Source organism: Sesamum indicum, linkage group LG9 (assembly GCF_000512975.1).
Source record: "Sesamum indicum cultivar Zhongzhi No. 13 linkage group LG9, S_indicum_v1.0, whole genome shotgun sequence".
In the NCBI taxonomy this organism is placed as follows: domain Eukaryota; kingdom Viridiplantae; phylum Streptophyta; class Magnoliopsida; order Lamiales; family Pedaliaceae; genus Sesamum; species Sesamum indicum.
Window position 1 is genome coordinate 3,975,613 of NC_026153.1, and position 69,312 is coordinate 4,044,924.

A 69,312-nucleotide genomic window follows, 5' to 3' on the forward strand; every position below is an offset into this window, starting at 1 on the left:
GTCCAACCTTCTCTGGCAGGCTTGGTACCCTGTGACAACCGCGATTGGTAAGCTTTCTTTGAATGGACCAGAGTGCATTAAAGAGGTAAATCTTATTGCACTGTTTGATATATACACCAAATAAAAACTCGACCGTGAAAGTAGTGTTTGGAGAAGAATCTACTTTTATGCTGCTTATGCAATGTGATTCAATTGAAAGTCATCATAGCAAAGAGCTAATAACGCATGCTCTGCAATTCACGTTTGACTGCACATCATTTGGGGCCGGCGTCCATTGTTTTAAGCTTTTTGGTTATAAAATCAGATTCTTAAGAGATCATCTGTAACATGTGGAGGGACTTTGTTCTTTGACTGTAAAATCTATGCATATTCCCAATCCTTGCTGTATATTCTCCTATAAGTAAAAGTAAGGTGTGATCGAGTACTAAGTTTGCCGGACTCAATACAGATACAGATAAAAACAGAGGAGACCAAATCAATCTCACAGTTCTTCTCAAAGAAAGACATATGTGCCAAGCCACCAATTAAGAAAGAGCCCGTCGAAGCTACTGAGCAGGAAAGTATGAAAAATGAACTTGAAAATCAGTCAACACTTGAAAACAAGAGAATGAAGGCTGAATCAGTTCAAAATGGTCAGCAGAAAAGTGTGAAAGAGGAACCTGAAAGCCAATTGACACTTGACAACACCACAGTAACGGCTGAACCAGTTCAGAACAGTCAGCAGAAAAGTGTGAAAGAGGAACCTCAAAGCCAATCAACAGTTCAAAATAGGAGAATGGAGGGCGAACCAGAAGAGAATAGCCAGCAAAAAAGTATGAAAGAGGAACATGATGAAAGCCAAGATGACTACCGTCAAACAACTACCAAGAAAGATGATGGTGATAACACATGTGATATTTATACTCTATCTCCAGAAGGGGCTACCAGTAGCATAGAGAAGCGAGACTACTCGGAGTTTTCTGCTCATGCTAAGCCATCTACTAGAGAAACTGAAAGGCGACATACCACACCAGTAAAAAAGAAAAGCAAAGGTGCAGATGATAAACAACCAACGCTCTTTTCTTACTTTGGGAGAAGCTAATAACTTGTTTGATCTATGCTTTTGCTGCGCTAAGACATCTGTGTACATAAGCATGGTGAATATGGCATGAAGCTGAAGTAGGTGGGAGTTGTTAAACCGCAGGGCAGAAAATTTTGGTTTACCACTCTTTAATGCGGTTTGTAATTTGGTGAACAATGTTATGCTTCTCAGGCTGTATCTTCTGCTCGAGACGCATTTACGCTGAAATTACTCTGTTCCATAGCCGCCTTCTATGAAGATCATCTGCTATATGACTCTGACCTAAATCTTCAGTTCTTGATTGGCACTCTGGTTGGGGTAAACAGGTTTGGGTTAAATCCGAGTACATCCAGAATTGGTGCTTTGCTTGGGGTAGATCTTGAAAAGGGTCTTAAGAGATTATATTGGGGTTTTAAGATGTATGATTTTTTTTCAAAACATGTTCATACCTATATACTCTTGCATAAAAGATAAATATTATATTTATAAATTAAATTAATACTACAAACTAATCAATAGTTTATAGTTTAGACATGTATAAGTAACACATTTTTAAATTTTCAAAAAATAATATATATATATATGTGTGTGTGTGTAAATTTCTAAATTATCACTTCTTTATTTACACAGAACATATATATATTTATAACAAATAAGCAGATTTAACACTTTCATATCTGGATCTCAAGCAGATTGCTTCTCAAATGATCCTTTCCACAGTCCACACGAAGAAACAAACATGAGAACTTAATCTAATCTCAACAGCTGTATATTCAGATATTCTAGTAATGCCTCTACGCTGCCATTGCTATATCCGTAAATGAAGAAATGGCATTTCCAAAGCACCCAAGCAACCAATTAATAAATCTAAACTTCGGTTGATATAGGGTTTTTATCCTGAAAAAGCGATTGGTTGGGGACCGAGGAAGAGAACTATCATCTTAGGTGGCAAGATCATGCGCAAAAGACAAAGAAGAAAACTAATCACCTCTAACAATTTCTTATCGTCTCTTCATTCAGGATGCTGGTTCCAATGGAAGCACATAGCATTCACATGGAGAAGACAAGGAGGGAGATCTCAGGTTCTGTATACAAAGATCAAATGTAGCTAACACAAAAACACACCAATCGCATAAGAGCCTCATCAAATCTTGTGGACATAGCATTTCGAACAAGGCTCAAACTTCTAGTTCATGAACATAATGTGCATAGTATCTCAACTGGCCGAATATTTTAACTGTCCACACATGACAAGTGCAAAATCTTTCCTCGAATTTGACAGCATTATCAGGTATACAACTCCAATCCATATCGAAGGTAGCCTCAATGAACCCTTCCAGCAATTCCTTTTAGGACATATAAACAAGTAAAGGGAATTGTAAAAACATCTGGTATCTGTAGATATACACTGATTCATGGACTTAAAAACCCTACAAAACATGTCAAGAACCATCCGGCTGGGGATACAAGGTGATAATTTATCTTAATGCAAAAGATAAGGACTAATCTCCCCACAAACTTTCTTATAGTCTTTCTCCTTCATACGGGGATATTAATGCGACTTTGGAATCATACCAGCATCGATATCACTCTAACAGAACTTTGCAATCTAACTAGTTCGCCATGCAAATGCTTCAATTTATTGACATTGATAATAAGTACACCTACATCTGAAAGTTGTCCTTTTCCAAGAAATGAAAAACCAGATTGAATGGCATTTGCTAATAGATACAACCAAATACATAGAGATTAGACAAAGAAAGATGACAACACAAGTATGGAATCACGGCGCTCTATGTAGGTGTCAAAAGCATAATATCAAAAGCGAGTACAGAGAAGAGGTGCCATTTCATAAAGATAAACACAGCACCAATCAGGATGACCAATAACACCTCAACTGTTACAAGCTAGTGCCCAAACGAATTAACACAAGCACCCTGCTCATTAGTTATACAGAACAAAATTTTAAATAGAAAAGAGATTGAAATCACAAACAGCAAACAAACAGAAGAAGAAATTAAATCATTTGCAGTTAATAACACCAAGTCATCTATGCAGAACAGAACTTGCTTTTTTCTCCCAACATACAATGAACAGGCATTGAAAGTACAAGAATTATGAATCCCATGTTAAGATAGGGTATTTCGAGCAATCAACATCTGAAATTATCCAATTCTATGTGACTGTAACCATAAATTCAATAACAACAAATACACTCAACCAATTCAATTCATTAATACATGCAACTGGATTATCAAAACTACTACAAAACTTCACTGTTCTATCAGTCTTACCAAGTACAAATGCCATTCAATTCAATCAACAGCCCTAGTAACGTCGCCTACTGCTGTTCAGAATCGAACCCAGCGCACCCAAAACAGCGAAAGCGAAAAGGGGACTCACATCCAATGTGTCAAAAATTGGGGGAATTATATTCCTAAACAGATTCAAATATGGATCACATAAGTCCCTGATAGCAGATAAAGGCTGCCTATCCCACGGAATGTTGGGGAACCAACTGAGCAAAACCCTAACCATCAAAACCCCACTATAAAGATCCAGCCATTTCGCCATTCCGGCGGCCACCACCGTGAACGGCGTGTTCAAAGATCCCATCGGAACATCCCTCGTCGCGGCGAAGAAAGCGGGGCCGGCTGCGGAGAGCACGGGTTCTTTCAATTGCACGGCTAAGCTAAAAATTCCGCGGGCGAAGAACTTTGAGGCGGTTAAGGCGATGGCGAAGAGCGTAGTGATAGTCCTGGTGGAGCCGGAGAGCAAATCCTGAGGTGGGTTTGAGGTCTTGGGCGATTTGATTGGTGGGTTGTCGAGTATCGGGGAAATAAAAGAAGCTGAAATTCTTGATTCTGAGGGTTTGGAGAGAGGGGAAAAAGCAAGGCGTAGGGGGAGGCGTCGGATATTGGCGGAGGGGAGTGAGACTCCAACCATGGGGTGGCGCGGGTCGACGGAAGCCATAGGGCGGCGGAGGATGAGGGTTGTTTGAGTAGCCATGAGAGAAGAAGCCATTTTCCGGAATCCTCCCACTGCTATGTTGTGGCCCTTTTTTGTGGTTCACAATGCTCTCTTCAATCCTCATTACCTCTATTTATCTAATTATTAAAATAAATAATTACAATTATAATTATAATTTTATTGAGATTGTAACTGAAACTTTTAATTTCATAGTTTTATTATTTTTATTCAAATTATTTTAAAACCAAAGCCGATTCGATTATATACATCGTCAAGAGCTTTCAATACGTGTGTAAATATATATATATATATATATATATAAACATATTCAAATATTTTATTATAATTATATATTTGTAATACATATATATCTTAACCAACATCTCTATATGATATTAGTCGTGTGATTGAAGTTTTATAGTAAAAAAGGTTTTATTCGGCCCCATCTTAGTTTATTTATATATCTTTTATCGATATTTAATAATTTTTATGTTATAATTATAAATAATGAAAGAATTTGTGTACAATTGAGATTGAAAATTTTAAAATATAATTAATAAGTATTTGTTATTACTCTAAAATTAACATCACAAACACCTAAACAAATCTTCAACTCTTTTGCTTTGGTGCAAAAATAGAAATGTGTTCAATTTTTGCAAAAAAACATAAGTAATTTTGCATTTGATTGAAAGAAGTTGAAGATAGCTACCAAATCTTACACAATAATTCAATAAACACTTGTTGCTTGCCTAATTTCAATGCACACAAACTATAATCGAAATAAAATTTAAAAAAAAAAAATAGTTAACGCTTATGCTATACATTACGTACTATCAACACAGAGGAAATAGTTGGGGTCGGAGCACATGCAACGACGAGCAACAAGCCTCCGCCACCCAGCCGTTCGCCATCATATCAACCACTATTTCCCTCAACAAACGGAAGGTTCCGACCATAACCCTCCAATGCACCACCCGTCGGACTCCAAGGCAGAATCCTCTTCCCCGATTTCCTAACCGTACTATGCCACCCTTCAACCGTCTGCGTCGTTGGTGTCGGTGTGTCCGCCACCACCGGAGTAGGGCGGAGTTGGGTGGTAGAGAGATACTCAAAGCTCTTCTAAGCATAATTGATGGAGTAGTTTGCTAGTGCCAAAAACATTTCATTGATTAATGGGTTATATAGAGTTTGCTTGTGAGTGATAGTGTAGTTTGGTGATCATGAAGGGTTATGATCACAATCTTGAAATAATTCATATTACTATATAATACTAATTATGTATATTAAAATATGTTATGAAAATGGGATTCAATTTTACTTTATATATTTAGATGTGTTAGTGTGATGATTACATGATGTAGGCTATCCTTAAGTAGGTTTAATAATCCTTCTTGGAGGCTATATCTATATTGTAGATTATTGATGTAGGTCCTTGAAGATAATATCTTTTTTGTGAAAAAATTCATGAGGGTTACCTCCATTTATTTGAAGAGGAAACTTTAGGTTATATTTAACTTGGATTAGTTATATATATGACGAGTTAACGACAAAAAAAAAGAAATAAAATTATCAAATATTAAAGCAAAAATAATTTATCATTTTGAGTTTAAATTAACCTTCTAGTCATGGAGCCTCAACTTCGTCAAATTAATTACAAAATACGGATAGTCGTATAAAACTAGTTGATTCCAAAACCAATTTTGGGGTAAAGTGAAAATGATGAGATTCTTTATATTATTCTAATTAATAAGAAAAGAAAGGGAGAGTGGGAATGATGAATGACGTTTCCATTACTGCTTGGATTGGCCCAAAGGACATATTTTAGGGTTAATTACAAATGAGTTTAAATTAATTAAAAAGCCGCCCCCCATAATTGTTACTTCTTCTCTTTATGGCCCACATTTTCTTTTAATCATATCATACATACATTACATTATTCAGCTAAATGTTTGTACTATGAAATTATAGGTATCATGTCGAATCGAATTAAAAAAAAATCAGTTGATCAAGAATTTGGTATTTTAATTTTCTCAATTCGATTGGGTAAATAATCGAAATTTGTTGGTTGGATATGGTAAATAACCAAATTAACTGAAATTTGAAAAGATAAAACCCTCCCCCAGCCTCTGCACTCTGCTCTAGTAAGAACAAACATGTGGAAGTAAAAGTGTTACACTTTGAAAAAACAGAGAATTTATATATCTATCTAAGCAAGCAGAAGAAAGATGTGAAGCAATTTGGACGAGAACTTCTCTGTCTGCATCCTCCACCAATATCCCACAGATACAGCTATCTTGTGACAGAGAGATGCTCTAACTACTATGAAACATTGATTTCTTGGTAATATTAAGGTTTCTACCTATATAAATTACACAAGTATAGAATTGAAAGGATGGATCACCTACTGCAAACGCACTTGTAACGATACGGACTGTTGACGGGATCATTGCCCTGGACCGGAACTTGCATGGCTGTGCACTTGTGCTTGCACCCTTTGCACTCGTTGTAAGTGCAGATGGGGACGACTGATCCGATCAATAATCTTTTAGAAATATCCTGCATATGTATGCATTAGTCAACAAGAGCTTCAACATGTTAGAATGAGTGATGGTTTTTTGATCTATACCTTAAACTTGAACGTTGTTTCTGCCATTTGAACTACTCTTGACCCTGTTCCATCCATACTATATACATCACCATCATCAACTCTACTAACTTTTACACTAAGTAAAAACTCGTATGAATAGAATGCCTTTTTCTTAAATAAAGAGCTAAGATCGCACGACAGCTTGTTCTATTTCAGTTCCGTCACACTGAATACGAAAAGTTATAATATTTATGTCGGAAAAAACAATATTTTTGTAGGTAAGATTATTAAAACTACCAATATGTTGACATATTTGAATGTGATTACTATATACGACTAAAGTTATAAATAAAGGGGAAATTGCGAAAGAAAATAAGGATAGTTGCAGCTAATATGACCTCTTACAAGTATCGTTGTGCAAAACAAGGTGAAGAAGAGCAACTGAAAGAATGAATGCTTCTCATTCGCCATTTTTCGTACGTCTTACAAACATAGTTTGATGGTCGAAAATGAATACGTGCAATATATATATATATATGTATATGTGAATGTTGTGTGTGTATAGGTAGTGGTGGAATTGTGACCATAAGGAGATAGGTGGTAGGCAGGCTAAAATTATGAAACTAGTACTGCAAACCAAGGAGGTCCCCCCAACTTACAAAAGCTTCACACACACACACACACATATATATATAAAGGCAAATGCATATTTGAGAGTTTTTTTCTTAATACATTTCTATCAATTTATGCCATATATAAGTTATATAAACCTAAATGTTATACCGTTATTTGATACTTTTATATCATATTTATAATTTTTTAAAATTCAGACATACAAAATTAATCGAATAAAGGTATAAGTGTATCTGGTGAAATTACTCTATAATTTTTATAAAAATAAAAAGATCATGAAAAACGCAAGGTAGAAATTTTTATCATATATTAAAGTAGGATCATATACATTCCCATTTCTAATTTAAAAAATGATACTAAAACTGAAAGTTAGGTTTTATTTTGTCATATCTTAAAACACATACACACACACAGTAAACGTTTTTTTCCAACTCAAATGGATAAAATGACATTGACACAATTCTTTGCAAACATCTAACCAAACATTGTTGGTTTGAATGACACAGTCATATTTGTTTTCGTTGGAAGAAGAGTGACTGCACATTGGGTAGGTGAATAGTAGTAATGAGGTAAAAACATTGAGGAGTAATCTTGACAAGAACCTAATTTCCCCAGAGTTATTCATGTCTTAGTTTATGTACAGAGTGCAATACTTGATGGAAGTTGAGGATGAGTTGATGTTAGGTATTGGGCTGTGCCAAAATGTTGACTAGAGTGAAAAGGATGAATAGTATTTCTTTTGTAGTTCTGGACACCAAAACAAAAACTGGTACTTTATTAAGTATGTTAGAGGAAGTAGAAGGGGGTAAAGGTCTTACATATGTACATCATTATGCAAGAAAGATGACAAAAAGTTTGGGTAAAAGTCATATTCCACGTTGTCCAAATTCCACAAATGCAGCTTTCCGTCTGTCGCTCTCTATTCACTTCAGTCCCTGTAAGGTAACAAAGATGGATAGGGTTTATTCAAGTTTTCTTGTGGACCGAGTTTGAGTGGATTTGTCAAAGTTCAAGATCTGACTTGCTAAGAATATTTTCGCCCCGCTACATCTAATTTATAAATTTCAAAATATTGAAAAGGGTGCTTCTTAGAATAACATTACAATAACTTTCGAGATATGAAAAAATAATGTTACTAGAAAACAATTAACTTTTTATGAATTAATTTTAGGCTTTAAAATATTAAAAGAAATTCAAATAATTCTATTTGTATACATTAAAATTATAAACTATTAGTATTGGTTTTATATTATACGAGCTAGATGAAATATTCATATATCTTGTTCATGTATGTACAAAATTATACATTTTAGAAATACATATATAATGAACAAATACATATAATTAATCGAGTTCAAATCCCGAACACCAAAACCCCAGATCAACTCAAAACCCCTTTTGTAGTTTCAATATCTGTCTGAAATAGGAAAATCCGATCCATTTGTCATCCCTATAATTGATGAGTAGATCCACCATCATATTATTGGATACACTAATCATGTAGCTACAACAACCTCAAATAGGCAAGGCAATCACATTGGGCATGGCACCTACATATGAAATCTCAAATTACAAGTTACAAAGTCAAAGCTACATTATTGTAACCTGAGACGGAGAGATCTGAGGATGAGGAGCGAAGACATGAATAAGCAGAAAGCCGATCAAAGAACTTGTTCTGATATTTAGCTTTACCCCTCTATAAACTGCAAACAAAGATGCCAACTATTGTTCCAAGAACCAAACAGAACAGAACATCTTTAGTTCAAAACTGAATTCTAGTTCTTGCACGACGAATATGGCACCTAATACCGACCAATCAAAATGAAGTCGTCGTCTTCTAGCACCTGAACATCCTTCTCCCCAACAAAATTCTCCCTTCCAAGTTCCTTGACTATGTTCACGAACTCCACCCTTTTCGCCAACGGAAGAGGTACATATGGTAAGCGGAAAATGGGCCGGACGACTCCAAGCTGAGCAAGAGCAGTGTTTAAGCCAATAGGGTTCGGTTCTTGAAAGAGCCAATCGATTAGAGGAAGAAGTTTTGAGTTCAGTGATGAATTTGTTCCTCCGAACATCAGCTCTCTCATTAGACCGGGAACCAAGTTGCTGGCAACTGAAATTACTCCAGTAGCTCCATGAAACCACCTTGAATCATGGCATTGATCATCGTTACCGCTCCACACGACTAGTCCATTGCGTGTATATTCCTCTATCCTATCATTTCCAACACATTCCTTGACACCGGCGAAGTTGGGGCTTTTTGCTATGTTTTGGACCACACCCTGTGGAATATCTTGCCCGGTCCGTGATGGTACGTTGTAGATAATTGTAGGGCCCATGGGAAGCACGCTGTCAAAGTGAGAAATCAAACCGTCTAAGGAGGTCTTACCGTAGTAAGGATTAATGTGAAGTGCCGCGTGCATTCCAACAGCAAAGCCTTGTTCGGTTGCATGAATTGCTTCCCGGGTTGAGTTGCTTCCGGTGTTGCCAATAACTTTGATGGATCCTCCGAAACAGTTGACAGTGTGACCAATTAGCATAATGTGTTCATCCCAGCTCATCAACTGGCCTTCACCAGTGGTGCCGCCGACAATTACACCCTCAACACCATCTTCAATCTGCATGTTCACTAAGGCATCATAGGCCTCTAGATCAAATCTGCCGTCTGGTAAATAAGGGGTCTTGATGGCGGTTATCAATCTAAGAGACTTTATGTCATCAACATTAGTCCTGAAATCAGAAAATTCTACCTCACATAAATCTTTGTTTCAAAACAAAATCTTTCAACCAAAATGATTTAAACTACTTTATTTGCAGACATTCTCTTGATAAACTGCAAGCGCCACTTTTGGCGTGCATCTGCCTGAGGAGATATATGTGTATGCTATATATATCCAACAAAATGTTGTTCAAAAAGATTAATCGTGTATTGTAAGCCAAGCAACGAATTCCCTCTAATACAAATTATGCACCACTGCAAAAAAATCTACTTTTTCATGGAATTTTTTTTATTACAGTTAACAGTCTTCTAGTATCTAACCACATGCTGTAAAGATAATTTGACAATAAGAGGAGAGGATTTTTATCTCAAAAGAACAATTTGAAAATGCAGAGTGTAAACATATAATCAATTAAACTAATATTCTCTCCTTCAACAAAAAACAAGTTTGACAAACAAGGGGAGTGCATCATTGACAAGACAATTCTTAACAGCCATACAACTTAAATGTAAAAATTATACGGAGTATATCATTTGTTACCAAGAAAAAGAAAGGAAAATGAATTCAAAATGATTGTGAAATGCAGGCACACCGTGAGAGCAGAAATACAAACCTACAATATACTTCACATATTGTGGTAAAGCCATCTATTACTGAAATAAGAATCTTTTCTTTTTTTGAAGAAAATAACTAAAACTAAAGAAAGTTCACTGGCTGCGAGAAGTAAGGTTCAATGGGCGCCTGATCCATTCCACAGAGCAGAAATGAAAAACTAAAAAGATCACTTGTAAAAGCTGAAATAGAACAAACAGCCACCTGTTTTTAACTTCATAACTACGCATTGGGAGATGAAAGTTGGGAATCACAGCTGCTCTAGGAGACCTCCATTTTGGTGTCCCTCCTGCACCATGACAATTGGCATGGTATTATGTCAGAGAATGCAAAAGTATCCTGGATGAAGAGAGAGGAAATCATTCTAACTGACTTTCATTACCTGCTTTTTCTTCCTTTATTTTTATATATATATCGTCAAGAGCAAAAGCCAATTTGTATATATTATAAATTTGCAGTCTTCAAATTAAGGTGTGCGCACTGACACCAAATAGACATTTCCCCAAAACCATAAGCTCTATATTTTATCTATGCACACACCAACAAACCAGTATTTAACAATTGTAACCTCAGCATCAAGGATTAAACAAAACATGCCGCCCAATACAGTTTTTCATTATCCTATTAGTCAAACAAATGTTGTACCATTTCGAGTGTCCACTGCGATCAATAAGCAATCATGAGTTGTTAAAGCTTGTCATTGCTGGTATCATAAAGCATCAAACATATAAATGGCAAACCATTTGATTACATAATACCTTTTACCAGTTAGTTTCAAAAGACACAAGAAAAGGCACCGTAAGGTGAGTTTAGAAAACTAATGTGAGGACAAATCATAATCTTGTGGACAAAAGCAAAAAATTTAGGAATCCAAAGATTTCGAAAACATTATGACCTCATCGGCACATAGAACAAACGAATATTACCAACTTAATTATTATATTACACTAATCTTCCATCTAGAGAACTAATATAATATAAGAAACGTATAGCTGCTCTATTGTATCGATTTTGAACGTGCTAATCACCGAGCAAGACAAAGAGCTGGTACGAAGCAACTCTGCATGTGAGAGGCCAAATTCCATAATAAATTCGCATAGAAACCAGTACCTCGATGCGTAGCCTTGAGAGAACAGCATCCAAGCGCCGAAGCCATCGCAGAATACTTATAGAATCAGTGGAAAACGAAAGGAATAAACAGCAATGTGATGAACGACTTTACGTAATTCTCCGGCAATGGACGGTGATCCCGGAACCGGACGGCGGATTGACTCTCTGTGAGCGGGAACACAGCTGCATTACAATTTCTTCTATCCCAAAATCTCTTTATTAAATCGGCTAGCTTAAGATATAGCGGCGGAGGCGATAGGGGTAGAGCGGCGGTGGGAATTAAGAGGGGGAGGAGGATAGGGGTAGGGTTTTGTAAAACCACAGCGGTCGCAGCTTATGTCCAATGTGTCGGGTCCAAAATAGTACTTCCTGACAATTTGACCCGACCCAAATCTCGAGATGTTTTCTTTTCATATTAAATTCAATAAAAAATATTAATTAAGATAATTATACTTCCTTCTCAATTAAAATATGCATTTTCTCTCTCTCTATATATTTTGTTGAAATAATTAAAAATTCTTCTGTGTTTTCTAAATAGGTTAAAAAGTCCATTATATTTTGTAAAATTCAATAAAAAATACCTCTTTTATTAGTAATTAATAGAAGGTACATTACATATGTTCATTGTGCGTCTGGGGGTATTTTTTATCTACTTTTAACCTTATTTATTGGTGTTTTTTATTAAAATATCCTCATGATGTTTATATAGTTCACATGTACATCTTTTATTTATTTTGAGTGATTTTTTTATAATTTCATCTATCTAAAAAAATAAAACAACCTTTTAAATATATTTACTTAAAAATATAAAAATATATATACATATATATAATACTTGTGATTTTAGCACGGATCAAATGTCCTTGGATCTTGATGCTCGAATTGGGCTAATTTAGCGAGAGAACTTGAGAAAAACAACCTGCAAAACAACACGTTAGCACTCTGATACTTAAGTTAGTTCCGAATTTAGAAATAAATAAATATAGAGATAAATTGTAACAAGAAATTGAAGTAGAAATTGAAATCTCATAAGCAAAATATAGCAAAAGCATGAATTTGAAAGTGGCATAGAAGTAGCAAGAGAGCTTCCATATTATTGAAGAGGGGTCTGTTGAGGGGTGCTCGTCCATATTTATAAAAGAGGAATCTCTCTTTGCAGGAACTCCAGGGAGAGCTGCGTGTTTGAGAAGGAAGGCGAGAATCTGGGGATAGGGTACAACCTTATCCTCTTCTTGATTCAAGCAACACTTCTTTGAACGAGGAAGGACTCCCTCTGCACGAAGATTTTTGCTCTATAAGGAGTCTTCCTAGACTGAGGAGTGTAGCTTCTTGAGTACACCTCTCTTCTCTTGGGCTGGCTTTGGAAGGGTGCAGTAGGTCTTCGCACTGGGCCGAACTTGGTGCGACAGGCTTTTTTCTTGAACGGACCCTGATGTGGTGGATCCCCTTATTGGGCTAAGCCTAGCGAGCTCCCCTCCTAGCCAAGCTTGCTGTATTGGGTTCCCTTCTTGGGTTAGGCCTGATGTTTTTTTAGACGGTTTATCTCCATTATGGGTTAACATGCATGATTTGGGCTTGAAATATCTCTTTGGGCCTACCGCTTTTGGACCATACCCATCAACATAATTTTTTTAAATTTTATAATTTAAATTAAAATTATAGTATAAAAATCAATATAGTAAATTATTTTTTAAATTTAAAATATCGTAACTAATATAAATATTAGTAATTATAAAAATTATATAATATTGAAATTATTCTTTAGTTAGTTAAATATATTTGAATATAAATTTTTTATATATTAAATACATTTAAATATTTTTTTAATTTATTTTTAATTTAATTAATATATTTTTTTAATTATTATAGGATTAAAAAATATATAAAAAAAGGGGCGACGACGGCATCCACCGTCGCCCAAATTGTGGGTGACCGCTTTTCTAGTGTCTTGGCCCGTATTAAATTAATCTAGTGCAAATAGTTACCAAATTAAGATGCACAGTGATGCAAGCCCAAATTTATTAATTCATTAACTAATCAATTATAATGATTATAATTAAAAAATTTATTACTATTTAGTTTAAATATATTTAAATAAAAAATTATATTTAAATTTAATATGTTTTTTTTTTATTTTTAAGTTTACAAACAATTAAAATTAGTTTTATTATTTTGAAGAATTTAATAAAAATAATTTTTTTTAATTTTTTTAAAATCTAGGCGAGAGTGGTTGGCGTCACCTAGATCTGTCATCAACAGATTCAGGGGAGACGGCATCGACATCATCGTCGCTCCTTTATGTTGGGCAACGGGGGAGGCGGTAGGGGTTAATTTTATTTAATTTATTTTTTTAAATAATATTTTTTATAACATATATTTAAAAAATTTAGTAAAATATGAACTTTTTTTTTAAAAAAAATAATATATAACAATTAAAATTAATTGATTAGATCTGATGGCTTACAGGTCCAATGATTATTAAAATAAAAAAATAATATATATTAAATAAGGGTATAATGGTTATTTTTTAAAAAAATTAACGTCATTAGTCATATTTAATAGAGATGGGCAATTAAGCTACATTTTAAGAAAATAGAAATGGTTTTTTTTCCTATTTTTAAAATACAGGGAGTTTTAGCCGATTTTTTAAAACACAAGGGAGATTTATGCATTTAAGTCATCCCTTCTCTTAATGTTTGATGTAATTACACCTAAATTTATTATAGTTTGAAAAAAACTACATTTAATATCCATAAGTTTTGCGTTTGTTTAATAGATAAGTCCATCAGTTGGTTAACTTTTATTAAATTTATTGATATGAACAAAAAAAAAATCGAATAAAGTTTATATTTACCCCCGACTCACTTATTATTGATTTATTGGAGAACCAATAAATTATTTTATGATCAAGTTACCCTTTACACATCTCCACATGTGAATACATGTGAAGGCACATATTTTCAAATTAATAAAGGTAGTTTAACTAGAAAAAAAAATGTTTGATCTGCAATAAGTCAGTAATAAATTAATCAGAGATTTATATTAATTTTTATTTAGATTTATTAGTATCAACAAATTCAATAAATTTTGAGTATTTGAGGTACCTAATTGTGAGACGGGAGCAAAGCTTAGGGGTACTAAATATAATTTTTCAAAAATATAAAAAATCCACATGTAATCACACCCAACATCAGAAATTAAGGATCATGTTTTCAAATTCGGTCGCTGATGATGGAGTTAGAGTGGGCTCAAGTATACATGTACTCGTAAACATGGATATGAACAATATAATCCTACAACACTTTATATAACTAAGAACGAGCTTAGAATTCGATAGCTCATGTTTACAGCCCTCCAATATTAAAAACATAGGTGTAATTCAATAGATAAATGTAATTATAGGATCTAACTAGTATTTACGGACTATGTATTTATAGAAATGTCCGAATTGTACAATTTGTCATGATTGTACCAATTTTGATCAGAAAGTCATAAAGATCAAAATATTGTAGATGGGTCGAACTCAAGTTGATCTGATCGGGAGGAAAGTGGTTGAATCTTGGAGTTATTTGGTCGTTTCAATTTAAGACAGATTAACACATGATGTATGAAAATCAAATTATGATAAGAAGAATAGCTTATACTTGTTATGTAAATAGCGCTCATATAATTAACATTATTATGTAGAGATGGGTGGGCTCAGTGATGTGGGTGCACAGGTGAATGTGCTACTGTAAACTTTGTACACACTCATTTAATAGAAGTTAGCCGGTGACAAATTTTCCCTCACAACCAACAAATTCCAAAATAATTCTCCAGTACTATTTTTTTTTTGGTTTCTAAAAAAATAATAGTATGATTATCATTGTATAAATACTGATTTAAATTTAATTAATAGTATAAGAATAATCGGGTGCAGCTCCTACCAATAATTGATCACATGGCTGCAATCAATGCAGACCGTTTGATGCCTTTCACCCTCAGCCATACCCATGTGCTGGTAGTCATCGCTATTCGCCTCATTTCCTTTTACACACACGGCCACAAAACTACGTAGTGATTTTGTACATTACACGTACCCGAAAACTAATTCAATCCATGCCCATGGTATATTTCTTGTGTCGACTTCCACTGATTTATAAACTTTATTTTTATTTTGTTTTGGTGCTTTTTAAGATTAAAAATTGGTACGTTTGGGTACGATAAATAATATTTCAATTGATGAAGTATGGGTCTTTCCGTGTATTTCATATGTTGGGATGAAGTCATGAGTTGTTCTTCTTCTTGATGTGTCATTTTTTAAGATAAAATCGTGCAATGTCAATTACAACGAATAATACTTCAAATTATGAAATGTCAATTGCTTTGCAAGGGACATCATTCTCGAATTATTTTTGTGTTATCAATTGATCCCAGAACAAATTAATTTGTCAAATGCCGTAATTTTTATAATGTTGTGAATTTTATTTTAATTCTTCGCCTAATTTCAGAAGATTATTTTACCAGGAACAATTTTTGTAACATAGGATTTTAATAGGAAAAATTGTATTTCTAGTCTCACACGATAGAATAAGTTGCACTTTTGATCACATAGTTTACGAGCTTAACATATTTTTTGGTCTCACAGATAAAATTTTTTAGTATTTTTAGTCCCAAATATTATAATTTCTAATCTATAAGACCAAATGTTCTAAATTCATAAATTATAAAGATAAAAGCACAACATTCTTTATTTTATGTGACCAAAAATGTATAATTTTCTAATTTAAAAAATTCATGCTGAATCAATCATAAGCTCTCACAAAAATAATAAAAATAACAAATAACATTAAGAAAATTGTTTTTCTTTTTCCTTTTTGTTTGCTAATGTGATATAGTTTAATCGGCGAAGCTGATCCATATAGAAAAGTTGGTATATATAATAATAAGAAACAATTAATTATTTTTAAAAAAAGGAAAAGGAAAAGACAATAACAATGAGGGTCCCATGTTTAGAAAATGGAAGATTTTAATTGGGATCGATTTTATTACATTTGAATTTAATTATATAATATGTGTAATATATTTATTGCATTATTAGTGAATATTTTAATAAAGTAATTTATTAAATAATAAATATAATTCACTTATTTTATATATTTTGTGATTAATTTGATTTGATTTGAAGGAGTGGTCAAAAATTTTCCTTAAAAAAGTATAGTAACGATGTACAGTAGAGGTAGAATCAATCACGCAGTGAAGTCTAACTACAGTCCACAGCTTGTCGTCCCTTAGCCTACACATAAAAGTCCAACTTTTTTCTCTGTTCTGCACTCATTCTCCACACACACTCCCATAAATCTAAGCAGGAGAACCCAAGTAGAAGAAAACGCATTTCCAAGAAATGGAGGAAGGAGGAGGGGAGGAGTATCTGTTCAAGATAGTGGTGATAGGCGATTCGGCGGTGGGAAAATCCAATTTGCTTTCCCGGTTTGCTCGGGATGAGTTCGACCACAACTCAAAGGCCACGATAGGGGTGGAGTTTCAGACCCAGGTTGTGGAGCTCGACGGCAAGGAGGTGAAGGCCCAGGTTTGGGACACCGCCGGCCAGGAGCGTTTCCGGGCCGTCACCTCCGCCTACTATCGCGGCGCTGTGGGGGCCCTCGTCGTCTATGATATAAGCAGGAAGACAACTTTTGAGAGCGTCAAACGGTGGCTCGATGAGCTTAACAGTATGCTTTTCTATTTGCTGACCACCTTTTTTAGCATTTTTTGAAATTTTTGTGGGTGTTTTTCTGTTCTTGAGTTTGTCTCAAATTTCTGTGTCAATCTTAATACGCTATAGAATTTCGCTTTCTTGGCTGCTTCTGTGTGTGTTTGCTTGCACTGATGTTGCTTGTTTAGGGGTCTAAACGAATTGCATTCGACTTGAGTATAAGTTATTGCTTATCAAACTTGACAAATTGAGCTTATAATAAGGTTTTAGCTATTGAGTTTCAATTCTTGGGTGATTCTTAGCATAATATCAGAGTTGTAGTCCGATCTTCTTCAGTTTGCAGTTCCATTTTTAGGTTTTGTTCTTTATTTTCTTTTCCCTATGTCGAGTTCTTGTGTATGTTTCTTAAACTATTTTTGCTGGGTTGGGGATACCTTTTTATTCTAGTTAACCATAGAGGGGTGTTTGCAATTGCAATAGCTTCTGCTTTTGGTTGGTGGTGGGAATAAGTGGTAAGTTTAGTTGTATAGGAAGTTGATAGTTTTATAATGCAAAAGTGAAAGGTGTGGAAAAAGTAGGTTGAAGTTGGAGTGTTTGGGGAAAGGTTTAATATGTACAGCGTTACCAATAAATTGCAAAAGTTTGTGGAGTGAAGCTTATATAGCTTTTGTCTTAAATGACCTCAATTTAAGCAGTTCAAAAGTATTGGTTTCAGCTTATTTGCAACAAAAAGCTATAACCACTTAGATTTAGTGAACTAAGGGATGAATTAAGTTGGGTAAGGCTTTCATGATGTGGCAAGATTATTTTGAGATAGCAAATGAAGAAAAAAAAATCACAAAATAGCAAACAAGAAAGTGAGAAAAGATGAGGCAAATGCAAAGAGGATAGATGATATCATTATATGTGATGTTACTTGCGAACACTGTTTCTGTTGTTAATGTCATTAATAGGACTGTCGGGGGTAGATAAACTCTCGTCTCATGCAATAAAATGCCTTTACATCAGAAGCATGAAGTTGTAGTAATAAATAGGATTGAAGCACAACACTTAAAAGAGTTGTTGAGGAACTGAATGGTATTGATTGCATCCAGTAAAGTGGTTCGTATACCACTTAATATAAGTGGAGTCTAAAATCTGTTATTGAATCCCACATTTGTAGATTAGCGTGAAAAGAAGATGATTTGAGAACGCTAAAAAGAGTTTGATATAAACTTGTCTGGTTGAAAAAAAAATTGTTTTGACAACTTCATTCATTTTGCAGAAGTCAAGTAGAGAAACCTATATTGGTCTAGAGCTCCTTTAGTAAGACGTACTATTTTAGGTCACATTACATTTTCGTTACCGGGCAAATCTGTTAAAATTCTTGAAGATAGTTGGGGTTAAGGATTGATGGATGCTATACAGACCATCTTGCTCATCTTTCTTTTTGTTGGGTGGGTATATTGAAAGCCAAAATTTTGATGTAAGCAGATAAGTTCTCAATTTTCTACATTGTTTATGCTTAGACAGCATAGAAATAGATTCTAAAGGCAGTGGGATGTATATTCTTCCGTTCGTGTATGAACCTTTTGCAAGTCTTGCAGTTTTGTTTATTTGCTCTAGTGTAGTTCTAGTGTTTAAAATGATAAATTTTTTTGGTGCAAAATTTCACCTTTTCTTGAATTGATAAAATGCAGCTCATTGCGACACCACCGTTGCGAGGATGCTTGTTGGGAACAAGTGTGATCTGGAGAACATCAGAGAGGTGAGTGTGGATGAGGGTAAAAGCCTTGCGGAAGAAGAAGGATTATTCTTCATAGAGACCTCTGCTCTGGACTCTACAAACGTGAACAAAGCATTTGAGATTGTTATTCGTGAGATCTACGAGAAGGTCAGCCGGAAAATTCTCAACTCCGACTCCTATAAGGCCGAATTGTCTGTCAATCGGGTCAGCCTGGCAAATGGTGTCGATTTATCAAAACAAAAATCAACATTCTCATGCTGCTCGAGATGATTTTCTTGCGCATGATTCGGGCTGTGATCTTTTGTATCTGTATTTGTTGTAACCAGCTTTTCCCAGCTGCTGGTTGTGTATCATGTATTTTGGTGGTTCATTCCCATAAAGGGTTAAATGTTGACAATAAACAGAAAAATAAAGATAGTACTACTTAATATATTTGAATTACAACCATGTGTTGTTTTCTCATGAATCTCCCAATTATGGGCTGAACATGATCAGACATGAGAGGGACATGGGCAAGGACAAGCATGGATTTCATGGGAGATGTAATAACCATGAAAATTTGGCCGGTACTATTGATGCAATTCTTGTAACTTTTGTTCAAGGATATTCCTGAGGTTTGAACCACACATTTAACTCATAGAGCAAGCCATAAAGACTGAAAGAGCAGGATGACAATGATGCAGTTGCAGATGCTGATGCTCAATCACACTTGGGTTGGTGTACATTCTCAATAAAACTTTCTTCTAATGGATTTAGAAAATCAGAAAGGGTACTGATGGGTATATGCATGGTTATCTCCACTGAACGACAATTTATTATATAATACGCCTATTTGAACAAAGAAAGATCAAATTGATACCTCAAATTTGAAGAAAGGACAATAATGAAGTTCCTCTATAGTAATGAGGGCATTGTTGTGAGCCAACAGTTCAACTTATATCTGGCATTTGCAACGTCAGCACAACGCACAGTTGCCGGTCATAACTTCATCTCTTCCCAACTTGTTCGACAATCCCTCACAGTTGCGCTCCAAAATTTGAACCTTTGGGCAAAAGTAATTTGTTGACCAACTTGGCGTCTTCAATCTCTTTCCAGTCTCTACCTACACTTTTCTTCTCCATCCAAAATATATTGACAGTGGAAGACATGATGTGTAGATATGACAGTCATAACGATTTTTGTTATAGAATTCAAACGCACCACCATCTTTCATTGACTATACTCATTTCCGTCCAAGTTGCAACTTCAGAACCAAATATCCGTCATGCGTTTCTATTCAACCCCAAAATCCCTCATCACTCCAGCCCTTTTGTTGAATCCAAAACCGTTCAACTGCATCCCCCAAACACTTCTTACACAGATACTTGTAATAGATGACGAGTGATAAATGAATTAAAATTGACATTGGGTCAATCAAAACCACAAGGCTGCACACTCATCCGATAATTAAAAAAATAATCTACGAGCATTTTTACATATATTATTCATGTTAAAATATCTACATAGATCATAGTATTGATAAGTAACCAGACCTCAAGCAGGGATTTTCATGGCTTCCTCAAGGCCGACGCTGCTCCCATGACAACTGCCAATATGATCCCAACTCCTGCCCCAACAGAGGCACCGACAGTTGCTGCAGTCACAGAATTCGATTTAGCTGCAGCATCTCGATTTGCATCTCCAGCAGCCGCACGTTCCCTTGCCAATTCGAGGAAAATCCTATCCCTGGCAAGCTCCTGTTTTAAGTAATAAAGGTGTTCAGCGCACAAACTTACAAAACTAATCCACGCAATGACAACCCCCAACCCCAGCCAGCCAGCCCAATGTAAGAAAGGTAGAATAGCATTCATATCAACCTTCTGATAATTCCTTTGAGTATATTTTACGAATAAAATCAGCCATGAAAAGTTTACCTGCAAAGCAGCTTCCTCATTACTGCGAAGCACACCATGGACAAGTTGACAGAGAGCTGTTACACCCTCTACGGGGAGAACAGCTGGTTTCCTTTGGAAAGGCCTCCTTACAAGATTGAGAGGAGCAAAAATGAGCTTTTGACTACTGTTTGTTCCATCTGGGACTGTGTTTGTTGTGCGCCATGACAGAGAATCACCAACAGCACTGGGCATAACATATGGGCATGAATTGATAACCTCAGTTAAGCTGGGAGATGCCTGATATGCCTGCAGTACAGCATTTATAGCTACCTTTTGCTGGTGTGCACTAACAGAGAACTTGTTCGTTATGGCAAGAACCCAAGGAACACCTAGAGACTTAGCTTCGTCTAAGAGTAGTGAAAGAGCTGGTGGTTGAGATGTATTCGACTGACCATATCGAGGTATCCGGTGGGACAAGTTATGCACAAGAACCACCAAGTCTATTTTCTGGCTAAGATCACGTATTCCCTTCCACAATTCATCCCTGAAACGAGAGGCCTCCATACTCAAATTCTGTATCACAGGAACAGACTAAGAGTCAACACCCACCAAAGAAAATAAAACACCAATCGTCTAAGTTGGAAGAAGTCGATGTTAGAAGAGAAAGAATAACATATACTTATCCCAGGCTCCCAGCAAGGCTTCTCTACCAAACATTGTTAATGTGTAGATGTAACAACTTTTCAAATAGCAATTCACCAGAAAAGCTTTCCAGTTCAACTGTGACATTCTGGTAGTACAATGTATTCACGCCCCCATTTATCTAAGCTTTATCAAGCACTTATATAAATTGAAAAACAGTTCAATTTCATCATGAAAGATCCTACAATAACTGCATCATGGGAACACAAGGTCACCAAACTACTGTTTATACGCACAACCTAAAAGGAAAGCCAGGTAAAATGCAACAGTAAATGGAACTTGATAGTCTCCCTGGACAATTGATTCAGGCTCCCTTGAGCTTCTGACAATTACAGAATATACTTCCTTGACGTTACAAATCATAAAGACACCCTTGATGTCCACCAGCACCTTAAAAATATCATCCATGGGGCAGACATAACAAATTATTATGATGCCCAATAAGATTTTGAGGAAAAATCAACCTATGCTTGTTTTATTGGTTGCATTTTCTTAAAGACAATATTGCAATTGCATTTAGGGCTAACTTATGAACCAAAATATAGGAGTAATTATTCGACAAACATATATACAAGAAACTGAATCAATTTTGGAAAAAAAAAATAAATGGAATTCATAATTTTGATGCTCTACCCTTCCAAAAGTATTGCCTTACTTGAAATTGAAAGCATCAGAAAATGCAAAGAAGGCACCAGTATATATGCAGAGAATATGAATATACATGAACAAATATGAATACACAGAGAGAGAATACCTATACATAAGTATGAATCTATGTCCATGCAATACTTAAAAGATACAAAAAGTATAAAGGTATTTAGCAGTCAATGCTCCATGCAGTAATGACCCCCATTTTTTAAGCTTGCTATCCTTTTTTCCCCCCTTCTTCTCCATTTCTACGATCACACATGCAAACCACCACAACCCCTCTATTATCACCACCTGTTCTTCCACCGTCTCTTTTCTTTTCTTCTTTCCCGTCTATGTCCACTTCCTCTTCAAATCACTCACATTGACAGGCGTCAACCAATATAGTCACCAGTTGCCACGGCCCTCACTATCATGCCACAAACAATGCCCATTGATGAACAGTGACAATTCTCTTGACCATCATTGTTTCCCGCACATCAAGCAGTGGGCAACTGGGTGTTGTCCAATTTTCTTTTTTTGGAGTTGGGCAAAACAGCATCCAACCATCGTTGCATAGAGATATGAACAATTATGAAAAATCCATGTGCAGTGAAGATGAGAAATTAAGCTAAGCTGAAAAGTTTACAAGCACTGATATGGTGGCCAAGTTTGGAAACAGCTGTGGGCGACAACTGCCAGTCAGAAGCTCCACCATATTTTCTGAGACATTTTAGGATGTCTGAGGAGTCAATGTAATGAAAGAATAGAGGCTGAGGACTGGGGCCGCGAAAAGTGACAGGAGACTGCTATGAAGGTTGGGGGGATGAAGATGGGCCTTTTCTAGCACTTCTATAAGAAATTGATATGGTTTTTTGGACGAATAAGATCATCAACTGCAGTTTGTGATGAATGTTAATGAATGTTATTGGTAGAATATTTTTAGGATTTGTGCATATCTTTTCTCATTTGTTTTGGATAGGCATATTTGATTGTTATCCAATAAGTTGTAGTTATTACTTAATTCCACCACTATCTATAGAGGTGGAATAATCAATAATAGATACTACGTTTTCTTTTCCTTTCCTACTTTCAACATGGTACAAGAGCAGGTTCAAACAAAAGAAGTGAGAAAGAAATTATTTATATATATATATATATATTTCTTTAAAAAAAGAAAAGGAAAAAAAAAAGAGAGAGACCTAAACCCTAATTACCCAAAACCACATCTGCCCCGCCGCCAACCCCAACGTTCGCATTAGGTCGTTCAGCTGCCACCTTCGTCGACCCTTCATCTCCACTTGCCCTGCCGCTCTTTCAGCAGATTCTTTAAACCACAAAACTTCACTAGTGGTGGGAGCTATAGCCCGATATTCAGCCTCTATTATAATTTTTTTTTTACTACGTGAAGTCACAAGGTTCCCACCAACATAGGTGCAATATCCAGAAGTAGATTTCCTTATCTTGGACCCAGCATGGTCTGCATCAGAATAAGCTTTTATCTTTACGTGTCCATGTCGCTTGAATAATAACCCTTTACCAGCAGATGCCTTTATATAGTTCAAGAGCCTTAGAACAACTTCCCAATAAACTGATCCTAGCTTATCCATAAATTGACTAACTAGGCCAATGGCAAAGGAGATAGCAAGCCGAGTTAAGTAGATTATCTTGCCAACAAGTCTTCTATACTCTGTCTTGTCTTCCAAATAATATCGTCATTCCAAAAATCGAGATTAGAATCCATAGGAGTGTCCACCTGTTTAGTGCCAAGTAAGCCTGCCTCTTGAAGGAGATCACAAGTATATTTCTCTGAGATAGAGAGATCCCAAGCTTGCTATGAGCAATTTCAATCCCCAAACCTTTAGTGACGAAGTGCTTTCGTAGGTATGTCTTGGCCTCTTCTATTCCAACTCACTACCGGTGGTCAAAATACCATCAACATAGACTGCAAGAATGTTCGTACCTGACCCCTAAGTTCGGACAAAGACTGAATGATATGCTTGGCACCGCAAAAATCCAAAACTCACCAATCATACGATTGAGGTCGATCGTCACTTTGTTTGCTAGGTTGTCATGAGTCAGAATATATGCACTCCCTTTACTCCTTCAGAGCAAAGAGCACATACTTTTACCAACGCTTTTGGGAGCAATGCAGTTTGATATTTTATGTAACAAGCTGGGCATGCTTGATATATTTGCTCCAACTTGAGGGGGAGTGTTAGAATATTTAGGATTTGCGCATATTGTTTCTTATTTGTTTTAGATAGGTATCTTTTATTGTTATCCACTAAGTTGTAGTTATATTTTAATTCCACCACTATATATAGAGATGTGGAAATATCAAAATAAATACTACGTTTTCTTTTCCTTTCCTACTTTCTACGCTTATTTGGGTCAAAATTAAGTAATATGAACCTTTAGTTGAAGGACATTGATGCCACATGATCATGACAATATATTGGATCCTTTTGGGGTCTGATTTGGTTAGATGAAGCTCACTGACTCAGGATCTTGTAAAGTTTGAATTGGGGACAAATTGAGTGCGCATCTTTTCGGTAATGTTCCAATGTCCAGTCCTTTTTTTTTCATTTTTTATGTGGAAGACATTTGACAACAGTAGTTGCCGGAGTTCTCATTCATTACCACCAACCATCTAGGTGTTACCTAGCAGTCACTAGTTAGGGCGCTATACTGCAATTTTGAACTATAGAGGGTATTTTTGTAATTTGGTCAATAATTAAGATTTACAATTTACAAATTCATAAAATATCCATCTGCGATTTTGGGCTTTTTACAGAATGATTGATGTGTGTTTGTGAGAATGGATTTGAAGATAGGAGTGTAAAATGAATTGGAAAAGGTAATGCATGTTCAAATTATTTTTAGGTCATGTGAAGCATTTAAAGCTTGAAATGTGTGTGTGTAAGTGTGTGTGTATATATATTATATATATAATATACTTTCATTGCTGAAATGCTTCAAATATGTATCCAGCCATATACAAAAGACTTACTCAAAGAATATATATATATATACAACACATAATAACAATTGATATACACATATGTATGGTAACAAATAGGATTTTTTTTAATAATAATTTTGAAGAAAGAGGTTCGGAAAGTGGGATATGTTTGATTTTCTTTGTAAGAAGAAACAACCTTTTTGAAAAAATGGAACCAAAAGTCATCATTGGGTTTGTCTCAGTAATTTCAAATTTACAATGCATTTCAAATCCTGGAGCATCCATTTTGACCAATTTTCTCCATCATCATCATAATTGATTTCAATCTCACCAAATGTTGAGTAATTTAAATCCTTAATTGCAAAAGCATACCTCAACTCAAAACCCGTCCATCCAAATTCAACCACAATTTCTAAAACCGATAAATTTAGTTTGTTATGACAGGATAAAATTTAAAATCAAGGGCTTCACACAACAGTTCAAAACCTACACAACCTCAAAGGTAAGAAATATCATCAAGAAATAAATAAATTAGTAATCAAACGGTCTAAAATGTCCACAGGCACACAGGGAGTTGATCGAAAAGCTCTAAGAGGATATGAATATTCCATGACCATAAGCACACTCGAAGCATCTTAGGATTGTGAATGTGATTTTAAGATAAACTACATAGACAAAAGTTGAAAGGCGAAAGCAGCCAAGTGGATTAAGGGAGTGAATTTTGTGGATCCACCATACTCACTCTCTATTCTTGTCATTTCTTCCTAACATAACTAAGAGCTATCTCTCATGCTCAATCGCACAAAAAACTTGCTCATATCTGAAACTGTCAGCCAGCAGGCATTGCAATATAAAACCCCAATCAAATTATTCAGGAAATATCACATATCTGACAATAATGATACTGAAATTGACTGTCCTCTTGTTTATGAAATGGTTGAAAATCAAAAAGCTTATGAGCACATATAAATTTGGTTTTGCCACTTGAATCGGAAATGCCAACAGCAAATTCATGAAGTAATTACCTAGAAAACAATAATCTGTGCACACAAGTCGAAGATGAGCTAAGTCAAAGGAACAAAACCTGTAAATTTACTCCTGTGGAATCTGAATAGAGCAAACCACCGGCAATACCTTCTCGAATGTCAACATCCATAGGGAAAGTCTCGACATTTGAAATGCCATTAGTTCTTCCTTGATCCAAAATTGCCTTAAGAAGAGAGGTTTTACCAGCACCCTGCATGACACATAAGTTTCACTTTATGCATGAAAGCAAAACCTAAGCCACTGAATGCGTGAAAATTTTATAGTTTATATTACCTCAAGGCCAATTAGTCTCACCCTACGGGTTCTAACATGAACCTCTTTTGCGACAGTTGAAAAATCAGTTGTACAAAATACTACAAAATCACTTAGACCATCAGGATTGACGAAGTTATCCACCACTTCTGTAGACTTATTCTGTTTCAACTTCAGATCAACAGAACTCTGATCAATTGAGAGAAATGCAGGCATCAAGCCATCCTCCAGTATTTGATGTTTAGGTGGTCGTCTCAATGGAGCACCAACCCGTATTCGCATCTTCTGCATCTCTGGTTGCAATTCATGCTGCTGAGAGTATAGCGCCGGAGAAGGAAAAGATTCCACAGTAGTTGTGCACCTGCAAGGGTAGCAAAATTGTATAATCATAGAAACTGGCATAAATAATTTAGAACTGAGACATAAACAACCTCAAAGCACTCTTGCAGCATCTTACCTTGATCAGTGGACTGTCAGCTTGCTACAATATACGTATATACCGGGAAAATTTAGATACAGAACATTGGACCACTGAAGACATATTTGCAATGGCAATTTTGTCGTATATGTAAACTAATAACTCACACAGCATACATCTTTTTGAATAAAAATGCATCTAGTATGAGACTTAACTTCAGAATGTTTGGTTGATCATTAATAATGCAGCTAATTGGAAGCTTTCACCATCACATAAGATATCACATTCCCAGGAGAATAGTTTATTTACTTTCTCATGTATTTTCTAAAGTATTAAGAGGGCATCACAATATAAGATCCTTCTGATCTCTTTTCCACTGTTTGCTTCCAACCTTCCTTTTTAGTAATTCAATCTTTTCAGCTGCATGCATACAATTAATATCCTTTGAAACATCAATTTACATCTTTGATAACTAAGACCAATTTTTTAGGAAGAACAATGCACAATATGCCTACAATGCCTGGAAACTAGACCGAAGAGTGCAGATTCTTCCCGTTTCACGGGAAGAAACCTGCTTGCATCCATGATAAGTTTTCAAATCACTGAGAGAAATGCACGATTAAACATGAATGAGGGGAATAATGTTTCTAAGCATCAGCAAGTTAAATGCTGAGGTCAAAGGAAAATGTAATTAAGTTTGAAGTATTAAACTCTGCAAGTACTGTTTTTCCTCAAGATGGTACTGAGTTATTTGTAAAAATCTGAATTCACATGACATACAAAAATAAATTAATCAGGAGCAACGATCAAAGAAAGAACAAAAGGAAGGGTTCAGCTAGCAAAGTATTTGCAACACAAAATAGGATGAACATTAGCATTAGTCAGCTAACAGGTTGAGAAATATACCATTTCCCATTTACTCGAGCTTGAACCAATGTACATAGATGTAATCCAAAACCAGAAATGTCTACTTTAAGAGGGTCTCCATTCTTCTCACATGGAATACCAGTCCATCCAAGGGGAACCAAAGAAGTAGCTGTGCGAATAATTGGAGATTCAACAATATGCCCAAGTTCCACTGTACCAGCGACTGAAATTCCCATCCATTTTTGTAATTGTGGGAATTGCAGCTCTTGCTCTCGCCCCAAGAACGAAAATGCATTTTCTTTCATGTAGAGTTCATATATTCTGTAAGAAATAACAATGTGATAACAACTATGACGAAATTATATAAAAGAGAAATAACCAATTTTACTAAGACTGATTGAGGCACATGTTAAATGAAGAAACACTGGTAAAACTAAATGCAAGGTAGGAAAGTATTAAAGACCGGCACATCAATATCATGATCGTTAGCAACCAACAATAAATCATAAGTTAAGAAAAAGAGCTAGAGTTTATATTCTGATCACATGGATACCAAACAGTCTCAAGATAATGAAATTAAAAGGTCACAGAGTAATTAGGAAAAGAGACAGAACTAGTTAAAAGATGCTGGATTCAGAAATTCATATTGTCTGCAGAATCATTCAGGTTTTCCGTTATTGAAGAACAACAGATATAATAGCAAGTAGAAGTCTACAATCCCGAATGATGAAAAGAAAGGCAATTAATGTAACATGCATCAGAATCTCAAATCGGGGGCTAAACAAACTTTTTCATCAAGAAATTTCAGGGACCCAAGGGCGATGGGATATAACTAATTGTTTTAATTTTCGGGGCACAAAAAGGCCAATCCTCATGCACTTCCATCTTATTGCTTGAGATATAAATAAGAACATGAAAACCAAAGCAGAAATATATTACCTTTGAAACCGGGACCTGTACGACTTCATTGAATGTGATTGAAAACGCTCTTTTACTTCAGCAATTACAGATCTAACCTGAAAATAGCAATTTACCATTAGTAAGAGAAAAGATGAAAGGATTATGAAACTGGGTACAACACATAATTGCATGTACCACTGAAGTCTACTAAGGAATGAGATAAAGAGAAGCAGCAATAAAAGCATAGATGAATAAGTAGCAATCCTACCGACGTCAATTTTGAGTATTCTGAACCAGATAATGATTCCACTGATGAATTTCCCAAAAGATAAAGCTGTCAAAAAATGCATAAGAGAATTGGATAAGGAATCAAATAGTAAGACTACAACAGATACAAGTAGCACAAGCTTTGAATAGCATATATTTAGTAAATCACCATTAAGTTCTTCTCATCAAAAGCAGCCATCCTATGATAATACAACAGCCATGGAAAAGGCAACTAAATTGATTGATCTTACCTGGCCAAAAGGTACATATGAAGGTAAGGAAGGCATGCGGCGCCATACCCTCTTGTTCCCACTGCCATTGGTACTATCTCCAGATGATTTTTCATTTTTCACTCCTGCAGAAATCTCGCCATTCTTTTCAGGTAAAGGCCGGAGAGAAATGCCATCAGAACCCTCTTCAATTTCCAGAGACTGGGGAGCGGTAACTATATCATCAATTGATGATGTTGCAGCAGAATCAGTAAAAACAGAAGTTTCAACTGGATCAACTTTTCTCCCTGAATATTTATAGATCTGTCTTCTAACACCTTCTATTGGAACAAGTCTTGAAAGTCTCCAAAATGAGTTCTGCACAGGACCTAGACCCAAAACCAATTGCTCTCCTTCACTCTCTTTCAATACTTCTGGCTTCTGCTTCTCCATTCCTTCCCTATATTTTGACACTGATGGTGAAGTTTCAACATTAGGACCCAAGGGGTTCTGAGAGTTGTAATGATGAAAATATGCTGGAGATAATATTCGAGGCACCAAGTCTTCAGGAATGCAATAGGTTCTAAAATACTGCTGCCATCCTTTTCCATTAACATAGCTGCAAGAAAACATGTACTGAAGGTTGATAACACAAATTTGACTAAAGAAAACATCTAAAAACACAGTATAAAACATACTCTCTAAGCGCTGCATTTCCTACTGGAGGCTGGGAGAACGTGATACACTTCACCTGGACCCTTTCAGTTTCTTTCGAGGTAACAGCGATAACTCTCAAAATCGCAAGGGTGGCCAACACTGCTACCTGAACAAGTTATAGGCAAAGGGATAGTCCTTATAATTCCGAGTAACTACAGCTAAAGTAAATTAGTTGAAGAATAAAAAAGGACATACTGCACCACCAAGTGAATGTCCACATAACACAAGTTTTCGTCTCTTTTTCTGTGCTAGCCTGTATAACTCCAGTGCAGGTATTCCTTTAGCGCGAGACATAAATCCCTAATGACAGTAGAACAAATATTAACCATAAAAGGAGAACTAAGAACGCATGCTCTGGCAGTGAAATAAAAACATCCCTTAAAGATCATGGATTTGACAAATCACTCTCAAAAACAAATGCTAGAGAGTGCCTCCAGTACCCGATGGACCGCAGGCCTAGCTGTAAATTTTGTTTGTGTAGGGTTGCTTTCCATGTGTCTCGAGCCATTCCCCCCATCATCATGACTGCCAGATTCTGCAGATTCAGTCTCACTACCTTCTGCCATTGCATTATCGTGGAATATGGCACCTTGAAATATATTTGCATCAGCCATGACATCCCTTTATAACAGGTAGCGGCAAGAGAAAGTAAAATACAATTCCAAAAATGATTTTAGAAGAAAGATAAATAGCTGACCAAAAGTTTACATATCATACTTACTTGTATTGCTTAGTCCCAATGAAGGAAGCAAATAATGTATCTCCTGCTTCAGCTAATAGATACCTACAAAATAATAAATCACAATGCTAAGACAAAGGACAACATAATCATTTTTATGTACTAAGTAAAGTTTGACAATGGGGGGGAGGATATTATATGCTTAAACATATTATTGATATCTGTAACACTAACTATATGCTCTATATACAAGCATAAAATATTTATGAGCCACCCTGTCAGTGTAATTATCATCACACTCTAGCTTCAGAGGAGCTAACACAGGATTCTTTTTCCAAATCAATGAAGGAGAGAGACATAATTCAAGAAACCAGAGGCAAAACTCGTTTACAGAGCAAGGAACAGAAAGACAAATGGGCTAGTCAATGAAATGCACCAACTACCTTTCCTTCCACTAATTCTTAGCCTTCTTTCCTATACACACTAATCTCCTTCTGGTCTAGGTTCTACATATGATGATGGAACATGAAAGGGCTTTCAATCATTTATTTGTCTTTAGTGTGATTCAAAGAGGCCTGGTGCAAAACAATAAAGAAAGCAGCATCCAGCGCATGAACATCTAGATGTTAACTTCAGGTTTTATCTCACAATATATTGTTACATAAGCTTCTCACTTTCTGAATTTGACCACTACTTTCCAGTAGAACCTAACAAACTTTCATGCACAAGTTTCAACATAATAGACCATATATATGCTCCTTTTTGACAAATCTTCTAATATGTCCTCGCATGGTGCATACCATGATCACGAGTAGTAAAAATTCGATTACAACAAACAAGCCATCAGATAAATCAAACTAATACTACACACTTAACAGTAAAGGGTAGACTCAAACAAAAAATAAGGTAAATCTTGAACATGCATAACCAATATTTCATTCGAACACCTGTGTGGAACATGATCCGAAGATGGCTGGACCCGCTCCAGAGAAACTACTTGCCCTCCAAAATCAGCCTTAAATTTGTTCGCTGCTCGAACCATCTCAGCAGCAGGTCTCTATCATGATGAGAATCAATATCAAGAATTGGAAAGTATTATCTATGGTCCAATACAAAAGCAGCTAGCACAAAAAGACAGAGTTACATTACTTTAAGACCCAATTCTGGGAACTAACATGAAAGATCCCCATGCAACGAAATTTTACTCAACCACAGCTTTCACTTTTTGATTTGTTTAAAATTCAAATATCATTTTGCACACCTTCAGCTGTTTTTTAAACAAAACTTATATCCAATAACATTTGTGAAACTTATCCGTTGGGTCCTCCCAATATCTCTAGTGGTATTTGGCAAGGACAAAGCACAGAAGAATGCTTTTCTCCATTTTCCACCCCATGCATATCTCTCCCAGCTGAAGATGGTTCGTATTAACAGACTACTTCAACATAGATAGCAAAAAATTACTAAAGTTGTTCAACGGCAAAAGAAGACACAACAAATCCATTAATAATGTCAAAACTTATGCAAAAGTTGATTAATAAATATTAAGCCTTCAATTTAAATGTGTGTTCCATCATACTGTAAGCTTTCCAACGATTCAAAACTAAAAGAAGTAACAAAGAAAAACAGGCCTGTCTATTCCGCAGCAACAAGGTCAAGAATAAGATCAAACATTGCATGGCGAGCAGGAAGGCGAAAGAGCAGCAGCCCTCCTTCAAGTTCTCCCAATTTTAACCATAAAACAAAACCGCTCACAAACTCAATCACTATAAAACTTCCCCTAAACTTTCTAAAATCACCAATCAAACTTGAAGATCAAGATCAACAATCTCCACCGAACACGAAAGAACAATGCACCTTGTAGACACACTCTGCGAGGACCATGCAACAGAGAATTTCCTGCAAATCGGAGAGCGTCTCCGCCTTGACGGCGTTACACAACTCCTGCAATTGCTTCTTCCTGGCCTCCAACTCTTCCTGAATCTTCTTCTGCTGTTGGCGGCGGCCGTTGGGCCACGGCCACTTCACGGCCATCCTCCAAGGCGGCGGCCACGTCACTCTGAGGATTTTGGTCCGCTGATCTCTGATCCATGTCTCCACTCTCCTCTGCAGCGTCTCCATTACCCATGCAAATGCAATCTGCAAAACCCTAATTGGAATTAGCCAGGACTTGCGGGAGGGAGGGGAGGAGGATCTGGCGGTTATCTGGTGGCACGCGGGGTTTTTGGCCTATTTTGGTGTTGGAATGGAATGTGAAGGGTATATGCCCCAATCCATATCTCTATTACTACTCGTATTATACTCCGTATCTTTTTCGTATATATACATCTCAATCATTCAATAATTTCTTCTTTTTGCTTTTTTTATAAAAATATCTATACAAAATAAAACAAAAATATTAAGACCTTTCCGTTTGTTTCCATTTTAATTTTCAGTTTTCAGTAATTAATGTATGTTTTCAATTTTGTGTAAATTTTCATGTGAAAATAAAAAATACATGCGATTTTATTGATATATTGTGTTTTATGTTGTTAGTTGTGTTAAATTAATATTTTTTATTCGATAAAAATGAATATTCTTTTTAATTATTAATTGTATCAAAACGAATATAAATTTTGTTTAAATTAAAATTAAATTTATATTATTGATTTATAACATTCAGTGATGTCATATCAAAATATTCTGAAAATTATATATTACTAGTTTATAAAATCAATAATTAAAAAACATATTTATATAAATATATAAAAAAATTAATGAGAATAAATGAAAATAAATATAAACAAATATATTTATCATACTCTATTTTTTTATTTTATAAGCTTTCATGTATTCTAAGACTTATAAGCTCGTTCAAACACCCTCTTAATCTAAATTCAAATCAGATCAAATATTTCATTTAGTTATATTTATTCATGCAGTATTTATAAAATTTAAATTATTTATAATTTTTTGTGTATTTATTTTAAGGCACAATAGTTATCTCTTGTTTCGATTGCGCGGACTTAGATATCATTTTAATTTTTATTTTGCTGCATAGAAAAAATAATAATTTTTTATTTAATTTAAATAAATGCACGATATTTATTTTTGTGCAAAAGATAGGGAGACATTTCAGATCAATTAGGCAGAAATACAATCTAAATTAATTTCTATATCTAATAAAATCTTTATATTTTTGCACTTCTTTTCTCTAATTTTAAACATTGAATTTTTATCGATTCATTATTTGTTATATTTTAAATTTAAATATATAGAAAGGGATATTTTTTTTTACATAATTATATTAATTTCTCGATAAATTGAACAATACATTAATTCAATCTACGTACTGACATGTCAAATAACAATAAATTCATATAAAATTAGATAAACACAATACACTCTATGAAACTTAAATGCACCTAACTTACAATAGAATTTTAATATTAATTATTATGTTAAGACATCGTTGGTGGAGAAAGGGACGTTTTCAACACTGTGATGGTTACAAATTATAATAACAAAATTGAATAATAATTATTAAGAAATAAGGAATTAATTAATTTAGAAAGGAGTATGAATCTTTAACGTGACAAAATACAAGAATTTTAATTCTAATTTACTCCGAGATTCCGGATTGCCGGGGGAGGATTGTTCTGCTGTGGTTGCCTGCACCTTGCTCACTCCACCTCATTGGCTCCATGTGCTTGAGACGCCCACTTCTTCCCCCTAACTCCTTACGTGGCCACACTTGATTGGCCCAAGTATGTACACCAGACATGAATGGCTGTTTCCGGTCGAGGTGTGTTTGGCAGGAGGGATAATCTAATTCGGTGTTTCCGCCACTAGCTTGGATTAAATTGTCTACTAATTAATTACATTGTTTTTTTTAAGTGGATGCGATGAATTATTATTTATTAAATAATTAATTATATCTATAATATTAAAAATTTACATCTAATGACAATCAGTAATTATAATATCTGATAAAATATTTAATTAATAATTATTATTAAAATAGAATCATACCTAATAATTATCTTGCATTTAGCATTTAATTGGTAAATGGGTCTTCAGTTTTATGTTTGAGATGAGCTTCTATTACATGATTATTGAAATTGATTTAGTACAAAGGTTGTGGTTGGATATGGAGTCTTCATTTTCGAAACCTGTTTAATATTTCGATTTGACTTATAAATTAATATATTTAAAAATAAAATATTTACACTAATATTCGAGATGATTATTGAAAATATGATCCAAGATTACACGAACAGTCTATAGTTCATTGGTTTAAAACAATTGATTCGTTTGAAAATTAATACACATTAAGTTTGTTAGAATGACTTTTCATTAAAAGTCATATGATGCTTTAAGTTCGATGGGATCATAGTATAAAACATGAGGGGTTGAAGAGCCATATCTTATGTTGTAAATGTGTAGTCGTTGGATTGTGTTTGCCCGTATATATAACAGTATGTCAGAATATACATGGATCCGTGTGTCTACATATGTGATTTTCAGATCAATAATTGATAAATTATATAAGTCTATTCAATTCAATTATAGTAAATTTTGTCATTTCTTGCTTACTCAGTGTCAATATCTTCGTTGTCAACATATTTAATGCATCATGTTCTTATTTGAGAAAGGTGCTTAATTTGTTGTTTGATTTTAATTTGAAAAATGTAGCTTAATTTACTATAGTTGGAAAAGGGTTTGAAAATAATTGTAGTAAAATTGCATATGGCTATCATATTTCCAAATTTGGGAAAGCATATTATTATTCAATTGTGGTAGGAAAAGGTTTGGAGTAATTTATAATTTTGCGAGTGACTATTAAATTATTATTATTATTTTCTTAGGTCTGATCAAAATTAATTTGAATTGAAATTTATTTATTTTGTAATTAATTAAATTTGACCAAATATAAATTGAGATGGAATTTTGGATCATAAAAGGAATAATAACAAATTAGTGAAAGATTTAAATTAACCCCCCCCCCCCCCTAATTTTCCTCTCACCAAACATGTCCTTAACCCAATCTTCCTGAAATACCCCACCCTGAGCATATATCTTCAACTTTTCCACAATCTTTACTGTGTATACTGAAAGCCCACTACAGCACTTTCTATTTTCTGCTCTCTCTCTTTCCATCAATGGCGTCTTCCTCTCAACTCCTGGCGTCTTTCCTTCTCCTAACATCGCTTTCTCTATTCTCACCGTCACAGTCGGCCACCTGCACATCGCAGACCTTCACCGGCAACAGGCTCTACACTTTCTGCAACGACCTCCCCTCCCTGAACTCCTACCTCCACTGGGCCTACGACTCGGCCCAGTCCACCCTTTCCATAGCGTTCGTCGCCGCCCCGCCCAGTCCCGACGGATGGGTTTCATGGGCCATCAACCCGACTGCCACCGGCATGGTGGGCTCGCAGGCCCTCATCGCGTTCAGGGATCCCAGGGGTGGAATGACCGTTAAGACATACAACGTCTCGACTTACGGCCCGTTAACGGAGTCCAAGGTTTGGTACGAGGTGAAGGAATCGTCGGCGGAGTTTTCCGGCGGGGTTATCAGGCTTTTTGCAACCATAGTGTTGCCGGAGAAAGGGAGGACGACAGTGAACCAAGTATGGCAGGTGGGTCCCTCCATCACCGGCGGGGTGCCTGATAAGCACGAGTTTCAGCCGGAAAACTTGAACTCTAAAGGTAGCCTTGATTTATTGAGAGGACAAAGCACTGCTGGCGCCGGCGGTAACTCTAGAACCAAGAAGAGAAATGTGAGTTTCTTTCCCTTTTCCCTTTTTGAATTTTCTAGTAATTGTTTCTTTCATGATACTATTCACTTCTATACAAGAATTTCCCATGGATGTTGCATCAGTTATATTCTAGGAATTCATAGATATAATATGAAAAAAAAAAAGGGGTTTGATAAAAAATGTGTTGATGTTCCCATGAAGATGAATATTTTCTTTGTTTTACCAAAAAAAAAAAAAAATCTTCCCATGTATTAATAGGTGGAAAAGTATTCAGATTTTGTAAATTCTTGTTAGCTGAGTAAACTGTGAAGAGAAACCATGTAATACACTGTTAGTTTTGGTCATGACATATTTCCCTACTCTGGCTATGGGGATTGCTTAATTGTTGATGTTGAAATTAGTACTAACTGTTATGATATTTGCCTCAGATTCATGGAGTACTAAACGTTGTTAGCTGGGGGATTATGTTTCCAATCGGTATCATCATTGCAAGATACCTGAGGACGTTTCCTTCTGCCGATCCTGCCTGGTTTTATCTTCACGTTTTCTGCCAGGTTTCAGCGTATGCCATCGGAGTGGCTGGCTGGGGAACCGGTCTTAAGCTTGGCAGTCAATCTAAAGGCATTACCTATTCTAATCATCGTAACATTGGGATTGCACTCTTTGCTCTAGCAACTGTGCAGGTAGTTTTTCTCACGATTACCTTGTAGTTGGATTGAACTTTAGATCATAATGGTTTTAGTTCATGTGACTTTAATCTTGACTTGTTGGTTCAATTCATGAATGGGATTTGTGATGTTGGAGAAGGCTACAGAAGTTGCAATAAGATGTGGCCAAATTTAACAGTTAAAACTTTGCAAGAATAGACAACCTTGTTTATTTTTGTCGTTTCATGCTTGTTGATATGTGGGAGAAGCACAACCGAAAAGAGGTTCGACAGCCTTGTGTAGTGAACATGTTTATGAGTGACGTTGTTGTGTGATTGAGTAGTTTCATCAAGTGGCTGTTTGAAAGAACTTACTTGGATGCTGTGTTTTTGCTGATGTATGGTTCTTCTGCTTTTGTCTCTTTGTATAGATATTCGCCCTGTTGTTGAGGCCAAAAAAGGACCACAAGTACCGGTTTTACTGGAACATCTACCACCATGGATTTGGATACACGATCATCATACTTGGCATCATCAATGTGTTCAAAGGCTTCGATATATTGAAGCCAGAGGCCAAGTGGAGAAACGCATACATCATCGTGATTGCCGTTCTTGGAGGGATTGCCTTGTTGTTGGAAGCCATCACATGGATTGTCGTTCTACGGAGGAAGAAGTCGAGCGAGTCGACGAAGCCCTACGACGGTTTCAACAACGGACATAGCAGGCAAGAACGTCTGGCTCCATGATCAACATCCATCACTTTCCCTCACTTTCTTGACGTGACAACCGGCCCGGCCAGATCTTCTACTGCAAATCGGTACTACATCTCATAATATCTATATCATCCTGCATATATGCACGCCACGTGTATAAGGTATTTCTCTATATATACAAATGACGTGGATTTATACATATGGCCGACATATATGAAGTGTAATATGAGATGAAATACCCTTCTGCAATAGAAAATACTAAGTTGGCGCTGCCGCAGTCGACCGTTTTCCTCCCTTTACTTCCATGTACAAATAGCTTTCGTGATTAGTGTGTCATACCGCATATACATACGAACTCGAGTTCATTATTATTTAAAGTTTGTACTATGATGATTTATCTAGTTCAATGGTGTGTTTAAGGTAAGATACATATGCAAATGCCGGTTTGAATAGGTGAATGAATCAAGGCTGGCAACGTTCAAAACTCCTGCTTGTATAATGTATGTCTGAATATAAGTATAGATATGAGATGGGTTGTCACTGGGCACATGCTGGCCTTTATTAGTTTGCAAGTTTTGTGTGTACGAGAATCATGTGCAAACGCCTTTTCTGGGATTCTTGTCCGTCTTTTCGATCTAAAAATTTAATTTATTCTTACCAAAGATGCCAAGATTCATCTTCCTGCCTATTATTTGAATTATTTTCTACTCAAAATGCATCCCCCCCCCCCCTGAAATATGCATTGACTGTGAAAACAACAATCGGTATAGATTATGCCATGGCGGAACAAATTAGTTCTCATTATTTGATATTTTTACGCTCGATATCTATATAATATTCAGTAAATTTGAGTGGTTAGAGTAATAACTTTTTATTGTTAAAATGTATATTGATTAAATTACCTTAAAACATATTTATATTTATTTAAAAATGATCGTATTTATAATTTTTCAATTTTATGTGTACATATCTAAAATTAATAAAAATTATTTAAGATAATTACGATCAGATATTTGTTTTATTGTTCTTCTTTCTCACACAACTAAATCAAAATAATTAAACTTAAATTATACACACATATTGAATGTAGAGTGTGTCTGATTGGGGTGAAAAGTGGAAGTATAAGAGAATTGGAAGTAAAAAATGAATGTGTAAGAGATAGTTTGATTTTAGTTATGAGAAATAAATGTAGGTGAAGTCCAATTTTGTTTCTGCCCGGAATTGGGTGAAAAAGTAAAAGTATAAAATCAAAAAGACAAAAAAATATAATTTTTATTTTTATTTACTCTATTATCCATATATATCTTTATATGTAATTTTCTTTTAATTTTTTTCTCCTTTCTGCTAATAATACCGTACATAATTGCTAGAGAAAAGATAACAAAATCATTGAAAATGCGTGTCTTCTTTGCATTGTCTTCTTCAATGCATCCGGAGATGATATAGAAAGTTTTATTTAGACCAACAAAAGCGATGATGTTTGAATTCGAATTCGTTAGTTGAAAAAATTGTTAGTAATTTTTATTCTATTTTAAATTAAACAGTTTGTTAACAATACTTATTTTAATAAATATTTTTATTAATAAAAAATATCCTTGTTCTTATTTCATAAATATTTTCATTAATAAGGTTTTTATTTTTTGATATACTAAATTATATTAGTATAATATTAATTCAATTGTTTCCTAATACAAGATCAAAAAAAGGATTATTTAATAAAATTATAAAAATTAATTTTTTCTTCTCAATTTGTTTTACTCGTACCAAATAAGATAAAGTATTTGAGATTTACTCCCCTTCAAAGCATATCAAACAATTTGAAGGAAAATTATTATTCTTTCCTTCTCCCTCCCCATTTCACTTCTTATTTCCTCTAATTTGAACTAAACGAACCAGTAATTACCTATTGAGAAATTTAAAAGGAAAATTGATCAAACATTAATTGTGAAGCCTGATATGGAATCCAACTTTTGCATGATAGTTGTTCTTATGGTGGACCATTATTGTGATGTGATTTTACTATAATACCCCTAGCCATGGTATCCAAAGCAACTTGATTATGAATAATTAAAATAATAATCACTCATTGTAACACTTATTTATCAATTTTTACTATATTCATAGTATTTTACAAATAATATGTTCTTAATTGTTTTGTTTCATTCACTGATGACAAATGTATTTTAAACAAATGATTTCATTCACTAATGTGGAATCATTGCCAAAAGAGAGAGAGAGATTAGTGTGAAAAAACTCTAAAGAATTAATATTAATTTATATGTAAATAAAAATAATTCTTATTTTGTCGAAGTAATGATCCTTATTATATTGGTGACAAAATTTGCATATAAGATGTCAGTAATTATGATTAACGATAAAAAGATCATACGAATTATTAGTGACAAATGTACAATAATAACTAAGCGACAATAATACTTATTTTATAATAAAAAAAAATCCCAACTACAAACGAAAATTAAAAAAAAAAACCCTTAATAATAATAATAATTGAAGTGTGAAATGATATTTTATGGTAAGGTGATCATAAATGGGAACATGAAGAAAAATTGGGAGCAAGTAAAAGAGAAAAGGGATACATTTTGAAGATGTAAAAGTCCAAGACTTGAGCACACAAGTGGAAGAAACTGATTTCAACTGTAGTAGTTTGGGTGAAGTCCATATCAGTTCAGTTTTAGAGTGTTTTGGTAAGAAGTCTGTGTTGTTGTTGGTCCCTCCCATTATCATAATTTTCTCCTTTCCACTCCACTACTTTCACTTTCATTATGCTCATGTCTTTTTGTCCAAATCTTCCTTGTGCCCTTCCCTCAAAACGTGCTTTTTTTTTTTTTTTTCTTCAATTGACTTGACGCGTGTTTGTGAGTCGTATTTAGTATTTTATACGAAATATTGTCTATTTTAATTTTAAAAAATATATAATTTGATGTTTTTTAAGGATGCTGTCGACTTGTGATACACCCGAAACTCGCTATGGGACTCGATTAAAAATCTGCCCCAAACTGAATGGGTATAGGTCATCCCTAGTTTTATGTGAGATGTTGTCCGTTTCAATATCCTTGTTTCAATATCCTTTTAGTATACTTCACCCATATGTGCAGTGCAACAAAAGATAATATTAATGACAAAATATTGTAGTGGTAATTCAAAATTGCTACTGAAAGCATATATTCAGTAATAATAATCTTTCAGTTTTGTACAATATTATATTAAAAAACTTATAAGTAAAAATAATTTTCCATAAGTTGTCACTACTGATAATCAGTAGCACATTTATAGCGACAACTATATTTTTGTCGTTATATATTCGTCATTGATAGGTTTTAGTAACAACGTTAAGATCAAACGTCACTAGTTCTTGTTAATAACAACTTTTATAACTATCAAAATTATGAAACTCATTATCGTAACAAAATAAGTGTTCTTGTTGCTTAATGCGTACCACTTGTCATGATATTAAAATTGTCACTTGATTTTTCTTTTTTTAATCCATTTTTGCTTCCGACGATTCCTAGAGATGGAACATTCATAAGGGCATAACAGTAATTTTAATCCATATTTCGACAAGGCTTGATTTGTTGGAGTGTAGAACCTGGCCCAATTTTGCATCCAAATTCCAAACCCAACAATAGCATTCTACTTAGCCAAGAGAAGAAATATTGGGGCGAATTATAATTTTACAATACTTTACAAACTTTCTAATGTAAACAGTTTATGATCATTGAATGTTTATTGTAATTTATATGAAATTGTTCTTGTAAGAAACATATTTCGAGCGACGGTTGATGTCTGAAGATTCTCTATATCATGTAAATATTATGTTATTATTACTTTCGTTTCATATTTTCAACTCACGTTGTTATATTATTACAAACACTTTCCAAATACGATATTTATTATTTAACAAAGTATTTTTTTAATTAATTTTTAGAAGTTATTATCTGACTTGATCGTTAGGGTCTTGGTAAAAAAATCTCTTGATTCCCCCGACCACGTAGCAAAGAAGGAGTCCTCGTGTTCTATTAATTAGTAAAAGAATTCATTATGATTTCATCCCCAACATAAATAATTAAGCACTTTTCAATTATTCTGGACGTGGAAGACTGACCGCATCACAAGTTTACCACTTTTTACAAGGATAGTTGTTAGATTGTCAAACACGCGTTCATGTTCCTTGGAGGCTGATGCTTTATTCCCAACTTCATTATGGGTGTGGGAGTGGAACCACAAAGTAGGTCGTGTAAATTTTCAAAGTAAAAAAAGATGAATATATAATTAAAAACAAGGCAAGTGATGAATATGCGTGAAAGTAGAGGATAAATATAACAGTATATTGATAGTTAAAAAATGATGAAAACTATTTGAAATAAATAGGTAATTTATTGGTAAAAATATTTAAAGGTATAATTGGTATTTTAAAATTTAATGTGGTGTCACAAATCGTCAATTGTGAGGAACGAGTGCAATTTTATATATATACATTTTTAATATATTAGTTCAAAAGAAAAACACATGAACATCAAACAACAGTAAAATTCAATTTTTTATTTTTTTAACGAATCGATTACAATTAAATTATGAATTTTAATCATCAATAATATATTAATATTAAATATAAATATATAACACTAAAAATAAATATTATTATAATGGATCTACAACTATCATTAAAGTAAACTAATACCACACATTAAATATTTATAACTAACCAATAATTACTATGACCAATATGAGTTGAAAACGAAAATAGAACCAAATCATCGATCCTTAACCGTTAAAAGAATACATTTTCTTTTATGTATAAAAATGTGTAATTTAAATACATTAATCTAACTATATATTTATTTATATATATAAATTGAGAAAATAATAATAAATTAAACCTACACAATTTTAAAATTTACAAGTGTTTAATTAATAGACACTAAAAATCAAACCAAACTACCTTTCCTTGTAGATTATTTCTTATAGTAGAATCTGTCACATGGTCTCTTACTTCAATGGATCTCTACATTCATTCTATATGTTCACATGTTTTAAGTATGGACTCCAATAGTCTTTTTTGACAATATCTTATAGATGAATCTTTATTATATAAATAGAGGTAATAATTAACCATTATATTAGTATTTTCAAAAATAAATAATACATAAATATATTCTGAATTGCACAAATAATAAAATAATAAATTACGATAAACTCACATAAAATATAACAAATATCACATGTCTGGTGGAACCCGATCATGACCTCGTACTTATCTATGAGACATCCACTTTAACCAACAGGTCTGGACGTTATTTGTACATTTTAGACAATTCCGTCTCCTGTTTGGTTCAAAGTTGAAATAATTATTTTACATTTAAGAGAAAATTAATAGTAAAATCACAACAAAAAGTTGAATAAAGTTGGAGGGGTTCTTTTAAAAACTAGTGGGGATTAGTTTGTATGACTAAAAAAAGTAAAGGAATTGAATCTTTTTTCATAAAGAAAAAAAAAAGGCAAAGGGGTGAAGAATTAATTGATTCACCTTTAGCCTTTAGTGCAATTTGAGCATATATATTATTCTTTGGTGGAATTACATTTTGACCCCTCAACTATATTGTAGTGTCACTTTACCCCTTTAAGTTATGTATATAAAGAAAGGTATAGTTAAAATCAAGAACATATATTTTTTTCTCATATTTTTAGAATGAAATAAAATATCAAAGTTACTAAATTTAAAGTTTGTATTTAGAATTATTTTAATCCTCATCTTGATTTTTTGACCTTATAATTCTTGAAATTCATATCTTGTGTCGTATCAATTCATCATTTAATTTTTCAATAAAAAATCACCGGAATTTGATTGTATGACGTGCACTTGTATTTTTTTTTAAAATAACGTGTCATCTGTACCTATTATAAAAAAAAAAAAAAGAGGGTCAGCAACCGACCTACCCGATTATAATTATTAGTACTAATTATTTAAAAAATAATATAATGTATCAAATAAATAACTTGTATACTACACCTAAACATAAAATCCAACTACAAAAGCCATGCTATTATTAAACCCAAATTTAAATTTTTTATATTATATAACTTTTTCTATTTTGAAGAGGAGCAAAATATGAAAAAATAAATTATATTTTCTTCGTGGGAGCCGGGAGGGACGCAAAAAGGCATGATATTATAATTTAAGGGCAAAAAGTGATAGCAAACACATAATTGAGGGGGCAAATTGAAATTCACCCATATTTCGAAATGCTATGGCCTAGCTATCATCATGTGACTTAAGACATGGAAATCCTTAAACAAATCTAAAAGAATTTATGACCATTGATCTTTGCATGGGGGTAATTAAGACATTTGGATATTATGTGGCATGTCCTGATCTAGAAAAACTACATCATGAACTTGGACATCATTTGCATGTAATGATGACGAAATTGGAGCTGTGACCAACACATTAAAAATGGGCCTATTTCCCACTTTCTGTATATCCATTTAAGGCCATGTGCCCTCATTGCCTCCACCTAACTTTGAACTATCATAAATTATTCAATTTTTTACAATTTCAAATCAATCATATAATATATAAATTATTTGATATTTATATTATTCACTTTAGTCCAATTCATTATGATGCTTTTACAAAGTAAATTTAAGTTTGAAAAAAATTTATTCAAATCACGTCTGGTTAAGTTTGAACGTTCTTAGTCTAAGTATTATCGTGCTTGCTACGTGATTGATTTCTTTTCTTAAACTGTACATCTATTATATGACAAGTATAATACACTCATCGTGTAAGCCAGTCTGAGTTACACCAAACCTCAAGTTAAAAACTTTCCTCTCGCAAGCACCTTATGTTGTGATTACGGGCGCACTCTTTGTTCGGTTGCAAAGTTTATACAGCCATTCGCTGAAGCATATTAAATTAACATTTCCCGTACCTATATGGGATGTTTATGTAATCAGATTCTTTACAAAATTCCAAATACACTGCTTGGAGATATAGTTATAATTCAAAATCTTACAATTATGTAGTTGCAATTGTACTATGTGAACAAAACGTTGCTTATTCAAATAATTTTAAAATAGTACAATTTTATAAAAAAAACTTACACAATTAATACACAAATATCAATGCATGTTAAGAATGATTGACATTGTCAACCAAGGAAGAGGGAAATGATGTTGATTAGCTATAGGAGTGAAGTAGTGTGCTGGATTTTTACCTAATAGAGGGTGACAATTTTTGCACATATGTATGGTCCATATGGAGACATCATGTGGCCTATGTTGTGATCATGTCAATCCTAGCTGCCCATCTTATGATTGTTGCAAAATCAACTGGTACACATATTCAATCAAATTTTGAATTAATATATAATCCGATCCACACATTCATATTTATAGTCAACATTTTTGAATATTTTGAAATTTGGGTAATTACATGTGTAAAATAAATTTGTTTATTTTTCTTGGATGTGATATTGAGTCCGTCTTCTTGTTTCTGAATTTCAGTTGCATTCAAATCAGCAATCAATCTTATAAAAATACTGAGATACCAAAATGATTTAAAGTAATTAATAAATTACTTTGTATACTATATAAATTATTTTTTTGTTTTATCGTGTTAATCTTAGCATCTTTTTTTAGTGAAAAAGTAAGACCACGTTTGGGGAATTAAGTATGACACTATTCCTGATGGTGCGGGCTTATGTCAAATGTTGTCCGATGAAATATGGAAAAACGACAAGTAATCACAGGGCATTAATTGAGGACTAAAATTCGGATTTTTTTTAGGTTTTTTAATGCACATGGCGTCTCGGCTTGACCTTTTCAACTATTTTCTTTTGATTTTTGAGTGAATTACGGTAGCTCAATGAGATTCGTAATAATTAAAATTACCCCTTCATTATTAAAAAATTTATAAATATTTCTTAAAATTAATAGTCGTTTAACAAATACTCTTTCATGACAATCCACTATAAACAGTATTTGTTAGGTGGTCGTTAATTCTAAAAAGTAATTGTAATTTTTTAAATAATGATAAAATATTTATAATTATGATAAATTTTAGAAGAACTTGTTGTAATTTAATCTTAATTTTATTTGAGAATTTTTAATTATATGAATCATTATCTACTACAAAGTATAGGGCCGAATTAAAATATGTGGTGAGCATTGACTTATAATTTTAAATTTAATTTTCAAATGAATTTTTAAACCAACTACTTCACATACACACAAAGAGTTCACATGATATATATATATATATGTATATATTTTAACCAGTAAAGTGAGGGGTAGTGTCAATTATTGTGCTCTAATGGTTAATTAGCCTGAATGTTACTACATTCACGAGGTGGGTTCAAATATTTGTCGAGATGATTAGTGGGACTAAAGATACGTCATGACCTCTATGTTTTGATTCTCATATTGTTAAATTTTGATTCATAAAACATGGTCCGTAAAACATGTCTTAATTTATGATGATGATTTAGAGTCGAAACGGTCTCTTTTGTCTTTTGTTTGAGAAAAAAAAAAATAGATTTAGTAATGCTATTATTAATTTTATTTAAAGAAAAATGAAATGGAAGTTTAAAGCAAGCAAATAGATGTTGCATCACATGGCATAGTTGATTGGTTGTGGGAACATGATGCTAAAATCCCAATCATTTTAGTCCAAAAGTGCAAAATTGAAATGATACCATCACAACTCCCACAAAGAAAATGGGAACAACTTTTGTATTTGGTGGAAAAATACAGAACAACTGTGAGTTCATGTATTGCACAACCATGATTTTAATTAAGCATTCCCCTCTCTACACCATAGAGATTATTTGTATGTTGGGAATATCAATGATTGTGATTGAGGGACATGTCCCTATTTTTTCTTTAAAAAAAATTAGGATTAATTTGATATAACTACCTAAATAAGGGAATTTAACTTTTAAAAAATAATATTTTCGTCAAAGCTTGCCTTAATCAGTGTAACTCCACAAATATATCAGTAAATCAAGTTCAATTTTTATTGAATCAAGTATTATGGGTCAACTACTGTTATTTTGTAGTACACCCCATATAAAATGGTACGCTAGGATATGACATTCAAGTGAATACTTGAGCACTAGAATATTATTTTGGTAGTAATTGAGACTAATATTCAAATTGCAAAATTATAAAAGAAAAAAATGAATAAACAAACTGTAATAATTTTGTATATGTAGATGGAATGAAAAAAATATTACGTAGTACACGAATCATTTCGAATCAACAATATGACATGTATTAGCCTTATTTACTTCTGTATTAATTATAATTTGTTTAGATGGTATAACAAAAATATTACAAGTCGTTGACATTGTTCACTACTTGAAGAAAAGTAAAATTAAAGAAAGGTTGTCTACGACTTGGTTTATGGATAGCTGAGTCGTGGACATTATATAATATTTTAGAAGTTTATAAGCTTCTTCTGAAAAAATAAAGAGTTCGAAGCATTAGCGAACAAATTCAATTTTTATCTTATTAACATCTTATAAATTGTATAATCTTATTTTATTTAGATATTTTAAAAACTCATTTTAACATCTTTTTAAAAATATTTTATAAAATCTATGAATTTATAAAATATTTTAAATAAATTTAGCCAAACACCCTTTATTCTTAATGTCCATAATTCACTTTATAATATTATATTCATATATGTATTTGAATAGAAAACAAAATTAAATTAGTGTTATTCCTTCTTCAAAAAGGTGAAGATAACAAAAAACCACAGAAATTGAAAAAAAAAAAAATCTCTATGCTAAATTTATTTAAAAATTACCAAATATAACAAATAATTTCCACTTTGATATAAGTGTGAAATAAAATAAATCAAAACAGTAACATCTAAAAACCCAAAAAGAGTGAGACCCCAAGTAGCACCAAAGCTCCATACAACCCCAAGACGCTCGCGCAAATCCTCGAACTACCTCCAGAATCATTCCCGCTCTGTGCCCCAGCGGGGGCCCCACTGCCGTTACTGCTCGTCGGCGCCGCCGCCGGGCCGTTCTTATCCTCCTCCGCCGCCTTACTCACCAACTGCAGAGTTCCCTTGGAGTTCAAATTCTCGGGAGAGAAATCATGCTTTACCGGAACCCCATCCTTCACCGAGGGCCCCACCTGCCATACCTGATTCACCTTCTCATCTCCCGTCGGCAGCGCCAGCGTGGCGAATATCCTCATCACTCCGTCGGAGAACTCCGCTCGCTTGCTCAGAACCTCGTACGAGATTGTGGACTCGGCGATGGAGCTGTAGGAGGAGATATTGTACGTCTTGACGACGGCGGATCCGTTGGTGTCTTTGAAGGCGATGAGAGCTTGGGCCCCGAGCATGCCGGAGCCGGTCGGGTTAAGGGCCCAAGCCACCCATCCCTCTGGCCTCGCCGGAGGGGCAATGAAAGCGACACTGATAGTGGGATTGGGACTGGCTGATGGGTCGTAGGTCCAGTGGAGTTGGGCCTTGAGAGAGGGTAGATCTGTGCAGTTGGAGAACTTGGTATTGCGTTGAGCGAAGGTCTGTGACTCGCAGGTTTGGCAAGTCGCCGGAGATACGAGCAGAGCCACGGCGGCGATGAGGAGGAGGGAAGAAGAGAGTCGCGGAGAGGAGGCCATGGCTAGTGGGATTGACGATGAAGCAGAGTCACCCAAATTTAGAGGAGTTTATATAGAGTTGTGTGAAATTCTATTCCACCCCCAAACTTATAAACAATTATATTTCCACCCACAACATATTAATATATGAGGAAAGGTCTTATTCACACTTATACGTTGATCAATCTTGGACTCAAACCAACACTTGAAATGTTCAAATTTTATCATTATAACTATCTCATTCTACTAATTAAATTTTATCCCATAAAACTGACCTAAATAGTATTCCAAATTTCTATCAAGAAACGAGTAAATTCATGATTTGAAATTCATATGTTTTCATCCAAACTATGAAAAAATTTTATTTTTGATTTTATGAAAATAAATATATATACAGTAGTTTCGAAATTATTTAATTTTCATTTATCTTGATTTTTCTACCAAAAGTTATGAGTTTCCAATGGAAACTTTTATTTTTATTTCATACTTTTAATTATAAATATATAAATTCTTGTGTCATCCATAAATATTTTATTTTAATAATTACTGATTTAATATATATCACATAGTTAGAGTAAATACTATTTTAGTATATAGTTTCAATAGCAACTAATTAAATAATAACTCCAAATACAAAATTGTATTGCACAAAAGATAAATTATTTTAGTTGGCATAAATGATACAATATTAAACTATATATATCTTTAAATTAAAAGGAGAAAAGTAATAGTTTTATTGTTTTTTATGATTATTATGTAATGTTTATTTAATTTCATAATTTTATTTATTTTTTTTATATAATTATTTTTATTTATTTATTTATTTATTTATTTTGTGCGTAAGGTTTTGATAAATGAATTCGATTCCTTCGGTCGATTGAACTTTCAAGTTTTATTTGACAATATTTTGGTAATATACACTTAGTTCATCAGTAGATAAATTGAACTTTACAATAATTTATACAAAATATTAAATAAAAAATAATTCATATAAACCTTTTCCATTATTTACTTTATCAAATTTCAACGGCTAAGTTTCGTTGACTCCTCGAGTTCACATCTGACTTTTTCAATAATAATTAAAGTAGCCGTTTTTTTTAATTTAACTTAATTTGCCAGAAAATAGTAAATTTGTAAATTCATTTCATATCCCTGAATTAATTTTTTTTACATTTCGACCCACGCCCACGTCATTTGATTCGTAACTCGAAACTACAAAGATCAGTTGAAGTCGCAGAGGTCTGACCGTAAAAATCCTTCAATAATCAAGTCAATATAGAGATCAGTAAAGCATGTGCAGATTAAATATATATTTAATTTGATTTTTTTGTTAAACTATTTATAAGATAATACAATGGTACAAAATGAACACACTTTCCCCATTTATTTAAGTGAGCCATTGATATGGTGGGAGGACTAGTTGGTAATTTCGTGTGCTCAATAAGAAAAATATTTCGTAAACTCATTTAAAATTATTGTGAATTCATATATTTTATAATATGTAATAATTTAATCTAAAATAAATTCTTAAAAGTGTTTAAAATAAAATAAAATTTCAAAATTTATTTTAAGTTTAATACGGTCAAAATTTGAGGAGTTTGTTAAAATTTTAAAAATAAATCAGGAGTTTTTTTTTTTTTTTAGAAAAAATAATTTGTTTATAAGTTATTAACATAGTAATTTTATAATTTATGATTTTAATTTTTGAAAAATATTACAATGTTCTATAAAAACTTTGAAATATATTATAAAAAGAGTCCGTTATAATTCATATGGTCCACGGGCACATATCACGCGGAATAGAAAAGGAATAAAGTGGTCGGCAACCTATGTAGAAACCGGGCTGGGGTGTTGGGGTGGGGACTGCAAAGTACAACTACGTCTCTAATTCATGAAATTCACCAAACCCATTGAGGACGTTTTGTCCGATGTTTTTTTTAATTATTAACTGTTGTGACACGTTATTTTTGTATATATATAATAAATAATAGGATAAATATTATATTTTATATTTTATTTTTTGTTTATAATTATTTTAAATCTTTAAGTTTATTTCTTCTTTTTAGCATTTTTAAATTTTAATTTTATTTCAATTTGGTCTCTCTTATCATTTTTCGATGGAAATGTGGCTGAATTTTGAATTTTTGAAGGGTAAAATAGTCAGAATTTTTTAACATACTTTTATATTAGATAAGTTCAATAAATTTACTTATAATTTTGATATTTTTTTTATCACTTTTGAAGAGAGAGAGAGTATTTTAAAATTATTTGTTATATTTGGTCAGAGAGACCAAATTGAAATAAAAATTAAAATTTACAGATGCTAAAGTCAAGAAACGAACTTGGGGGACTAAAGTAATTTTAAACAAAAACTTAAGGGACCGAATATAACACTTACCCTAAATATATTTCACTCTTTAATATATATTATATAAGAATAAAGTATACAAAAATTAATTTCATCATATTAAAGAAAAAAAATACTAATTTATCAATTAGTGTAAAGTTTGAAGAGTTGAATAAGTTAATCATTTTATCAATTAAAGGAAATTTTTAGCTTTACAAAAAATTAGTACGGTGTTGTCATTTTCCACCCTTGGGAGTATGAAGACCTTTTCTTTTGTATATAGTTAGCCATTGTGGCACACCATTTCTACGTGCACATAATAACTAAATTTTTTACATATTTAAAATATATTAGAAATAATATTATAAATAAAAATAAAATCTATAAGTCAATACATTATATTAAAAGATTATCAATTAATGTAAAATATAAAGCTCGAATTCATATTTATTTGTTGAATTAAAAGTTTCGGGCCTCAATTTTTACCATTTAAACAAAAGCCCTCATTGGCCGAACGTGTGAGACAGTAACTTCAATTAAATTTCGTTGATGTATATTGTGATTTCTTTCAGATTATGTGGGTCTATTGTAATTTATTATTAATTATATTTTGACAATTATTTATAAGTTGAGAATTATTAATTCATATTGTAATATAATGAAATATTTATCGTTTTTGATAAAAAAAATAAATTATAGTCCGCACATTTAATCCAACCAAATCTTCTGGATTATTATGATGACTAAGTGGGCCTCGTGGATAGACCCAGCTTATTGGGCTGAATCTGCATCGGCCCAATTGGTGGTAAACTTTTCTAAGCAATCAACCCAAAGCCCTACCTAATATAAAAGCACGAAACCCTATCTTGCTTTCGTTACGTCTCCTCGCATAATATCGCGCCACCACACAGGAGGGGGAGGAGTCTAAGCCGCCGCGTCGCCACCAGGTGCGAAGGGTTTCGATAACTCGTGAATTCCCCATTAACGTTTGCAAATCTTCATTTTTGATGAAAATGTACTTGGTTTTATGTTGCTTCATTCGTTTTAGCTGTGAGTTTTGTTTAGTTTTACGGTCAATTTTACTTGCCTGTTTTAGTTGATTCACTCTCTGGAGTTGAGATTTGTGTTTCAATGACGATTTTATGAGCTATGCCCTTGTTGAACTTTGTGAATGGGTTATTTTCTGAACTATTTAATGGAAATAGTTCCAGATTTCTCTACGTTGAATTTCTAGTTATGCTCAACCTGTGTGTTTCGTTCATATTTGAATATAGATTGAATTCACCTAAATGCCAGCAATATTTAGACACGATACTGTGAATGGGTATTCAAATTGAAAACCTATTAATTGAATATCTTGTCTATGGGTTTTTTGGGATGATATATGATGCGAATGCCTCTTGGAAACTTGGGAAGGTGTTTGGGTTTAATTTCTATCCGCATGTTTCTTGCCTAAGTTATGTATTCTTCTGCAGAAGACATGGCTGTTCCATTGCTGGACAAGAAGATTGTGAAGAAGCGGGTCAAGAAGTTCAAGAGACACCAGAGTGATCGCTTCATCTCTGTGAAGGTTATTTCCTACTCCATTTTGCTTCTATGCAATACTATTCACTGTTACTGGATTGGATCTAAGCCAATGTTCTTGCCCTTGACCTCAAATTTCCACTGAATTGATGCTGCATTTGAGTGCCTGTAAAAGGATACCCGTTTATGGCTTAGTTACTTCTTCTATATTGCTTATTGGCCATCCACTTGAAAGTGGATGGGCCTGCTTTTCGCTTTTGACGCTTAAGATTGCATTTCGAGCTTGCTTGTGTTGTGTGATAACTGATACCAAACTATACTTTATAAGATGTACACCATTTCCAGCATTTCTTATTTAAAGGGTACTTTTCTAATTTAGTTTGCTGTGCTAAGCATTTCGGTTCCTGTTTCTGTTTTATTATTTACCACACTAAATTTTGTCTTTGTTTGGCAGACAAACTGGCGCAGGCCCAAGGGTATCGACTCCCGTGTCAGGAGAAAGTTCAAAGGATGCACGTTGATGCCAAATATTGGTTATGGCTCAGACAAGAAGACCCGCCATTACCTTCCTAATGGGTTTAAGAAGTTTGTCGTGCACAACGTGAAAGAGCTGGAAGTTCTAATGATGCACAACAGGTTTTGTTTCATTTCATTGCCTTTTTGATTCCATCAATTTTTTTATAATAATCATTGCATTTTATCTGATTTCCATTTCCTATCCAACTTTGAATTATGGCTAACTCTTTGATCTGTATGGTATACCAGGACATACTGCGCTGAGATAGCACACAATGTTTCCACCAAGAAAAGAAAGGATATCGTCGAACGGGCAGCTCAACTTGATATTGTTGTGACGAACAAATTGGCTAGGCTGCGCAGCCAGGAGGATGAGTAAGCAGTTGCGTAGCTGTTGTTTTTGTGTTGGAATGTTTTCATTAATAGGTAGTAATCAGAAGATCAAACTTAAGAGTTCACTGTTGAAATTTTGTTTGGAGTTAATAGTTATTGATTCAGACATGTATCATGTACGACATGCTATTTGATTGAGATCTGCAATGACATTCTGGTTTTGAATTGAAGTTTTGTGTTCTTTGTTTGCTCGAGCATTCGATCATTTTAAGGCCAGTTTGTTTTTGTCATGTTGGATTTGTGATGGTTATATGAAGCACCAGCACCCCTCAAGTGATGTAACTGGAATTTTTATATTCTGACCTTAAAACTTGCATAAGTTTGAGCTTAAATGTGGTGACTGATGAGTCCTAATTTCTATTGAGTGGTTAATCTTGCTCTTTGGGAAACGGGGTTTGATATTTAGATACGGTGAGTTTTGTATAGCTGCACATAGAGATGTGATGGCGTTGGTTTTCCATGATATTAGCTAGTATGTATATGAAATTGGATATAAAAAAATCATGTAGCCAGTAGGATTCTTCATGAGGCTGGTTAAGCTCCAATAGTCCGTGCCCTAGTAGGCCGAATATGAGGCTGGTTAAGCTCCAAATTTCCAATCAATTGCTACACAGATGACGATGAGCAATATTTGTGTCCATATCTTAGTTTTAATGCAAGATCCAAGAATGATTATTTGTTCCCTCATTCCCTAGGTACATGCAATATTTAGAATTAACTTGTTAGAATAAATACTTTTATCATGTAACCCGCAGAAAAAAAAATTTCTACTCAAAGCATAGAAATAAGTGACTACTATTGATATATGAGGGGTAAATCTGTGTCTATGACGAGTTTTATACTATTTTAACCCCCATTCAAACAGTATTTGTCAGGTTTCAATTAAGTTAAAAGCTATAAATTATGCTTTTTTAATCAATTAATTATACTTACCACCACCCTTCAAGTAATACTATATGTTGAAAACGCCCCAAGTTCAAAATGTACCAAAGGTCCATCTGATGTCGCGCTGATGTGGATTTTATGACCTCTAAAGTGCCAGTAGGAATTGTTTAGATATTTCCAACCCCTAGCATTTATATATACGCACTTACATAGGATAATCAGGCAAAATCATACCCTAAATAGTAAGGTTAACTACATGGAAAGAATTGGACTTGATATTTTCCCCTTCAACTATAATTCAAAGTATATTAATTTTGATTTCTTACTCGTTCTAAAAACTATATAGCAGTAGCTCAAATTCATAAATTTATGCCAACAATCAAAGTATTATGCGCGAAAATCTTTTGTGGAGCAAATTATAAATGTAAAGATTGGACAACAAATAATTCCTAAAAGAAATCTATAGGTTGTGTCAACTGAGATGTAAGATGCTATTTTTATTCTATATTTCATATTTATATTAGTTTCAAGGAAAAAATACTTACAATTAATCCTCCAGGAAAACAAAATAATTTTCTGCAATTTTTTTAAAAATAATTACACTCCCATCTCCTGAAATTTGGTGGTGTAATTAGATTTCGACTCTCTATAGTTTGGAAAATAACATCTGACACCTTTGAGGTTTGCTTCGTCTAACAAATTAGTTTATTTGTTAGTCAAAATTTACTAAATTTACTGATATTAACAGAAAAATTGATTGAAAATTGATATATACACTCAATTGACTTATTGTAAGATAAATAATTTCTTTTCGAACTAAACTACCCACCCTTATAATGGTGAAGACGTATGAGGATAATTTGATTATAAAAAAAAACTATTTGAATTGTAATAAGTCAATTGGGGGTAGGTAAATATAGATTTTTTTTAATTTTTTTTATTAATATTAACAAATTCGATGGATTTTTTTACTAACGAAGGGACTAATTTATTAGACAAAAACAAATTCTAGAAATGCTAAATGTAATAAATCACATATAATTACACTAAATCTTAGGAATAGGGTAGTGTAATTATCTTTTTTTTTATACATAATTTTTAAAGTATAATTTTACTTTCTTTTTAGTTCAAACAAACATAACAATTCAAATATATACATAAGTGCTTAGGCGGCAAAATTGTCCAAAAAAGTAAAATGAACACTTCAACAATTATAAAAAACACGTCACCGTCACATCAGATTCTAATGCAATTTTTAACGCCATTAAATAAAGTGATATTTTTTATATATTTTTATCTTTAGAAGATGTTTGTGGTATATGGTATAGTTGGAGGGAGGTAAAGTGTAATTAAGCTGTTTTTTTTTTTTTTTAAATAATTGGAAAGATGGAGAGCAGAGCACCGTAATAGTATTATCGGATTTTCCAAAAACAGCAGATGAAGGTGTGGATAACGTACAGCCAACCACTGAAGCAACTCTCATTTCTCGCCAAACATTATACCCAAAACGCACAGAGCAAAAACTAAAAAAGATTCTGACCAACCAATAATAATACCAATACTCAAATCCTTTCTTCTGTGTCTTTTAGTCAAAGCCTTGAAATCCCATGGCAAACACTTTCCCGTAGCCAACGAACACGCCCCTCAACGTTTTCTTGGTTCCCAGTAATGGAGTCCCGCGCTCGACGTCGTCTGGCTCTCCTTGCTTCCCACGTTAGCCCACCTGCGAGAACCCTGCCCACTTGCCTTTCGGCTTCCGCTTGCGCTTCTCACACCAATCGAGATAAGCAAATGAAAAAGGGTGACAGTAGTGATTGTGTTTTTTGCAAGATTATTGGCGGTGAAGCTCCTGCTGTAAAGGCATGGATGGTTCTTGCCTTTTGTTTCTTATTTTCTGTGAATTTTTAGTTATGATTCTTTCCCTTTGTGTTTGAATTCTTCGCAGATATCTAGTCTAAGCTGATTGCTAGGTGGTACTTGCTATCTATCTCTTTAGAAATGCTACTTTGTGTTATGTGTTTTTCTCACAAGATATTGGTAACTCCTTGATATCTTTATGGATGAGTTGATCAGTTGCTTTTGTCATTTGCAACATTAGTGTTGTTTTACTAGTGTTCAACTTATTGCAAGTGGGTAGTAAGTGACTGTATCTTTTTTGCCTGATCCTCGGGAGTTTAGTGGGGGAAGTTGGTTTTTGGATCTTGTTTTAGTGGATGGAAGATTGGCACATCACTGCATAAATGTGACTAAAATGCAACTCGTTTGCACGGAAAATGTTGATTCGATATGATTAAAGAGAGTGCAAGAATGTGCTGGAAAATATTATGGATATGCCTCAAGCTTAAAATGGCACCCCTAATACATCACGGAATGCTTTTTCATTAGCAAGTCCAGCATTGGGAGGGACATTGAGAAGGTATTAGCTTTTCCCCAAGAAGACCCGACCATGTTTAAATGCGGACCCAGCTAAAGCAAATCAGGGGCTAAATAACTTATAGAAGATCCAGTTGTAGCCTTTGTTTGTGCATTTTGTGAAGTGAGTTGGAGCATTTTCCTACTTCGAGATTTCTATAGTTTACCAGCATCATAGACCTTGCAGAAATATGCATTTGTTGATGCCTAACACTTTGAATCCGACATGGCTTGGTGCTTCCGAGTGGGTTCTGAAATTCAATATCTATGGGGCAATCCTGGCTACATCTTTGAGCTGGCAGCTTAGCTTTCTCTTTGTATTTTTGTTTCAAGAATATTTCTGAAGGAGTTGTTGATCAGCCGCCAACTAGATGTCACACTGCAATGAATCATTTCAAGAAATGGAATTTTAAAGCAGATGAATACGATCTAGAACAAATTAATTAGAAGGGGAAACAAATTAGGAATTGGCTTTCTTGTGAAAAGGGATAGAACATTCTCAAGGTGGTTTTAGCTGTTTATTATCTTTTTAATGTTTTGTGATTCTTTTCTATAATGAATTGTGAGTGACTTTTGTGGAGTATCTATCTGCTCCTTAGTCTTAACTTTCTCCTGTCTCTTCATGGTTACGTCATCTGTTAATTATATTCATCATGTTGATGCTTAAGATGTGCGTGCACTTCTTCCTTCTCGAAATTCAGGATAAATTCTATCTGTTGTAACGGTTAAGTCGCTGAATAACTCCCACTGCTTGTCAAGTATACATTGCAACCGTGAAAGTATCAGAACTCATTTGATTTCCACTTCTGTCAAGTATAAGAAGTAGAACTTGTTCGTTACTTTTTATGATTGGTCTTCTGAAGGCTGATTATTGGTCACATTCGGTTTGATTACAGTTATATGAAGATGATGAAAGCCTGTGCATTTTGGACACATATCCTTTGTGTCATGGGTAAGGTATCATCTCTCAGAACAGCACATATTTTTCTTTCATCTTGCCTAATGAGGTCTTAATGGAGTGTATGCAAAGTTTGGCGTTTGTCACAATAGTTTGAACAGAATTTTTTTTTTTCAAAATTTCGTTGTATATCTTTCTTGTTGCTTATAAAGATTTTCATATGAAAATACTAGTTCATACAGGTTTAAGCTCAACCATATTTGATTCTTCATTTACCTTTTCATTGTGCGAGCCACAATTGAGACTGCTTACTGAATGTTTACTACTTCTTCCAGGCACTCTCTGATTATCCCAAAGTGTCATTTTCCTTCATTGGCTACAACTCCTCCATCAGTAAGTTGCTTTAGTAAAAGGTGATAAATTATTTTATCATCTAGGTTTATTTTCCATTCTTCGCGATGTAGAAAGACATTCTTATATGGTTCTCACGTTCGAGAGCAGGCATCCTGTATAAATATGTATGTGGGCTAAAGCAAAAAACATAAAATCATACCGTTGCTACATTGCCGTTATCAGACTTTATTCATGCAAAAGACTAACACCTGATATGAAGTTGTAAATTTAAATTAATAATAACGTATTGCAACTGAAACTTTCACCATACAATGACCAAGAGTTCAAATTGTTACTTTGATTCTCTCCTTTTCCAGCAGACTTTTGAAGAGCCTTATTAAACCATATTTCCTTTTCGGAATGTCACAGACGACCTGCACTCATGGCAGGCCCCTGAGAAGTCCATACTAGTTCTTTAACTGCCGCATGCATGATTCCTCTTACTTGTTACCAACATCATCTTGTATCCACCTTCACCTTTATGTCTGTGGTTATTATTCTGTTGCTCTCGAATTGCGGCTTAAAAAACCTTCTCTTAAATTAAAAAATGACGCTAGTACACTCTGGTCTGGTGGCATTGATGGTCGAGATTTTGGTGTTGTTGATGGTGGGATGAAATTGAGTTTCGGTATTGTGGTTGCCTTCAATCTTTTAGATGTCGAGGCAGAATGGAGACCAGATGTCGGAATTGTGTTCTCTTCTTATCTTTTCTTTTTATATTTCTAAAGTTTCATTCTAGGTGTGAACTTTGTAGACTCTTTATTATAGCAGAACAATAAATCCTGGATCATATTGATGAAGCACCAAAGACTACACGTACTGACGAGATTACATTTTGTAAAGAGTGCTGAATTCCAGACACCTCTAACTCACAGTATTATGATGCAGATTATTGCGGCCATGTGCTCGAAAGTGCCCCTGATCAGCAACGCCGTCATGAAAGCTACTGGTTGCGGTATGTCTTCGTTTGACTAGGCTCTACGTTGCTTTATTCTTGATGAATAAAGACTGTTACAGAACCATGAACTGTAAAACCAAAGCTGCCTGTAATCTTGGCCCATTACCACTAAATATACTGGCGTAGTTTGCTTATTCTAACTATTCTCTAGAGGGTATCAGAATAATTATACCCAAGATAATCGAGAAACTTCCTCTAGAGATGACGGCACTCTGAAATTCATTGTACTATAGATCCATTTATACAGTGCATGTGCATAAACTGTTATGTGATCGCGTCATCTAAGGAAAAGAGTTGATCGGTCCCCAAAAACTATTTATAAAGCTCTCACAGAACAAGTGAGAAAGAATTGAGTCTGTGTGACGAGTGAGGGAAAATGGAAGAGATGAAGCACAGTGGAGAACATTGCATGTGTGAGAAAATTACAAGACAGGCTGTGAAATGTATGCCAAAAACAAGAAGGAAAATCAAACATACAAACATATAACATTTTGATGTCTTTTGAGGATTAATTGCTCGTACGTCAACCGTCGTTCCCGTCGTTCAAATTTCTTTTATTAGAAGTCACCAATTAACTACATATAACTAGGGTGCCTGTAAACATGTAAGATCACAAAGATGAATAACCACTTTTCATCCATGCAGATTCTTTCAACTTGCTAGTTAACAATGGCGCAGCTGCAGGCCAAGTTATATATCACGTAAGTTCATATTACGTTTCGACAGTCCAATCCAAGAACATGTGTCCGTTTTCTTCCTCTCTTACTATGCTCAAATGAAGATAAACTGATACTTGTAGTAATTTTGTGATGGCAAGTTCAGACCCACATTCACATAATTCCCCGTAAAGCACACGACTGCTTATGGTCTTCTGAGGTACGCGCCGACTCCTCTCGTAATTTTCTACTCAATGTGCAGATGAGCCAAATTCTTGATATAGAATATGAATCATTTGAACAGTCTCTACCAAGACGGCGACTGAAGTTGGATCAAGAAGCCTCGCAACTTGCAAACCATATTCGTGCAAGTATAGTATTTGTGAACAACTATGAGAATGACGATAGCAAAGGTCAAGCGTCGAGTCTTGTTGCGAACTAACTAGAGAGATGGTTAATGGTCGTTGCTGCCAATACACGGTATGTAGATATTTGTGATAAATACAGGTTTTGAATATTTTCAAGCTACTTGAGTGTGGAGCTTCAGAAATGCTGTAGTTTGATAGTGAATGTTTGAAAATGCTGGTGCTGCTTCACCTTGGTGATCCAATGCAGTATTGTTGGAGTATTTCTCTAGACAATCACAATTGTCCATGTATAATCACATATGTTTATGTATTTGTCGGTTGCACATATGATGTCGGGGCTATAGTCATAACAAAATATAAATTTCATTTATTTATTTATTTTTTTGTGGGGGGATGGGATTTTCCTAGTAATTTATTAATAGACATTGCTAAGAATAGATAATTAATTTCCACACCAAATCCATTGACTTTAAATAACTAACTTGACCCGGAGAAGTCTTCCTTTGGTCAAACCGGGTCGCTCCATTTCTCTGACCATGTTTAACTGTCCTTATCCAAATCATCCGCCTGGAAATAGCCACACGGGTTGTAGAAAAAAGCAAAATTAATTCTAGAACTATCCAATGAAAATTCAGCACAATTTTAAATAATATAATGTCCATGTCAAAACTCTCTGTCCATTTATATAATTGTCAAAAGAAAAAAAAAATGGAAAAAGGTCTATCCATATGAATTATTTTTCTCAACTCATTTCCTTACAATAAAATTCATTTTTATATTTAATGTAGTGGAGTGGAAATATTAACTTTTACTTATTATTTTGTAGAATTATTAATATATATACAATAGCATTTAAAAAATACTTCTAATCTTTCCAACTTTAAGATTTCATACTCAAAACGAAGGAAGTCGAAGATTTAGAATTATATGAGTCTGATCTTTGGGATAAAATTTCATTTATTTGAAAGGCAAATTAAATGATGAAATAAATATAAATTAGATCCACATCCCAAAAATATTTATTTTAAATATTTTCAATCCAAAATGGTAAATTAGTCATAATGGAGTATTAGGTACACTGTGTTTAAATTAATAATTACCAAAATAGCTAATTGTAATTACTAATAACACGTAATTTGTTTTCCATTGAGGCTTATTAAATTCTAACTTTACTCTTATCTTCATAAATCTGATCATTCAAAAATTTTAAAGTAATGGGTTCGAAATTTTACAATATATATATATATATAATAAATGTTTGTTGATAATTGATTGATAAATGGTAAATAGTTAATTTATTGTGGACTATAATTGAAATCTTCATTATAATTTATTTAATATTTGACTAAAAAAATAGATTAAATTGAACCACACTTATTAGGATATTTTCTTATATGAATTGGATGTACAAATATCAAATTATTTGCTTTATATTATATCGACCGTAGGATTTACATTACACAGACGTGTCATGATTCATATTGTTAGTATACACACACTCGCTTTACATAAAAACAATTTTCATTTATTACGATATTGATATAATATGATTTGTATTATTTAATATTTTCACACGCAATTCCATAAATATGGTCAGTAAGTACAGATAGGTTGAACGAGCAATTAACAAAATCTCGCTTTTCTCCTTTTTTCTTAGTCCGCACGAAACGTAAGTTCATTGTATTTGTTTGTTTTTCGGATAGCAGGAAAGTATTACGAATGTTTGACTATATCTTTATAAAATGCATTGAATAATATTTTAACTTATTTTTACTTATTTTCAACTCATAAAACTTAAAAATCAAATATGTTATATTTTTTAAAAATGCAAATAATTATATATCTTGTAAAAAGAAAAAGAAAAAGAAATTTTAGAAATAAAATCCAAACAAAGCCTTGTGTTGGGCTTTTCATATTACCCAGCCTGGCAATAGTCAAAATCGGGAAATTTCTGGATCCACGCATTCCCTTATTCTTCTGTTCCGCAAGGAATTTCATTCTCCCTTCTACTTCAAATTCCAAGACCCCCCCACCCCCACCCCACTCCCAAATTCTCCAATTCATACTGTTTTCTTACACATAACGTCCATTTCTATACATACATATATACACACCAACGGCTACAGTCGTATACGTAGAAGTGACTGCTTAATTTGAGAGTGTATATATAGCTGAAACAGCAGAAATAATAGGGAGAGGGGAGAAAAGGAAAATGTCGCCAACGGTGGCGGCGTCGGCGGCGGAGAAACAGGCCGAGCAGCTGAGACAAGACGGGAACACTTACTTCAAGAGAGATCGATTTGGCGCCGCCATTGATGCTTATACTGAGGTGGGTTTTGTTTGTGGGTCACTGACTGATTAATTTAATTTTGAAATAATTTTTGGGAAATTTTCAGTTTAAATTTGTTATGATGGTTGTTTAGGCTATTGCCTTGTGCCCAAATGTTCCGATATATTGGACGAATCGGGCTCTTTGCCATCGCAAGAGGAAGTATGTACGATCACTGCACTCCCTATAATTTTTTTTTTTTTTTTTGCACTCCCTATAATGTTTGATTATTAGTTCTTCGTTATTGTGTGTATGTGTGTGTGTTTTAATTTTATTTTTAAGTTAAACTCTTTTTTGAAAGTTGTCTTTATTTGGGGATTATGCGATTTTGGTGTACAGTGAATGGACAAGAGTGGAGGAGGATTGTAGGAGAGCTATTCAGCTTGATCATTATTCTGTAAAGGTATGGTGGACCGATTAACCCTATATCAAATTAATTCTTATTTATGATTTCAACTTAGTTTATCGATTGTATTATTTTCTTATGTTGTGTTTTATTTAATGTGTCTCTGAATGTGGTGGTTACCTTGACCATTTTACACAAAGTGCAAATATTGCAATAGAGTTAGTATATGCCAGAAAACCTTACAAATAAAGGTATCTCCTGGATATTGATGGTTATGGCGAAACTTGCAATTGTGTTCAAGTTTATACTCCACATTTTAAGCCAGAAAGATTCAAATCTTCTTATTCCAGACTATATATGTCAATTAGGTTAACCATTTGGTTGAATTGGCATGACCTCTTCATTACAGGTTCAAGCCCAGGTTTTTCCTGACCCCTGCCACTGTAGTAATATTTAAAAAAAAAAAAGATTTATGTCACAACAGGACTGCCTAAGAGATTCTCCGAGACAGTAAAAGCTTTTCGACTATCTGTCCTGTGGAAAAGGAAATAAGTGTTGCTAGAAAAAGCAATTTATTTCATTCATGCTTTTCCGTTGATTCCACATAAGGTGTAGCTGGAAGGGACTGTTTCTAGTTCTTTTCCAGCTGGCAATACATCATCTATTCTCTTGTTAGTTAAGTGGAGAGGAACTTGCCGTGTTTTTATTGCAAGTTATTGTATTTTTTGCGAGTTACAGTTTTATTGTCGTATATACAGTTGGTAGATGGTGAGACAGTAGTGTGATGCGTTGTTTTGTAGTTTTTTTGGCCCATAGTCAAAATCTATTCTGCTTTCATGTTTTAAATGCCAAATATACATGTACGTCGTAAATTTGCCACAAAAACCAAAACCTGGGTGGTGTTTATTTCACAGTTCATTGGAATTTCCGAAACCTTGAGGGACCATAGACTTCAAATCTTTATTTACTATGGTTAATTCACAAAAACGATATGCTATGACTCTCTTAAGATCTAATAAAGTTCATATACTCGTTGATAAGAGTAGTAGTAAGCCCAAGCTTTCTGATATTAAGATTGTATAATCTCGATCTGATGCTTTATTAATGCCAAAATATCTCTCTGTGCTAATAAAATACCAGAATCGTGTAAATTAAATGATAGGGTAAGTGGTAATCAATTGTAACTAGAATATTCACAGTGGATGAGGTGGCCCCAAGGGTTCAGTAGTTTAAGATTGTTAGAGATATTATATTTGATGATTTTTCGTTATAGCAATTTAAATTCTTAGATGAAGCGGTCATCCTATGTGGTATGGGAGACAAACCAAACAAGAAGTTTTTGAGTGCAGACTTCACTGACATCTATTTATGAAGAGGAGTTCCATCATAAAAAATTGTATCCACCTAAATGTGGTGGAGCGTGTTAGATTTTAAATATTAAATAATTATACCTAATAAAAATTTGAACTTTAAAATGTAGTGGTTTCAACAAAGATCATGAGCTTACTTAGGACCAATTTAGTGTTGTTGAGATATGTGGTTGAGTTAACTTTCGAACATATTGATGTGAGATATCATTTGTATTGTAGTTTGAAAAATTGACATGAGTACATGTAACTCTACAATCCTTTTTGGTCAAGCAGAGCTCAACATCACGTAGTTAACTTATGAATTTAAACTTCAAAGAAAATGAAGTATACAGTAGGATTATTGGTATTGTTAGCTTGCCGATCTACTTCATGCAAGTTTTGTTGTTATCTCACAATGTGGGTAAGTCAAGTCCCAGTTTCTCTTCTTTGCAAGACGCCGAAGCCTAGAAAAAATCTGCAATTATTTTGTTCTCAGAATGAATAGGACACTAATAAGTTGCTATGTTGTGAAGCTTGTTATTGGACTAAATTAATTGGCACATATTTTCTGTTTGCTTGAAACTGAAAATCATTTAGAATCTTGCTTGGAGGCATAGTTGTAGGATCAAATCTGATTCTGGATAAATTTTTACTATCTGCACTAGCATATTATTTTCAATATTTGAGATTCTGCTTTTCCCATATGGATTTAACTTCTGCTAATTCTTTGTCAAGCTTGCATGTTTAATAGCTTTGATGATTTTGTATTACTGCTTGCTGTAGCAATGTTTGTCATCGTCCATGCTTGATTATGTTGCATTGGTCATCCTTCTAGAAGAATACCAACCATTTACTCATGACATTTGCATACTCTTGAAAATGATTAGAATTTTTTGTATTCTTATTTGCTGAAGCAACCTAAAGTAGAAGTCTGATTTTGGCAGTCATAAGATGCCCAATAACTTAGGTAGTGCTTTGTATTACAGGCCCACTATATGCTTGGTCTTGCGCTGCTGCAAAGAAAAGAATATGCAGAAGGTGTTAGGGAATTGGAAAAGGTATGAGGTTTTTAACTTCTGAAAGTCTGATTCTTTTCACTGTAGTGCATAGGTGTGAGAAGTCTTTTGATGTGATTTCTTATATATGGATGCATCGAATACTTTAATAGCATTTCTCCTTTTATGCTATTGCTTTCTATTCAGTTTGAATAGCATTTGGAAGTATCAAAAAATAGATTGTTAAAGTTTTTGACTTGGTCTTTTTCATGAGGTCCAGCCTGTAAAAGGTGCTTGGTTGTGAGGGCAGTAATACGTCTGTTCCAAATCGATGTTGCTTTCTGTAAACTACATGGACAATTCCAATATTTGTGGTCATTTCTTTTTGGTAGCATCTAATTCATGCATGTGCCAGCATTACATTATTGAGAAATATCAAGAAGATGGATAAAATCAGTATCTATCATTTTCATTCCTTTATTTTGAAAAATATCTGGAATTTGTTGAAGATGATCTTGTTTGTTTTTTTGTCATGGGTGATGTGTCATTGTAGGCATTGGACCTGGGGAGGGGGGCAAACCCCAAGGGTTACATGGTAGAGGAGATATGGCAAGAGATTGCCAAAGCAAAATACTTGCTGTGGGAACATGAATCTACCAGGCGCTCTTGGGAACTTCAAAACTTAAAGCAAGTTCTTCCCTTTTTTCCTTGTCTTTCCTTTATCTACAACCTTGATGCTGACCACCTGTTGTCATTTCTTTTCTCTTTGCTCAACTTGATTTGCTCAGCCCTTTTTGATTTCTTAATAACCTCCTCACATATATACAAAACAGAGAGGTATGTGCGGCAGCTCTGAAGGAGAAACATTTCCTTGATGGTTCTCAAATGGAAGGTTTTGTAGACGAAAGTGCCAAGTCTACTCTTGATCAGTTGGAAGCTTTAGACCGAGTATTCAAGAAAGCGGCTGAAGATGACAGCCCCACTGAGGTGACTATCCTTTCCACATATCTTCAAATGATTTCTCTCTCCTCTAGGTTCTTCTGAGGCTGATTGAGGATTTCAGGTGCCGGACTATCTATGTTGTAAAATCACTTTGGACATTTTCCGTGATCCCGTGATTACTCCAAGTGGGGTTACATACGAAAGAGCAGTGATCCTAGACCATCTACAGAAGGTAAGCATGTTATTGCCCGTCTCAGTTAATACAAAGTCATCATTGTCATTTGATACAAGGATTTGACTGAAAAAGTTGCCACGTATTAGGTTGGCAAATTTGACCCGATTACCCGTGACCCGCTTTACCCATCTCAACTGGTACCAAATTTGGCCATAAAAGAAGCTGTAAGAGCATATCTCGACGCGCACGGGTGGGCGTATAAGATGGATTGAGTCTTATGATTTCTTCACCTTGTGATGTTATATTTTTGTTCTGCGTCTCCATGATACTCAATAGTGAGTTTTTACATTGGGTTGGACTTGTTAGAGAATTCTGAGGGCCCTAAACATTGTGATGACTGCATGCTGCCAAAATGTATACTGCAATGCAAATTAGGTTCATTTGTCGGAAAATGTATAGAGTATACAACCGAGCTTGTACAGTATTGTAGAAGACCTGTGCCTGGAGATGAAAATCATCTGTCTATTTGTACTGACCTTAAGCTATTGTATTCTCAGATTGTCATAACTCTTATTATCATAACTTGGGTTGAATTCAAATTTTTCTGTCTGAAGTTAAATTATCACTGTGTAAATGTCAGTTCTGGAAATCTTATTCTTGTTGATGAGAATCGTTCCTTAGAAAGGATCGTATGGGCCCAAAACCAAGAACGTGAAGGATACAACTACCTGGAATGTGAAAAATTATGCCTTGATTTTATTTCCTTTTAAGTAGCTCTATGTTGATGATTTGAAGGCTCTTCTATTCCTCAGTTTTGAGTAACTCTGCAAGTTTAAATGCAAGAAGTCAAAAGATAGCGCCTGGCCTATATTGTTGTTATTTATGCTCAGTTCTGTTGTATTTGCAGAGTTTGGATATATGCGACCATTGATCCTCCAGCTTGGAGCTACTGATTAGTAATTACAACAGGGCAGGTTGGGGTTGAGTTTTGTCGGGCTTCAGATCCGTCCTGCTAAATTTTTGCAAGACCAAAACCCCTTCCAACCCGCCTTGCCCACTCTTTACTTGGAAATGAGATCCAATTCCTCCCCTTTCCAACTTACACCACGCCAACCCGGTTTTGGATTCAGCGGATTTGTGCTTGTTAATGGGTATGTATTGTCCTATTTGGACTCGACCCAACAAATATCCATGACAATTTTTTAATACATTATCCATATTTTACTCGATAAAATACACATAGGATCTTACTCAAATTATACCTAAAGAATTGGGTAAAGTTAGAGTCTTATTCATTTGAGATCTATTTATTTTTTTTCTCCTTTACAATATATTTAAATTTACATTCAAGCTAAACTATGTATATTATTAAATTAACTTACTAATGAATTTTTATGATCCGTCGGTTGATAAAATATGATTAATTACGTAAAGTTTAATAGGTGCAAATTGATAATCGTTGAAATATAAATAATAAACTTGATTTTGTCAAAATGACGAACCAATGCAATGTCAAAATGACTACTCTAAAATTATCACTTATATTTTGTTACTAATATTATATTTTTTTTGTAGTAAGTTTTAAGTTTGTAATAATAATTGCCAAAAAAATGTAGCATATAATGGTAATATAATTAGTAAAATTATAGAAACTAGAGTTTTTTTTGGGAGGGGGGAAGCACTTCGGTCGCTAGGGCTAGACAGGGGTCGATAATATTGATAATATTAATTGATTATAAAATCGAATAAATTCAAAATAAGAATGAAAACGTAAGAGTTGGTAAAATAAATGAAATTAAGTATAATTCATCTAATTTTCACTGAGATCTCTTAAATATCAATTTGCATTTGCATTCAACTTTGATTTGATGAGTTTTTAATAATTTATTTCAAATAAATTTTATTTATTTTGTATATTACTCAAATTTAAATAAATTACATTTCGTCCATATTTTTTATTACGGAATCAATATGAAAAGCTCTAGCATGTTCGGTCAAAATTTCAATAAGTCATTAATATACATAAAATATGTAATGAAATGATTTTATTTAATTTTTTAAAATATTAATAAATTTAGTTGTTTGATTTACTAAATTCAAATTTAAATTAATAGATAAATGAATATCTTTGAGCATTAAACTATATCAATATTCATAGGTACTTTAAAGTATTAAACCATTAGCCATATCCATGGGTATTAGATCCTACCCATACCCATTTATTTAATTTTATGGGTTTAGAGTAAAGTAGGGTAGGATAGAATCTTTTACCTATTTGGTAGAATATGGAAATTATTTTTTGAGTATGAATAGGATAATACCTGTAAAATTTGATTAACATTTCTATTTTCCTCAAATAATCAATATATTTTTTTAAAAAAAAGTTAAAAACTATTATTTTTAGATATTTTTTTTTGTTGATCCGATACCTATCCTAGTTGGCATTATTGTGTCCATAAAATAAAGATTCGTATCCATGTCCGGACTCAATAATTTGGACTTATGTTCATCTTGTTTGGGTTGGGTTCGGGGTGAGGCTCCATCCTACCCATTTCATTTGCTATCTTTAGTATTGATGGCGAAGACAACAACGAATATAAAATGATTTAAATGTAATTATTAAAAAATAAGAAAGATTTGTGTGTAAATATATTATTGATAAAATGGTGTACATACAATTATGAAAAGAAAAAAAGAAAAAGAAAGAAAGAAAAAAACACAAGTGATGGATGCATGAAGAAGTAGAGCCAAAAGTGAGTGGTTTCCCTAGAAACACAATAGATAATGTTTAGGGGGTTAGAATAAAAGTTTAGTGGCATTTTTGGTGGACCAAAAAACACTACACCATTCAATATTATGCCCACATTGCATTTAACTATCAACCACAAAATTATTGTAATAGGGTTTTTGGCTTTGAAGCAGTCCACCATGTAATTAGGAGAAAGCCTAAGTGACTACACTGCCACCATTAAATATTTGATTGTCTCGTCAACACTCAAATCTGTGATATATCATCTGATCGACCCATCGAAACTCAAAATACTTGATTGACTCATCAAAACTCAAATTTGTAACTATCACTTTATCAATCCATCAAAACTCAAAATACTTGATCGACCCATTGGCCCACTTGACTTGTCGACAGCCTTTCTTAGTCTCAAATTTTGTAAGTAAAATACATCAAATTCAAGATTTTACCCTCTTCAAATTTGAAAGGGATCTCGTTGAGATTTGCACTAATTTGAGGGGCACCTCTTCAAATTTGGAAAATTTTTAAATTCCGCCTTCTCTGACATTAATTGGGGTTTAAGCAACTCTAATACTTCTAATGAAATCACTCTTTTATCCTTCATAAAATAAATAACTATATAAACCCCCATTGCAAGAACTTAGACTAAGATTTGTCAGAATTACATCTACATCTCTTCAATTGTTTCTTTTAAAATTA

General features: G+C 33.9%; 11 protein-coding genes across 16 annotated transcripts in view; 6 read left to right on the forward strand and 5 right to left on the reverse strand.

The window, feature by feature from the left end:
- LOC105170525 (embryonic stem cell-specific 5-hydroxymethylcytosine-binding protein) overlaps positions 1 to 1,332 on the forward strand; it is a 4,178-nt gene extending 2,846 nt beyond the window's left edge. The window contains exons 7-8 of the mRNA XM_011091322.2: positions 20 to 85; positions 449 to 1,332. Of these exons, the coding sequence (XP_011089624.1) occupies positions 20 to 85; positions 449 to 1,081 (699 nt within the window). The 3' untranslated portion in view covers positions 1,082 to 1,332. The remainder of the gene's footprint in view (positions 1 to 19; positions 86 to 448) is intronic.
- LOC105170526 (ylmG homolog protein 1-2, chloroplastic) lies at positions 3,145 to 4,148 on the reverse strand. Its single transcript, XM_011091323.2, has one exon. It carries the CDS (start codon positions 4,082 to 4,084, stop codon positions 3,389 to 3,391), a length of 696 nt encoding a protein of 231 aa, XP_011089625.1. The 5' UTR covers positions 4,085 to 4,148; the 3' UTR covers positions 3,145 to 3,388.
- LOC110012604 (EPIDERMAL PATTERNING FACTOR-like protein 9) lies at positions 6,079 to 7,136 on the reverse strand. Its single transcript, XM_020696933.1, has 3 exons — positions 7,016 to 7,136; positions 6,657 to 6,700; positions 6,079 to 6,586 (listed from the first exon to the last, which is right to left on the reverse strand). Exons 1-3 carry the CDS (start codon positions 7,086 to 7,088, stop codon positions 6,428 to 6,430), a joined length of 276 nt encoding a protein of 91 aa, XP_020552592.1. The 5' UTR covers positions 7,089 to 7,136; the 3' UTR covers positions 6,079 to 6,427.
- LOC105170527 (4-hydroxy-tetrahydrodipicolinate synthase, chloroplastic) lies at positions 8,632 to 12,021 on the reverse strand. Its single transcript, XM_011091324.2, has 3 exons — positions 11,693 to 12,021; positions 10,787 to 10,871; positions 8,632 to 9,980 (listed from the first exon to the last, which is right to left on the reverse strand). The coding sequence occupies exons 1-3, from the start codon at positions 11,736 to 11,738 to the stop codon at positions 9,053 to 9,055; spliced, it is 1,059 nt and encodes a 352-aa protein (XP_011089626.1). The 5' UTR covers positions 11,739 to 12,021; the 3' UTR covers positions 8,632 to 9,052.
- Positions 16,966 to 19,682, forward strand: LOC105170529 (ras-related protein RABA5b-like). The gene is made up of 2 exons (XM_011091325.2): positions 16,966 to 17,403; positions 19,067 to 19,682. The coding sequence occupies exons 1-2, from the start codon at positions 17,076 to 17,078 to the stop codon at positions 19,381 to 19,383; spliced, it is 645 nt and encodes a 214-aa protein (XP_011089627.1). The 5' UTR covers positions 16,966 to 17,075; the 3' UTR covers positions 19,384 to 19,682.
- Positions 20,488 to 32,903, reverse strand: LOC105170530. 2 transcript variants are annotated; one of them, XM_011091326.2, is made up of 14 exons: positions 32,495 to 32,903; positions 31,585 to 31,694; positions 30,680 to 30,742; positions 30,399 to 30,579; positions 30,154 to 30,258; positions 29,940 to 30,064; positions 29,284 to 29,860; positions 29,034 to 29,099; positions 28,805 to 28,881; positions 27,905 to 28,186; positions 26,602 to 26,941; positions 26,366 to 26,518; positions 21,027 to 21,560; positions 20,488 to 20,849 (listed from the first exon to the last, which is right to left on the reverse strand). In XM_011091326.2, the coding sequence occupies exons 1-14, from the start codon at positions 32,756 to 32,758 to the stop codon at positions 20,661 to 20,663; spliced, it is 3,066 nt and encodes a 1,021-aa protein (XP_011089628.1). In that variant the 5' UTR covers positions 32,759 to 32,903; the 3' UTR covers positions 20,488 to 20,660. The 2 variants fall into 2 exon arrangements, with proteins under 2 accessions (XP_011089628.1, XP_011089629.1); XM_011091327.2 differs by lacking the exon at positions 32,495 to 32,903 and having other exon boundaries at positions 30,399 to 30,547; positions 31,585 to 31,663.
- Positions 35,687 to 38,309, forward strand: LOC105170531 (cytochrome b561 and DOMON domain-containing protein At3g25290). Its single transcript, XM_011091329.2, has 3 exons — positions 35,687 to 36,399; positions 36,807 to 37,061; positions 37,456 to 38,309. Exons 1-3 carry the CDS (start codon positions 35,779 to 35,781, stop codon positions 37,768 to 37,770), a joined length of 1,191 nt encoding a protein of 396 aa, XP_011089631.1. The 5' UTR covers positions 35,687 to 35,778; the 3' UTR covers positions 37,771 to 38,309.
- Positions 47,543 to 48,439, reverse strand: LOC105170532 (auxin-induced in root cultures protein 12). The gene has a single exon (XM_011091330.2). The coding sequence runs from the start codon at positions 48,397 to 48,399 to the stop codon at positions 47,635 to 47,637; it is 765 nt and encodes a 254-aa protein (XP_011089632.1). The 5' UTR covers positions 48,400 to 48,439; the 3' UTR covers positions 47,543 to 47,634.
- LOC105170533 (60S ribosomal protein L32-1-like) lies at positions 51,580 to 53,345 on the forward strand. The gene is made up of 4 exons (XM_011091331.2): positions 51,580 to 51,672; positions 52,201 to 52,295; positions 52,704 to 52,885; positions 53,015 to 53,345. Exons 2-4 carry the CDS (start codon positions 52,206 to 52,208, stop codon positions 53,142 to 53,144), a joined length of 402 nt encoding a protein of 133 aa, XP_011089633.1. The 5' UTR covers positions 51,580 to 51,672; positions 52,201 to 52,205; the 3' UTR covers positions 53,145 to 53,345.
- LOC105170534 (adenylylsulfatase HINT3-like) lies at positions 55,422 to 60,038 on the forward strand. Of its 3 annotated transcripts, none has more exons than XR_002287763.1 (7): positions 55,422 to 55,903; positions 57,352 to 57,407; positions 57,689 to 57,746; positions 58,635 to 58,701; positions 59,350 to 59,405; positions 59,504 to 59,580; positions 59,665 to 59,711. XR_002287763.1 is itself a non-coding variant. In XM_020696605.1 (7 exons), exons 1-6 carry the CDS (start codon positions 55,712 to 55,714, stop codon positions 59,540 to 59,542), a joined length of 450 nt encoding a protein of 149 aa, XP_020552264.1. In that variant the 5' UTR covers positions 55,422 to 55,711; the 3' UTR covers positions 59,543 to 59,580; positions 59,665 to 59,806. The 3 variants fall into 3 exon arrangements, 2 of the variants coding, with proteins under 2 accessions (XP_020552264.1, XP_011089634.1); XM_020696605.1 differs by having other exon boundaries at positions 59,522 to 59,580; positions 59,665 to 59,806; XM_011091332.2 differs by having other exon boundaries at positions 55,423 to 55,903; positions 59,527 to 59,580; positions 59,665 to 60,038.
- Positions 61,734 to 67,082, forward strand: LOC105170535 (E3 ubiquitin-protein ligase CHIP). 3 transcript variants are annotated; one of them, XM_011091335.2, is made up of 8 exons: positions 61,734 to 62,057; positions 62,152 to 62,219; positions 62,397 to 62,460; positions 64,739 to 64,810; positions 65,301 to 65,434; positions 65,581 to 65,734; positions 65,811 to 65,921; positions 66,772 to 67,082. In XM_011091335.2, exons 1-8 carry the CDS (start codon positions 61,941 to 61,943, stop codon positions 66,793 to 66,795), a joined length of 744 nt encoding a protein of 247 aa, XP_011089637.1. In that variant the 5' UTR covers positions 61,734 to 61,940; the 3' UTR covers positions 66,796 to 67,082. The 3 variants fall into 3 exon arrangements, with proteins under 3 accessions (XP_011089637.1, XP_011089636.1, XP_011089635.1); XM_011091334.2 differs by lacking the exon at positions 66,772 to 67,082 and adding an exon at positions 66,011 to 66,486 and having other exon boundaries at positions 61,735 to 62,057; positions 62,152 to 62,223; XM_011091333.2 differs by lacking the exon at positions 66,772 to 67,082 and adding an exon at positions 66,011 to 66,486 and having other exon boundaries at positions 61,736 to 62,057.

What these genes read in the sequence shown, in the direction of transcription:
- LOC105170526 (XM_011091323.2), bottom strand. Translation starts at nt 4,084, where the DNA reads ATGGCTTCTTCTCTCATGGCTACTCAAACAACCCTCATCCTCCGCCGC.
- LOC110012604 (XM_020696933.1), bottom strand. Translation starts at nt 7,088, where the DNA reads ATGGCGAATGAGAAGCATTCATTCTTTCAGTTGCTCTTCTTCACCTTG. An exon ending in CACAACGATACTTGTAAGAG is followed by an intron (nt 6,701 to 7,015) that starts GTCATATTAGCT and finishes TGGATGGAACAG; the next exon opens with GGTCAAGAGTAGTTCAAATG. An exon ending in AAACAACGTTCAAGTTTAAG is followed by an intron (nt 6,587 to 6,656) that starts GTATAGATCAAA and finishes ATACATATGCAG; the next exon opens with GATATTTCTAAAAGATTATT.
- LOC105170527 (XM_011091324.2), bottom strand. Translation starts at nt 11,738, where the DNA reads ATGGCTTCGGCGCTTGGATGCTGTTCTCTCAAGGCTACGCATCGAG. An exon ending in TCTCAAGGCTACGCATCGAG is followed by an intron (nt 10,872 to 11,692) that starts GTACTGGTTTCT and finishes GTCATGGTGCAG; the next exon opens with GAGGGACACCAAAATGGAGG. An exon ending in AGTTATGAAGTTAAAAACAG is followed by an intron (nt 9,981 to 10,786) that starts GTGGCTGTTTGT and finishes TTCTGATTTCAG; the next exon opens with GACTAATGTTGATGACATAA.
- LOC105170529 (XM_011091325.2), top strand. Translation starts at nt 17,076, where the DNA reads ATGGAGGAAGGAGGAGGGGAGGAGTATCTGTTCAAGATAGTGGTGATA. An exon ending in GTGGCTCGATGAGCTTAACA is followed by an intron (nt 17,404 to 19,066) that starts GTATGCTTTTCT and finishes GATAAAATGCAG; the next exon opens with CTCATTGCGACACCACCGTT.
- LOC105170530 (XM_011091326.2), bottom strand. Translation starts at nt 32,758, where the DNA reads ATGGAGACGCTGCAGAGGAGAGTGGAGACATGGATCAGAGATCAGCGG. An exon ending in GACATTCACTTGGTGGTGCA is followed by an intron (nt 30,065 to 30,153) that starts GTATGTCCTTTT and finishes TAACTTGTTCAG; the next exon opens with GTAGCAGTGTTGGCCACCCT. An exon ending in GCTCGAGTAAATGGGAAATG is followed by an intron (nt 26,942 to 27,904) that starts GTATATTTCTCA and finishes CTACCCTTGCAG; the next exon opens with GTGCACAACTACTGTGGAAT.
- LOC105170531 (XM_011091329.2), top strand. Translation starts at nt 35,779, where the DNA reads ATGGCGTCTTCCTCTCAACTCCTGGCGTCTTTCCTTCTCCTAACATCG. An exon ending in CTAGAACCAAGAAGAGAAAT is followed by an intron (nt 36,400 to 36,806) that starts GTGAGTTTCTTT and finishes TATTTGCCTCAG; the next exon opens with ATTCATGGAGTACTAAACGT. An exon ending in TTGCTCTAGCAACTGTGCAG is followed by an intron (nt 37,062 to 37,455) that starts GTAGTTTTTCTC and finishes CTCTTTGTATAG; the next exon opens with ATATTCGCCCTGTTGTTGAG.
- LOC105170532 (XM_011091330.2), bottom strand. Translation starts at nt 48,399, where the DNA reads ATGGCCTCCTCTCCGCGACTCTCTTCTTCCCTCCTCCTCATCGCCGCC.
- LOC105170533 (XM_011091331.2), top strand. Translation starts at nt 52,206, where the DNA reads ATGGCTGTTCCATTGCTGGACAAGAAGATTGTGAAGAAGCGGGTCAAG. An exon ending in ATCGCTTCATCTCTGTGAAG is followed by an intron (nt 52,296 to 52,703) that starts GTTATTTCCTAC and finishes TTTGTTTGGCAG; the next exon opens with ACAAACTGGCGCAGGCCCAA. An exon ending in GTTCTAATGATGCACAACAG is followed by an intron (nt 52,886 to 53,014) that starts GTTTTGTTTCAT and finishes ATGGTATACCAG; the next exon opens with GACATACTGCGCTGAGATAG.
- LOC105170534 (XM_011091332.2), top strand. Translation starts at nt 55,712, where the DNA reads ATGGAGTCCCGCGCTCGACGTCGTCTGGCTCTCCTTGCTTCCCACGTT. An exon ending in CATGAAAGCTACTGGTTGCG is followed by an intron (nt 58,702 to 59,349) that starts GTATGTCTTCGT and finishes TCATCCATGCAG; the next exon opens with ATTCTTTCAACTTGCTAGTT. An exon ending in CAGGCCAAGTTATATATCAC is followed by an intron (nt 59,406 to 59,526) that starts GTAAGTTCATAT and finishes TGGCAAGTTCAG; the next exon opens with ACCCACATTCACATAATTCC.
- LOC105170535 (XM_011091333.2), top strand. Translation starts at nt 61,941, where the DNA reads ATGTCGCCAACGGTGGCGGCGTCGGCGGCGGAGAAACAGGCCGAGCAG. An exon ending in GTGTTAGGGAATTGGAAAAG is followed by an intron (nt 64,811 to 65,300) that starts GTATGAGGTTTT and finishes GTGTCATTGTAG; the next exon opens with GCATTGGACCTGGGGAGGGG. An exon ending in TGGGAACTTCAAAACTTAAA is followed by an intron (nt 65,435 to 65,580) that starts GCAAGTTCTTCC and finishes TATACAAAACAG; the next exon opens with AGAGGTATGTGCGGCAGCTC.